Source organism: Lissotriton helveticus, chromosome 5_1 (genome assembly GCF_964261635.1).
Source record: "Lissotriton helveticus chromosome 5_1, aLisHel1.1, whole genome shotgun sequence".
NCBI classification, from domain to species: domain Eukaryota; kingdom Metazoa; phylum Chordata; class Amphibia; order Caudata; family Salamandridae; genus Lissotriton; species Lissotriton helveticus.
Genome location: NC_136065.1, coordinates 1,804,765,888 through 1,804,837,976, shown reverse-complemented (window position 1 = coordinate 1,804,837,976; position 72,089 = coordinate 1,804,765,888).

Genomic DNA, 72,089 nt, shown 5'->3' with positions numbered 1-72,089 from the left:
TACCTATTCTTGCTGTTTTTTTAGCGATGGTATCGATAATTTCAATTTTCTCTGAGTTAATATTAGGGTCCTTATGTTTGAGCATAGTATGAATCTGCAAATATTTAAAGTAGTCCCCATGTGAAAGATGAAATTTTTGTTGTAGATCTGTAAAGGTATAAGCCTCATTCGCACCCAAAAGGTAGCCAACTGAGGTAATTCCTACAGAACGCCATTTCTTTGCGATGACATCGCTCCCTAGTTCGGGAAAACGGTTAGAATGCCATAGTGGCGAATACCTATTAACCTTTGGGATGTGCATATACTTCGTTGTCCTTAACCAGATTGTCCAGGCACTCGTGATAACTTTAAATTTGTTTTTCTTGTAATAACTTCTCTCTACTTGTCTCAGAAAAAGACCTTTAGCTTTTTCCCCTAGGGATAACTCGTATATAAATGAAATAGGTGCATTCTCCATGGTCTCTAAGCTGGGTTTCTCATAAAGAAGAGGGGCCATCTGTTGGAGGAATGAAGCCCAGAGATATAGCAGAATGTTTGGAACTGCTAGTCCACCTTTGTTCTGTGGTAGTGACAGAAGCTTCAAGGATCTTCTAGTTTTGCCCTGTTGCCACATAAATTTGGACATAAGAGAGTCTAGTATTTTGATGACCTTTTCCTCAGGCCTCAATGGAATAGCCCGAAAAAGATAAAGCACCCTTGGCAAGATATTCATTTTTAAAAAGTTTCCTCTGCCAATTATCGATAACTGTAAACTATTAACCTGATCTAGGTCTTTCTTTACAGTGTTTAGTAATGGCTCATAATTGAGTTGAGAGATTTGTATGACATTCGGGCTTATGCTAACACCTAGGTATGTAGCATTATTAGCTTTCCTATGATCATTACAAATAATGTTATCCGTACATAGGATGATCGTTTTCTCTTTATTCAGAGAATATCCAGAGCAGCGTCCATAGGCTTGCGTTACTGCCTCTATTTCTGATATTGCCACGGAAGGATTAGGCGTTAGTACCGCAATGTCATCGGCATAGGCCAATACTTAAGTTTCAAATTTATTAACAACTATAGGTGTGATTAGTGGGTTCTCTAAAAGTTTCAAAATTAAAGGATTTATATACAGGGCAAATAATATTGGAGAACAGGGACAGCCTTGGCGTGTGCCTCTGGATATTCTAATTATACTTGATTCAGAGCCCATTATTTGTAATTTTGCTATTGGTGTAGAATACATAGCCATTATAGATTTGACAAATTTGGGGCCGAAATTATACTGCGTCAGGGCAGCCCATAAGAAATTCCAGGTCACCCGGTCAAAGGCCTTCTCGGCATTCAGAAGGATCATCGACATCTGGCCTCCTGTTGCAGACATTACATCAAACAGGGAAATTGCTCTCTGAGTATGGTCGGTCGTACCTTTGCCGGGAATAAACCCGTGCTGCCATGGGGAGACCAGATGTTCGACGACCCGTCTGAGCCGGGTGGCCATTATTTTAGCGTATAATTTGGAGTCAGAATTGATTAGGGAAATCGGGCGATATGATGATAATTGATCCTGAGGTTTGCCCTTTTTTGAAAAGATAATTATATTTGTTTCTCTCCATGAGGTGGGTGGGATACCACTCCATTGGATTCCTAAAAATAAATCGTATAATAGTGGGCCCAGGGTATGACTGAGAATTTTATATAGTTCCAGAGGTATTTTATCGGGACCTGCCGCTTTCCCAGAAGCCAGTGAAGACAATGCAAGTTGGACTTCTATAAGGGTAATTTCTTTCTTAAGCTCTTCTCTGGTATTATCATCTAAAGTCTTGTTTACCTCTGGTTGCTCAAGAAGATATTTTAAAAACAAATCTGCATCTACCCTGCTGGTTTTGTTATCATCCTGGTAGAGGGTCTGATAGTATTGTTGAAATGCATCAATTATTTCTGGTGTTTGTGTGAACGTCTGCCCTCGTGATTGTATCTTTGTGATGGCATTATGGGACATTTGTTGGCGTGTATGTAGTGCGAGATGTTTGCCAACTTTTTCCCCGTTCTCGTACACTTCTTTCCGATGTGCTTTATATGTCTCAGTAGCTTTCTGAGTCAAGCCAGAGTTAAGCTCGGTTTTTAACACTAGCAGGCGGTGCATAGCTAGTTTCCCATTCTCGCCTTGAGCTATTTGTGCAATGTGCTCTTCCTCGGCTCTAGTCAGATCAGCCAATTGTTGATGATATCCCAAATTGTTTTGCTTCAGTATTCTAGCTTGATAGCTCGTAGTTTCGCCTCTTAGAGCCGATTTAAAGCTATCCCATACAACAACCCTAGAGGCACTATATCTGTTTATATAAAAAAAACTCTTGGGCCCAGCTAGTAATGTGGGTAATGTAATCTTTGTTAGCTAACAACTTCCTATCAAATGTCCAAATTCTGCATTCCCTCTTAATGGATCTAAGTTTAATAGTGAGAGTTAGAGCATTATGGTCCGAGATAATTTTAGATTCCTTTATAATTGTAGCATTGTCAGCCAAATCACTAGTAGCAAATATATAGTCAATCCTGACATATTTGCTATGGGGGAAGGAATAATAAGTGTAGCCAGGGTCCGGATAGTTTTTTAGGTCCCATACATCGCCTAACCCAAAGCTATCGCAAAGTCTACTAAGAGCTAAAAGACTCGTGGCTTACGGCCAATGTAGTGAGGGTGTGTATGACTACTGAATCGAGGGCCCAACGATATGTTTAGATCACCACATAATATAAGTGGGCCCTGTATAGGTGCTAGCTCGAGCTCAAGTGTCTCAAATATAGTTGGATCATCCTGATTAGATCCGTAGATAGAGCAAATAGTGATACCAATGCCCAGTTTGATAATTACCCATCTGCCATGAGTATCTACTATTTTATGGGTGGCCTGTCCCAGAAAAGTTTTAGCAAGCACTGCTAACCCCCTAATATTGGAGGTTTGTGTGGTACATGCTAATAGATTATATCCCCTGATTTTGAGAAGGTGTCTTTTCAGCCAGGGCAGGTGCGTCTCTTGAAGGCAGATGATATCTGCTGGGTTTCGGTAAATTATCTCTCCCAGCCGTTGGCGTTTATCACTATCTAAGAGTCCTGAAACATTCCAAGTTCGTACAGTTAACTTCCCCATGGTCCTATGTTTAGCGAGCCATTATCTGCCAATGCCCTCAGCTCATATTGATAGGGTGCTTGATCTGACTTGATTTCGAATGCCCTAGTCCATGAGAGTAATATTGAATAAAAAGTAAAACTTGGATTGACTCTGGTTCTGTTTTTTAAATTTCTTTTTGATGCTCCCCCCCCTCCCCCACTTCCCTCCCCCAGCCTCCCCTCCCCCTAACCCCCCCTCTCCCTGCGAGACGTCCTGGGTCATAGGGCGCCCAGGTGTGGCCGTCGGCAGGGACAGAACACCCCAGCACTCACGCACCGTGGCCTGATCAAAAATGTATACATTTTGGGTACATAAAATACATATAAGTTACTTCACTTTGTTGTCTTCCCAACCCAAATTTTGACAAAATTGGGTTGCTCTCCTTCTTTATCTCAGTCCTTTCTTTTTTTCTTTTTTTCGCCCCAATGAGCTGCCGGTGTGTGATCCGCTGGCGTATATGTTCAATAAAGTGTAATACTTTAATGGTTAAGACCGTTACAGGATGCCTTTTGATTATTTCCCAGTGTTCTGCTTGTTTTTCTCAGTAATTTCTTTTAGATAGGCTTCTGCCTGGATCTCACTTGTGAAATTTTTAGTTGTTCCTTTGTAGATGATTTTAAGACGCGCCGGGTTTTGTAGGTACACTGTTGCTCCAGTTTGTTCAAATGGTGCGAACAGTTGCCTCATTCGCCATCTGCGTTCTACTGTCGCGTGAGCGAAATCGGGGCACGCAAAAAAAGTAAATCCCTTGAATTCTTTTTTATTTGAGGATTTGAGGGCCTGACAATATCATAGATTTTTTCCCTTAAGATGAAGTTTCCGAAGTAAACCAACATGGGTCTCGGGTACTGTGGGGTTTGATGGTTATGTTTGGGGAGTACCAAGGGGAAGCGATGTGCGCGTTGGATCTCGTTACTCAGGTTCCAAGTTTGGAGTTCGGGAAAAGATGTTTTCAGAAGATCAGCCATGAAGCCCCTTGGATCATTTCCCTCGGCACCCTCGGGGATGCCGAGAAAGTGCAGATTGTTTCTCCTACCTCGGTTCTCAAGGTCTTCAACCTTTTGCATCAGGTCTTTAATAACACCGTCATGTTCTTTTTCCTGGGTTTGGAGTTTTGTGACATCGAGCTCGAGATTTTCAGTGCGGGTTTCGACCGAGGCCATTCGATTAGATATTTCGGAGCAAGTTCGGTCTACTTTTTGTACAGCATCTTGAAGTTTTTGTATAGCCGCATGATTCCTGTTGCTGTCCATTTTGACATCCTTATGGAAAAGTTTGATGGAGTTGAGTACTTCGCTCAGAGATGGTTCATTTGTATTTTCATGTCTGTCGCTGTACTTTCCATTTTGTGCTGAGGCCATTTTCAATGGAACCCCATTAGAGCACATGTCTGATTCGGGTTCTCCGGGGTTTTTAAATGATGAGTCGTTCTGGGTGTGGTTAGGTCTTTCTTTAGCATGTTCCGTATTGCTCCCGGGGTCAGTGGTTTCATCATATAATAGTTTGCGGTGTCTTCTATGTCTAGTTCTTTTTTTCCAGCTTCTTTTTGGGAGTGGGATTTTGACACGCTGCCCCTGATTTCTCTTCGCCTCTGATATCAGAGTCATCCAGCGTTGTTTCTACCAATTTGAGGCTTGACCTTCTTTCAGTTGGATTATCTTCCTCACCTGCCTCGCTTGAATCACTTGGATCTATATTTCAATGATTCCTGCGGTTCGATATGAGAGAAACCTTCTCCCTCCCTTGACCTGGTTGAAGCAAGATGTTGCGAATTGGCAGAAACTTCCATTGTCAATGCTTGGGCGAGCGGCCCTCTTTAAAATGATGTCGCTCCCTCGGTTTCTTTATGCTCTTCAAAATACCCTTGATATCGTCCCAGCTAGCTATTTTCGTTCCGTGGAAGAGCTACAGTGTAAGCTATTGTGGGATGGGAGACCGCGTATTGCGCTGACTAAACTGACGCTCCCATGGTATGACGGAGGTATTGCCCTCCCTGATATTAAAAGATATTACTGGGCTTCACAACTAAGTGCTATCAATCATGGTATGTACGGCCCTGAGTTGAACCCTGGTTTGCCATGGATAGGTGGTTACTTCCAGGCGGCAATTATTATAGAGCTTTGTATTCTGGATCGTTATTGAAGGCTTTGTCGGGGCCAACGAAGACGGCTGTGCAGATCTGGCGTGACGCCACTAATTCGTTAGGATGAAAAGACCGTCTGACTTTGGCTACCCGCTTTTTGGATCTGACAAATTTGGCAAACTGTGGAACACTAAAGGGTTTGACAAATGGGATCTTATTGCCATTTCTAAAGTTGGAGACCTGTGGGTGAAGGGACGGGTGAAATCGTTTGCAGATCTCCAGGCTGAGTTTGAATTGGGAAACTCAGTGTATTTTCGATATGTTCAGATTAGGCATGCGTTGACGTCTGTCTTCCCGGAAGGGGAGGTGATACCGGAGTCTACCCCTTTAGAGGATCGTATTTTGGATGGCCATATGCCTGACAGTGCCATTTCCCTAGTGTATAAGAAACTGATTAATCAAAGGGCGGACCTTCTTTTGCGTCTGCGTGACCAATGGACAAGTGACGGCCTTGAGCTTGATGATGAGGACTGGCAATCGGCGGTTTCTTCACCAAAAGAGGTGGCGATTCCGGCGCGATTAAGATTAGTCCAGCTCAAAATCTTGCATAGAATATACGCCACGGGTCCCCGATTGGTCCGTATGGGCTTTTCGGAGGAGGGTCTGTGTCGTCGGGGCTGTGGTCAGCTGGGGACGTTCCTCCACATCATCTGGGAATGTCGGGAGTATTGGAGTATTGGAAAAGGGTCCATGAAACGATGCGGGAGGTCACAGGTGTGGCACTCTTGCCGGAACCCAGACGTTGCCTATTAAATGTTTGGGAGCCCACTGATCATAATGTGGCACAGACTCAGTGGGTGACCCTAGGTGCCATGGTAGCTAAAAGGAACATTGCACAGCTATGGGGATCCCAAGGCCTACTACACTTGATGTTTGGGTGGAAAACATGGATTGGTGCATGTTCAGAGAGAAAACAGTGCACTTGGCTCGGGTCGCCCCAGAAAATGGCATAAGATTTGGGGCCCTTGGAACCGATATAGAGGAGATATATGTGATCCGCCTGTGCCTTTGGTACCTGTTGTCTTGCTCTCCCCCTGACCCTTTACTGTTATTGTCTCTGATGCTTCCCTTTCCTCCCCCCCTTTCCCCATCACTGTGATGTTTATTGTAATGATGAATGATATAACTCTACCCTCTTTGGGTCTCCGCTACCTTGGATACTGTATATGCCTTGTTTTGTTTTTATTCAATAAAAAGAAATATTTAAAAAAAAATAATCACTGTTAGTACCATCATGGTCAGGGGAAAGGAAGAGGGAGTGTCTTTATTAGTGGCGAGATGATGAACTGTGCACATGAATTCTGTATGAGTGTGTAAATGAGAACTAAGGGTCTGATTTAGATCTTGGGGGACGGGATATCCGTGGCTGTTGTGACAAATGAACCTGTCCACCAAGATCTAAATCAGGCCCGTAAAAAAAAAATCAAAGCTATTCTATTTTGCAATATAACTGTATTTTGAGCCTTTAAATGGTCAAAAACGGTATCCTTTAAGATTTTAGCAAGGGTTTAAACTTTATGGATGACAGACAGGAAAAGCTGACATTAGACCATCTACCTATTCAAAACCACCTGACTGTATGTCCACCTCCCGTCCCATACCACGTCAATATGCCCAGCTCCTATCCATGTGTCCACCTCATTTATTATTATTTTTTGCAGTTTTATACACTACGAATGCGACCTGAAGGTATTGGAGCGCTTTACATGAGCACCTAAGGACACCTTCATTTTTGGTGGGCACGGGGAGATTAAGTGATTTCCCCAGAATCACAGGCTGTTGAGCCGACGCCAAGACTCGAACCTGGTTCCCCAGCTCCAGAGTAGGCAGCTATGGCCAATACGCCACATCTTCTCTATTCATGTTCACCTCCTGTCCATGTGTCTACCTCAGTACTGATGTACCAGCTCCCATCCATTCTTGTGTGTAAATACCCCACCGGTCCATATGTCCCCTCAATGCCCATGTTCCTATACCCTAGCTTTGTTCTGACCAAGGTTTCCATGATTCCTAATCAGCATGTAGCGAGCGCTATGTAGAGATTTTCTTAATAAATAGGGCCCAAATGACCTCTCGCTGCAAATTGGTAGCGAGATCCTGCCGTTCTCGCTCTCCATCTTGAGCAGGGCACAATTTATGCCGTGCCCCCTAATCAACTTGTGCTTTGCCTTGAGATAGCAGGAGAATCAATATCTTCCACTCCTGTTCCTGCTTCCCCAATCCTGCAGAACATACCTTGCTCCCTCAGAAGTTGCTTTATTTGGATCTTTAAAATTTTCTACAGTTCCAGGAAATACGAGGATTACTCACTGAAAAAAAAGAAAGAAAAGTCAAGGTTAGTGACTAAATAAAGCGAAAAATATCTATAGTAGTAAATATATTGCTCTTGGAAGACAGATTACCGGTTGGGCATTTAAGGAAGGATTAAGGCGTTAGAATACCAACCTGGATGCTTAATCCACTTATGAGAAATTTTTGCAGTTATTGTGTCCTCCTAACGAATATTAACCTTGGGCCCAATGTATGGATTTTCCATTCGCAAAAAGGAGTTGCAGATTGTGCACCACCTTTTTTGCGAATACAAACAGATTTTGCGAACTGACCTATGTACTAATAGGTCAGCTCACAAAATTCTGAATCATGATGGTTCGCAGTTTGACCTACATCATTGATATATAGGAGGCCAGTGCAAATTAAGATCCACTACGATTGGCTAGAGTGACAGGCATAGTGGCCTGTCCGGTCAGCAGACTAACATGTTCGTGAATGCTTTTAAATAAGTGTCATTAATTGACGGGAAGTTTTTGAGTTGCACTCCATAAAGAATTCTTCTCTGAATACATTTGAAATTTCCTTATGTTACACTGTTTTACTGTGCTGCAGTTGTGTGTTTTCTGCCTTTAGACACACCAGGAATAACTGAAAATAGTGCTTACACCAACTGGCATGAAAGCCTACTATGCAAAAGAAAAGGGAAGAGCACAAGCAATCTTTTTTTTAAAAAAAATACAACCTTTTTTCCTAAAAAGAAAATTAAGTTAAAACAAACTGTTTTTTAAGAGTAGGACCGTGTCCCTCTGCCTACTTCTGAAACAGGTTTTTGTCAACATCTTCAAAAGTGATAGAGTCCTCTGGAAACCCCTTCCTTTTTCCAAATGACTTTGAATTGGTGGTAAAATATGAATGTTTTGTGACCATATTTTGAAAAACATGAATACATACCTTAAAGAATCGGTATTTGGAAGGAACGCCTTTAAAACGCCCCTCCAAAATAGCGATTCCGTAATGTTTACGTAACCCATTTAACGATTCAGAAAATCTTTTCTGAATCATTTATTGGGTTAAATAATTCCACATTTGTAAAGTGCTAATTTATCACCCCTAAGGGTATCCAGGTGCTGTGGGGCTTTCGGGGAGATTAAGTGAGCTTTTGCCCAGAGTCACATGATGCTGAATTTTTTCAGTTTAGAAAGCTTAATTGAATCAAGTAAAACCAAGTAAAACATCATTGCAAAATCACAGGCAACGAATAACAGCAAAATGAGATACATAAATGTATGGTGAAAAAAGGGAAAAATAAATAGATATACTAAGAGAAAATTCATTTTTTTTAAGTTTGTGAAGAGAGAGAGAGGGGGACAGAAAAGAGGAGAAGGAGAGAGAGAGGGAGGGAAGGAGTAGAAAAGAAAAGTGCAAACATGTCAAAAAGTATGTATGAACAATATATGAACAAAAATTAAGTTATACGTCTGTAAAGAAATTCAGTTAAAGGTAACCATAACAAATCCCTTTTAATTAAAAGGGGAGTAGTAGTAGCATAGGCACGATCAAGTCTATGATGGTGACATAACAAATTCCACCAAGCATTGTAAGAAATCTGCAAAGTATCCTTCCAGTTCGTAGTGATCGCCTGCAAAGAAATATCTATAAACAAGTCTATAAATTTACAAACATTGCTTGAAACATTCCAAATAGGGGAAGAACCACCAAGGAAAATATGAACTATATCAAAAGTGTGCTGAAAACCTAAAATATCAGTCAAGTTGGACCAGATTTGTTGCCAAAGGGATTTGACTAATGGACAGTGGAAAAACATGTGAAAAATATCACTATCTGCATGAGGGCAGGACCAACATTGACTGGATTCCAGGGATTTGAATTTAAATAAATCTGAAGGGGTAAGGAAAAGACGATTATAAAAAGAATATAATGTCTGTGTAGTGCTAGCGGAGCGGGAGGCATTATGAATTTTAGATCATATAGAATCCCAGACTGAGAGAGAGAATTCCTGCGACAGATCTTTTTCCCATGCAAGCTCAGGTTTGGATTTGGGACGTTCTGAGACAGAACGGGAAAGTATCTTGTAAATGGCAGCTTTGAGAGGGGTAGAAAAGTCTGGTGGAGAGGAGTCTGACGGGTCGGAATCTGGTAGGGACTTTTGATGTGATATGAGGGTGGTAAGGGCAGATGTAAGAGCGGGGTAATGGGAGGAGTAAGTATTTGATAAGTTGAAAGACGTACGGAGAACAGAGAAGGCCAACAAAGAGTCATCAACAAAGAGCTTATCCGCATAGATAATGCCTTTGTCAATCCATTCCTTCCAAAAGAGTGCTTTGTTATTGATCTTAAGAGAGTTATTATACCATAACGGGACGAAAGATTGAAAACGTAATGGAGAAAAGGAGAAACGAAATAAAGAGAGTGCGAGTGCCCTTGAATGTTTCAAGATAGGTGAAAGCAATCGTTTGGGAGGCTGAGACAAGCGAGTAGCAACGAGAAAAGAAAAAGGCGAAAGCTGTGCCTTTTCAAAGCACTCCAGGCTGTGACAGGAAGAGAGGAGGAGTCTACCAAAAAGGGCCAAATTTGTTTTAAAGTAAAGGAGGAATGAAAACGGATATGATTTGGAAAGTTAACCCCACCCAAATTTGTGGTTGCTGAAGGCGAGAAAGAGAAATCCTAGACTTGCGATTATTCCATAGGAACCTGATAAGAATTCGATTAATGAGCGTGAAGAAGTAGGCAGGAAGGGAGATGGGAAGCATTGAGATATAGAAATTGACAATAGGGAGAAGCATCATTTTGATAGTTGCCAATCTTCCCCACAAGGATAAGAATAGTGGAGATCAGCGATCAATGAGGGCAGAAAGCTTAGAGAGAATATCCTTGTGATTAAGTTTGATGGTTTCTTTAATATTATTAGCGTAAAGAACACCCAAGCATTTAATGTGCTGAGAATTCCATTCAAAGCCAGAACCATGAAACATATGGGGGAGACAAAATTTATTGAGGGGCAATTCTTCAGATTTATCAATATTCCGCTTATATCCAGAGACCGAAGAATATTCTTGTAATAAGGAGAAAAGAGCAGGAAGAGAAGTATCAGGTTTAGAGATGTAAAGTAAAATATCATCAGCAAAAGCGGTGAATTTAATATCAATATTCTTGTGAACGAATCCAGAATATGATATGGAGCGACATATTTTTTCAAGAAAGGGTTCTAAAGCCAAAATAAAGAGGAGAGGGGACAAGGGACAGCCTTGTCTGGTGCCTCTATGAAGAGGAAAGTAAGAGGATTGAACACCATTAACCCAAATAGAGGTAGAAGAGGCTGAGTACAGTAAATGGATGAGTTTAATAATATGGGGACTAAAACCATGCCAGCAGAGAGCACCAAACATAAAATCCCAATTAACCCTATCAAATGCGTTTTTCAGCATCAAGGGTTATAGCGGTAAGTGGAGAAGTCAATTTAGAGGCGAGGTGGATAATATTAAGAAGGGTTCTAGAATTATCTGTGATGGATCTGCCCTTGACAAAACCGGATTTATAAATGTTAACAAGATCAGGAATAAGAACATTTAAACGGGAGGCTAAAATTTTGGCATCAATTTTGCAATCAGTATTGATCAGGGAGATTGGCCGATAATTTTTACAAAGTGATGGATCTTTATCTTTCTTGGGGAGTAAACATAACATAGCTTGTGAAAAGGAACCCTGAGATCCCCCCAAGGAAAGGAAATTAGTGATCAAGGAAGAGAGATGTGGTATTAAGACATTCTTGAAATGAAAATAAAAACGAACAGTGAAGCCATCAGGACCCGGAGATTTGTCTTTAGGTAAAAGAGTAATAGCCCGAAGAATCTTCTTTTCAGAGATGGGTGCATCAAGGGAAGAGAAATCAAGACCCGGGTTCAAGGATTTGGGGATAGACTGGAAAAATGAATCAATTTAAGCGGTAGAAGGGGTGGATTCAGGTGTATATAAGGAGGAGTAATACTGAACAAAACAGTCAAGAATCTTGTTATCCGAAGAGTGACGGTTCCCATGAACATCAGTAATGACGGCGATTTTGGATTTCTGTTTCTTAGTTTTGAGATAATTAGCAAGAGATTTGCCAGTTTATTAAATTGAATTTTAGCTTTAACAAGGGCGGAAAGAGCGTCTGCAGAGTTGGAGGAATAAAAACAATGCTCTAACTCCTTGAGTTGTTTGAGGATAAGGGAGGATTTTGAAAGAACTTGCTTCTTCTTACGAGACACAAAATCGATAATATATCCTCTAGCCGCTGGCTTGAAAGCATCCCAAATAAAATGAAATTGTGACTCTGAATTGAGATTATTGTGGAAAAATTCCTCCATGAAAAGATTAAATTGTTCAGTGAATTGGGGGTCCAAAAGAAGGGAGTTATTGAAACGCCAACGGCGGGACCTGGGATTGGGGGAGGGTAAGTCTATATCCAAAATAATAGGCGCGTGATCTGAAATAAGGATAGCGCCAATTTGTACATGAGTCATAAATTGTAAGGTGTGTTTAGTGAGAAAAATGTATCTATGCGAGAGTGTGATGCATGTACAGGAGAAAAAAAGGAAAACTTCAAAGTGTCAGGATGGGACAACGGCCATGAATCAATTAAGCCTCTAGAGGATATGGCTTTATAAAAGGACTTTTGCATCTTATTGGGAATAAACCTGGATTGGGACTTGCGTTCCAGGAAAGGGTCCATCAGTTGATTACAATCGCCACCTACAATGAAATCAGCAGTTGCATGTGATGAGAGGAGCGTTGAGAAATCATTCCAGAAAGTTAAATCTACACCTGTAGGACCATAAACATTACAGAAGGATAAATCCGTATTATTAACTTGTACATCCAAGAATAACCATCTACCATTAGTATCTGAGTACTAATTTTTTAACTGAATAGATAACGATTTGTGAAACAAAATGATAACACCATTTTTGTTATTAACTGAAGGGGAACAGAAAATTTCACCCACCCATTGTTTGCATAGAGGAGACAAATCTTTAAGGAAAAGGTGGGTCTCTTGCAACAAAGCAACTTGACACTTCAATCTGGTTAAGTGACAAAGGACACGCTGTTTCTTAACCGGGTTGCGGAGTCCTTTAACATTCCAGGAAATGACACGAAGACTGCTCATCTCCCAAAATCACAGAAAAATAGTCCATAAAATAGAAAGGAAGGAGTATAGCATATTAGGGATAAGCAAGAGAAAAAATATAGAAAAGAACAAGGAAAGAATGTTGGATGGAAAATAGCAAATGAGATAGTAGATTCCGTAACCGTCATAGTGAAAAAAAAGGAGAGAGAATAATTTGTTAAGATGATGGAAGGACAAAAGAGGAGCAGAGTATGAATAAATAAGAAAGAAAGGGTGGAGGAACAAGGTAAAATAGAGAGTGCCTCGAAATAAGGGTGGAACGAAGAGAGTGAAAATGAAAAGGGCGACCAGAAAGAGAAAAGGAAGAAAGAGAACAGGAAAAGAGAAGAGGTGAAATATGAGAGAGAGGAAAGAATGGGAGGATAAAATCCCCCAAAAAGAGAAGGCAAAAAAAAAAATGACAAAAAGCCAAATGACTTTAGTCATAAAGGACTCTTTACCAAAAAACATTAGAATGGGAGAGGGGGCGGCGAGAGACCAGACAACCACACGAGCAGGAGACACAAAAGAAAATAAGGTCACATGAACAGTAATTATGAATGAACGAAAAAATAAGAAATCCAACTGTAACCAAATAAGACAAATGACGGGAACTTACCAATTAAATAAGAAGGGAAGGCAGCTGGGTGGGTTGCACAATACAGACATCAGGATAACACAATAAGGGATACGTACAACAAAAACAGCAGGAAGAGAACCTGTGTACAAAAAAAAGATCAGCAAACTTGGTATGACAACCAACAGAATGAGAGGGAAAACATTTTATCAATGCAAAACATCAAACAGGAAAACAGAAACATTAAGGTTTGCTGAATTCCATGAGTTCTTCTTTATGAGTGTGAATGAACTTCCGAAGGTCAGCAGGATCATCAAAGCTGTAGGTCCGTTCTTTATAAGTTACTTTGAAGAAACAAGGATGTATCAGACCATAACGGGCATTCATCGATCGAAGTGCAGGCCTCAAGTCCAAAAATTCCTTCCGTCGAGCAGCGGTGGGTTTAGAAACATCTTGAGTAAGAAATATTTTATGACCAGACCAGAGCATCTGCTTATGTTGTTTGGCGGATTGAAGAATCAGCATGAGGTCCGAATAAAGGAGGAAATAGGCGATAATACCTCTTGGTTTAGAAGCAGAAGATGAGTTCTTTGGACCAAGGCGATGGGCCCTTTGAATGTAGACATCCACATTCTTGGAAAGACCAGAAATTGGAAGGACTTGGGTCTTCAAAAATTGAATAATATCTGACCCTTCAAAATGTTCCGGAATACCATAAATGCGCAGGTTATTGCGCCTATTGCGATTTTCCAAATTCTCCGAGGTTTTCTTGAGTTGATCCACCTCCTTGGAAAGGCTGGTAACCTTAGCAACAACATCCTGAGCATCACTAACTTTCTGGTCCATGTCTGTCAGTCTCATATCCATACTCGACCACTTGTCATCTAACCTCTGAAGAGTTATTGCAGTGTCAGCCATGAATGGACGAATGAGGCGTAATTCCTCCATAATATCTTCCAAAGTGACAGGAAGCGGAGACTTAGACGGTGACGGAGTGTCTTTTTTGAGATGTTTACCAGTTGCGGGATCCTTACGAATGTTGGAGGAGGAGCCATGAGCCGTGGTATTATGCAAATGATCCATTTTGAGTAGTACAACCAGAGAAGCAGGAAAAAAGGCAATATAAAGACCAATGATGATCAGCGCCGAGCAATTATGACATGGAATGGATGTATGTGGAGCAGCAGATAACCAGACCAAATTCTGATATGAAGTTGAAGCGAAAGATGTCAGATGCGAAAGCCAGGCAAATTAACCAAAAAGTATGAACTCAGTGTAATGAAAAACCAAGCAGAAGAGTTCATTTGCCAAAATGTCATATATTGAGCTTGAGCCTCTACAACAAAAGCATGCCTGAGGTGAATTGCGAGGGTCAAAGCAAAGGCGCAGCCGGCAGTTGAGAACTCAGCAGAGCATGACCAAAAAAAGAAATAGAACAGTTAATCCAGATACCAGCAAGGAAAACTGAGGCCATGAAGAGCAAAATTGGCAGCAAGAAGAGAGAGGGAACAAAGAAACTGCTGCGTAGAAAAACAAAAACAAAATGGCGGCCGTGATAGGAAGAGAGATATTGTAACTCATAACTCACCCAAAAAGCCATCATTTGGACCAGAAACAAGTCCAGGGGTGCTGGCAGGCATTCCGCCGATGAATTCTGCCGCTTGTCCCGTGAAAATCCGCCGCGAAAGCAGTCCTTCGTAAACGAGCTCAGCTCGTCGTAGCGGAGATCCTCAAGTCGCGGCCATCTTGGAACGCCGCGCGCCGCTCTCTACGATGCTGAATTTTACCTGACGCCGGCAGCGAGATGGAACTGTGAGCCGGGCCGCAGCGCCACACCTCTCCTCCTGCATATTTATTTTTTGGACCAGGGAGAAGTTCAAAAACTGCCACACCACTGACTCTTTCTCAGGTCTGGGTCGTTGAGCTGCTGCATAACTAAATGGAATAACAATAATGTCTTCATCTTCTGAGGCTGCACCTGTTATAGGAATGTGGATGGTGGGTTTGGTGACTCTTTGCGTCCAGTTCTGTTTGAGGCTATGATGGATTGAGATTTAATTTACACCAAACAGCCTCTCTTAAACACCAATCTCAAACTGGTGTTCAGGAAAATCATTGGAGGCTTTGTCTAAAGGCAGTGGGCTTCTTGTTTGAGGAGTGTTCTCTCAGTGGTCAATTAAATGACTGCTTTTATTTTTATTTAGTATCCTAGAACTCCTGCAGGACCCACAGCGCCAATGACAAATCACGTCACTCAAACAGATCTTTCTGTTTTGTCGACCCAAACAGGCGTGACTGCTGCAACAGCCTGCACGGGAAATCTTGCCGGGAGGTGTTCTAGCGCCTGAAAAACTCACTAGAAAACCCAAATTCTCGCTTGCCAACATCCCACGCAGGAAAAAACGCCGCCATGTAGCAGTTGGCTTAGTTTTGCTGGAACTCGTAGTAGGCAAAACTCGGCAGACTCTGCCGGCAGAGCTGAATTTTTGCCCACCACTTGGTCTAAATTATGAGCATTTTATTTTTTTAAGAAATTGGTTAGTCCACAAGCACTTCGGATCAAGCTTCAACACAGAAACAAAGAGGCAAAATGACTAGTAAACAAAAGCTAGATGCACTTGTTAAAGCTTTGCTTACTAATGGCTAAAACCTCAAGGACTAAGTATTTTCAGAAGTTGTTTTTCCACTTTGTTTTGCCCTGCGATTAGATTGGACGTACATGCCATGTGCTTTTCAGTTATGCTGCATCAGTCATCTCTGTAATATTTATTAATCCAGGTGGTTGTCTGTTTCATTGTAGTATTCCCTTTTTAGATCTCGCTTAGCCAGCGCGCATGCGCTGCTAGCGAGACATTTAGTAAGGGAGTTTTCAGAGTACTACCGCTGGCATAGAGCTACAGTGCATGAGGCATAGAGCTACAGTGCACAAGGCGTGCACGCACACAAAGCAGCCGTATGCCTCTCCGCCCCCCTGCCTTTTTTATCTCATTTCCTTAACGTGTTTGACTCTCATTGCATAAACCACCTCCCTGGGTTCATTCTCCAATGATGCTGCATTTGTCAGAGCCCCCTTGTAGGGCCAGGCTCCCTTCCCTCTGTCTTGTTTGAAAGCCAGGCTATTCAGTCTCCAGCTTACGCCTACTTTTCGAGCGTAGCTTCAGAGCCGGTGCCTTGCTTCACAGCCTGCCTCTACCACATGCTCCTTGTTTCACAACCTTTTTCCACATCCGTTTGATTACTCTGCAAACAGCTCTCTGTTTCCGAGCTTATCTCCAAATTCTCTTCTTTTTCTCTTGCTTGTCTCCACAATCTTTTCCTTTTTTTCAAAGCCTGTCATCACAATCTGTGCCTTATGTCCTAGCCAGTCTCCACAATGTGTTTGATTTCACAGCCTCTCTCTACACAGTCCATGCTTTTTAGAGCCCGCCTCACTCATCCAATTTTCACTGCCACTCTCGTCTCTTTAAATACAAGTTCTGGAGTCCACCTTTTTAGTTTGTGAGTCGTTTCAAATGCTGACTCAGTGACTCTACAATCCGTGTCTCGCCTCAGTGCCTCACTGATCAGCCTGTGTCCAGTATTAGAGGCCACTTTATTAGTCTGTATGTTGTTTGAAAGCCTGACTATGGAATCAGTGCCTTGTTTCAGAGCCCAGCTTTACTATCTCTGCTTGTTTCAGAACCGGGCTCAGCCGTCTATGCCTAGTTTCAGACCCACTCTATCAGTCTGCGTTGTTTCAAAGTGTGTTCTTGCCCAGCATGTGCCTTGTTCAGATCCTGCCTCTGGAGCCTGTGTTCTTCTCTGGACTCTGGCTCTGCCCGCCATGCTTTATTTCAGGGCCTGCAATGAGCATTCAGTCCCTTGCTTCTGCCTCCGGCTCCAAAATAGGCACCTTCTGTCAAGGCATGGCTCTGATATTGTACCTTGTTATAGAACCTGATGCAGCTGCTTGTTTTGTTATGTGCTTATCACATTTTTATTATCCTGAAATGGGCAGGGGTGAAATATCACCTTTTTGCTGATTACACACAACTTTGCTACAAAATAACATTCCACAAGGACATCGGCCATCTGAATACCACACTAAACAAGATACAAAATGGCTAAGCACTAATCACCTAAAACTGAACCCCAATAAAACAGAAATGTTACTCTTTTCCCCAAATGAAAAGCCTTTGCCAAATCTAAAACTGGCTCAAGGTCATGCTCTCTGAGACTCTCCAATTCTGTGAAATCCCTTGGAATCACCCTAGACAAAAAATGTCAATGAAAAAACATATCAACAATTCTGCCAAAGGTGCACTCAACACCCTACTCGACACCCCACTCAAGAAAAACTGTTTATCCCACTTAAGGACCAAAAAACTGTAGTACAATCACTTGTCCTCTCTAAAATTGAATATGGCAATGCCATTATCACTGGGGCCCCAGAAAGCCACCTAGCACCTCTTAGAACAGCTCCTAATGCAGCCTCTAGACTCCTCACAAATGCCAAAAGATTTGACCACATCTTGCCGGTTCTCAAGAGTCTCAATTGCTCCCACTAGAAAAAAGTGCATCTTCAAGACAGCCTGTATCACCTTCAAAGGCCTTCACACTGCAATTAAATATGGCAATGCCATTATCACTGGGGCCCCAGAAAGCCACCTAGCACCTCTTAGAACAGCTCCTAATGCAGCCTCTAGACTCCTCACGAATGCCAAAAGATTTGACCACATCTTGCCGGTTCTCAAGAGTCTCAATTGCTCCCACTAGAAAAAAGTGCATCTTCAAGACAGCCTGTATCACCTTCAAAGCCCTTCACACTGCAAACTCTAAATATTTAGAAGACAAACAATCGGTAGCAGGCAAAACTTGGGCCCTAAGAAGCTCCGACTCACTTCTTCTCATCCCTCCCAAACTGAAAATAAGAAAATCTTAGAAAAGCTCTTTCTACACCAAACCAAAGCTGACAAGGCGATCATGTGGACATGTCGGGGGTGGCTACGCTCACCATAGCAGCCACGTAGAAGAACAAGGAAACCTCAGCGACATCATTGTGGCACGCCCGGTTGTGGAGAATACTCTCCATGGAACGCCTGGCAGACATCTTCAGAGATAACTATAAAGGTTTCGCACACCACTGGGGTCCGTTGGTCACCTTTTTGTCCCAGGGTCTGCCCTCTGCTGTCTGCCCTCCGACTGTGCGGGCTATGCACCTCTTTCAAATATAAGTTGCCCCTGGGTCACTTTGAAACAGCGCGGCCCTTAAGATACGACCTGAGGGGGCCCTAAGCTCCCCACTTGGCGTTGAGACACTGCAGTAATGCCTCAAGACTTCTCTATACAATTTATTCACCACCGGAACGGTGGGGGTTGTTTTTGGGGGGTGGGTGAAAGGGTGTTTGGAGGACAGGTTCTAGGGTGAAGAACCTCCTCAGGGTTATGTTTTCTCTAAATCAGCATCACTCATTTTGTGCGGTGGGTGTGGTAGGACCAGGGCTGTATGAAGCTGAACCCAATAGAGCTGCCTGTTTTGCAACCCCGGAGCCTGAACGCCCTTGGGTAGATCTAATGTCAATGCTTTTTTTTTTCTTCTGCTTGATGCTTAATAAAAAGAATCTTTGACAAAGAAAAGCTCTTTCTCGGGTTACGCTTTATCAATTTGGAACTCTCTTCCTAAAGATCTTCGTTGCAATCCTCCCTATACCTGCTTTAAACGGAATCTCAAAACTCTACTGCTGAACATAAACTCAACCGACCTCCCTGAGTTTGCTACCCCAACAGGACCAGTTAATACGGTTGCCCAATTCAGCGTCTATGCGTCGGACTGACAATGTTGGATTATCTGTTACTCTTTGAGATGTATTTCTTGTTACAGTGTTTATATCCCCTCTTGTAATACTACGCGAACTGTGAATCCTTCTCTCGATGCTATATGTTGTAAGGTGCTCTGATACCCTCAGTTCTAGCCAGCGCTATATAAAACTCTTAAATAAATAAATATATTCTTGCTTTTTTATGTCCCATGGGCTTGTAAGTTGTGAACACAAAAGTTGTGTTTACTATTAAGGGGTATTTTATTTTAACTTTGACCAGAGGGGGCCAAACCAAGTTCTCTTGTCGTTTTTAGTAAAATGTGCAAGTTTTTAGGTTTTGCTGTACTGCGAAACATGAAAACAATAATACGGTACCTGTGACTCACAGTGAAACTAAATCTCATTAGCTGATGATGATGTATTTTGAAGGCGGTACCTCCAAAGTGCTATTAGGGAGTGGCACTTTACGGTATTGATATCCTCTGCATTCTCTGCTCAGTTTCTTTTCTGTATGTTATCCTGTTTGTGACGATTCAGCTACAGCTGATAAAATGACTTGTGGAGAAAACTGTGCAGAACCTGGAAGTACAACAAGAGCTGAGGATTTTCACAGTCCATTGTTTGGGGGGTCTTTTCGATTCCCCACTGGCGCGAAGAAAGTTTCAGCCCAAGGTGGTTACTTGCAACCTCGGGCAACAAAACTTTTCAAGGTAATCTGGAACAAAATATTCAGTCTGGACGTTGCACATGATCAAGCATGTAAATGCTTGGGACACAACACAGTACAATGTTGCCAAGACAAGATGTTAAAATGAGGAAGCCTCAACGTCTTCTGCTTCACTCAATACTCACCAGCCTGGCGATTCTCTTCCCTATGAAGTTGTTTGCACTCTCATCCAAAATACCAACCCTCTTATATGAGGGTATTGCTTAATATTGTAAAAATGTGTAAACATTGTATGGGCAGGAGAATTGCGTCTTCAGTGGGAGGAGGATCTGGGAGTACCGATTACAGAGGAAAAATTAGTGATTCATTGTGGAAGGTCCCCTTAAGGCATCCAGGAATATGCGCCTTAAGTTGATAAACTATTATGTATTACATGAGGCGTACCTCATACCTGTACGAATCAGACGATACTTCCAAACAGACGAAGCGGCTTGCCCTAGATGGGACAGAGAGGCACATATACTGCACATGTTCTGGGATTGCCTGGCCTCCGGACGTTTTGGGAGGAGGTGGTAAGCATGGTAGGAAATGTTAGATTAAGAGATACCACACACACAAGGCCACTGCTTGCTGAGCTGATTCCCACATACAGCTAAGACGAATGATACCGGAGGTTTCAAGACCTTGCATATATATTAGCTAAGAGAGAAATCGCTCAGAACTGGAAGTCAACAGTGGGACAGAGAATAGGGACTTGGAAAAGGGAACTAGAGAGGTGGGCAGGCGCAGAAAGCAACATTTCTACTGAGAGAGGCGGGACAGGGTATAGGAACAATGAAAACTGCAAGGGCTTGGGCGAAACTAGTAGAAGACATACGGGCACTCTACTTGGATGAAACAGCAGCAACCCACTCAGGCCCACCATCGCCGGACAGAGAAGAAGGCGCGACGAACCAAAGAGAATAGTAGAGGGAAAGTAGCACATGGCCTCCTTAGCTGTAGGTCAGACCCTAATGAGAGCAATGGTGGAACTAGTAGGTGAGTTCATGCACTGCTAGATACATCAAGCTGCAATTCCGTGATTCGTGTAGGGGGGAAGAGGGGAAAGGAAGTTGAACTAAACTGCAATAGAATAGACATGAGGGTACTGTAAGATGGAAATGTGCTTACGTATCCTGAATACATGATAATAGCAATGTACTTAAGTAGACTGACAATAAAATCTGTTAAAAAAAAAAACGTTGTATGTGCCGGAGAACAGAATACAGCAGCCAACTGTCAGTTGCTCACAAGCAAGCAGACTGGAGAAAATAATTTGTGCCGTGTACCCCAGGAGTGCAAGTATTGGATCTCTCTCCAGTTCGCTGACAGTCATTTTCTCAAGTGCTACAAACACCTGTTCCCAGAACTCCTGTATTCTCGGGCATTCCCAGGCCAGATCCAGGAATCCCGCCCCTGGCTGCTTGCACCGTTCACATCTGTCAGTATCGGTTAATTAGAATCTATATTTCTTTATCAGTGTATAGTATAGGCAGTGTAAGTATTTGTAATGTATCACTCGCAGCCTGCAGCTGGCCGAAATCTGTGCTGTTGGTAGCCAGCAATATTGCCACTGGTCATCGGTTATCTCTCGCCCTAAGTCCTCCCCCAAATGCATGTGAGCTGTGCTAGTAATTCCTTCTCTGTCCATTCGTATATTGTATTGTATGAGCCTGACACTAGATGTTTTCCATCAGTGGATCCCAACATTTGGTGCATTGGGATGAGGTATAATGGTTCTTGTGGGAAATCGGGGAAGAGCAATCGCATTCCTTACCTTAGTCGCACATACAGGAATACGTCCAGGGGTGTGTATTGTACTCCTTGTAGGAAATGATGCAAGGAGCGGAATGTTCCTGCATGAAAAATATCTCCCCATGTGTCAATATAAGCTCGTTTACATAGGTCCTTAAATCCCTTTTCCTGCAATAGTGACAGACTAGGGTGATAAGACAGTGGAAGCCGAGGGGAGTAGAGGAAGCGTGAGACCAGTAGCGAGGTTATCTGGTTCCATGCGTCAAACGTACTGGTGACGGTGGTGGGTGGCGTCGTGCGAGTAGGCCCATGTATCAGTCCATTCAGCTGTACTGGGTCAGTGAGCCAATCTTCAATAGCTATTTGTGGCATGTAGCAAGGGAGGTGTACCCAATAGTAGGCGTAATGTGCCTGTGCACTTAGAAAGTATATTGAAATCAGGGATGTCGAAGCCCCCTTGATCATACGGTCTTGTTAGTGTCAACCATTTGAGTCTTGGTTGTTTCCCTCCCCAGAGCAATCTGATTAATTCAGAGAATAAAGTTTTTAAAAAATGATGCCCAGAATGATAGGGGACATTGAGGAATAAATAGAGGAATTGTGGGAGTATGATCATCATTATAAGGGATGCTCGCCCCGCAAACGAGAGAGGTAGTGATATCCAACATGTAATGTTAGTGTTGAGTCGTGTTATAGCTGTACCATAGCTCGCCCTTATTGTATCTTCCTTATGTCTGGTTATCTGTATACCGAGGTGTGTCGCACCATTCTAGCGGGAAATGGAGTTGAAATTGATTCACTGCCGGTGTGAGAGGGAAGACTTGAGATTTCCCCCAATTAATGCTAACACCGGACAATCTGACAAATCTTACAAACTCTTGCAATATGGGTTTGATATTGTGTTGAGGATCTCTGGCGTATAGTGTTATGTCGTCCGCATATAGTGATATTATTATTTGGCGTAGGCAGCAGCGGAATGCTTTATCTTGGTGTAACTGGCGTAATCTGGAAGTCAATGGTTCTACTGCGATGGCAAACAAGAGTGTGGATAGCGAACACCCCTGTCGGGTGCCTCTGGAGATTGTTAGCGATTGGGATAGGTGGCCATTAATCAACATTTTAGCAGTGGGTTGGTGGTATAATAATTTAATCCAGGATAAGTATAAAAGTGGGAAGCCCATTCTCTGTAATACCCCTAATAAGTAATCCCACTCCACAGATTCAAATGCCTTGGTGGCATCTTGAACACTGCGGAGTCGGAATTCGGGTGCCACAGTCTGGATCATAGAGAACAGAGTTCTGAGATTGTGGGACGTGGCTCTGCCCGGCACAAACCGTGTTTGGTCTGGGAATAGGAGTTTGTCCATTAGGAGAGTTAGTCGGTTGGCCAGTACTTTTGCCAATATATCTGTATTGCAATTTATCAATGATAATGGTCGATATGAGTCGCAGGATTCAGGGGGTTTCCCGGGCTTCAACAGGGACATGACTATTGCTTCCCTCATCGAGGGGGGGAGTATTCCTACCTCCAGGGATTCCTCCTATACCTATTTTAACACTAGCGCCATGATGTCAACTTAACTTTTATATAATTCAGCCGGTAGGCCGTCAGAACCTGGTGCTTTTCCGTTCTTTAGCTGCATTAATGCTTCCCTGATTTCATCAATCTCAAATGGGAGACTTAGGAATTCTCTCTGTGTATCACTGAGCCAACCGAGCACCACTTCTCCCACGAAATCATCTAGATCAAGTGGGCTGTGTCTCTGGGATGTATATAAAGTTCTGTAATGTGTGATGAATGTGTCTAAAATGGTTAGTGAATCCCGTTGCGCAGAACTCTAGGTCCCTGTATCTCTAATATGTGAGTGTTAAAGCGGGGGCATCTTGTCACTTCAGCTAGTGCCCTACCCGGCCTTTCTGTCACTATTCCCTCCCTGTGTTCTCGTGTCCACCACCAGGGGGCTGAACTGTGGGACTCTCCAGTGTTCTAATATGCTTACTGACACTCCCCTGCATGCATATCTTGACTTCCAGCCATTTGGACACTATTTGGGAATTGACATCCATTCCCAATCCATGCCGGGTTTTGTGAAAGCCAGCCTGCTTAGACTTAAAGCCAGCCTACTCATGCCTGAAACTCCATTACCCACAATTCCCTGCTCACTGATTTGTCTCCACCCCTGCAGGCCCAGGATGGGTGGAGGAATTCAGCTCACCTGTGGCTGGCTGCTGCTAGCCTGCTCACACCAGCTGCATGTGATTACTGTGAGCTCTTTTAAGCCCCAGCTCCATTCAGGCAAAGGTTGGTCATTGTAACTGTTTACCGGTGATACCAATCCTTGTTTCCAGAGTTCCCTGAGCTTTTGCTATCCTTGTTTCCAGTGTTTCCTGAGCTTTAATTATGCCTTGTTCCTGACCTGCTGCTGTTTTCCCTGTTGCTGAATTAGCACTGCCTGCAGTGCTGCCCTGACCCCATAGCCTTAGTATTCCTTGTTCTTGAACTGCAGCAGATTCCCTTCTCCTGAATTAGCACTGCTTGCAGTGCTACCTTGTTTCCTGAGTTCCTGAGCTATAGTTATTCTTTGTTCCTGGGCTTAGCTATTTCTTGTTCCTGATTTGCACTGCTTGCAGAGCTCTCTTGACTCCTTGTTTCCTGAGCTGTAGCTATGTCCTGTTTCCTTGAACCAGTATTGCCTGCAGTGCTACCTTGACTCCTAAGCTCTAGTAATTTCCCTGTTCCTGAACTAGCACTGCCTGCAGTGCTACCTTGACTCCTGAAGCTTTGGTAGTTCCCTGTTCCTGCACCAGCACTGTCTGCAGTGCTGCCTTGACTCCTGAGCCTTACCTCACTTCTTGTTCCTGCCCCAGCACTGCCCTCTATGCTACTTAGTTTTCTTGATTCCTTAACCTGCACTATTCTAGTATACCCTTGTAGCCTCCCCTTCTGTACATCCGTTTCCAGTCCCTGCCTTGCTTCCCATTTCCTTGGTTCCAGTTCTAGTTTGCTGCCTTTCTATTCTGCTGTCTTACTTCTGTTACCTTGTATGTTTGTTACCTGCTTTCTGCCAAGTGTGCCCTGTCATTTCCTTCCTTTCCTGTTAAGCACTCCTCCTTGCTAGCTCCTTGTCTATTGTGCTTGTGTTTAGTTCTACCCCTTTGCTGTTATTGCCTTGCGCGTTCCTGTTTGATCGCCAGGATCCGTGGGCTCAGCTGACTACCTAGGTGGTGTTTCTTGTTCATTGTGAGTTTTGTCTTCGAGTTACATTTATAACATCACTATAGGTATAAGCTCCACAGACCCTGCCTTTGCATGCATATCCTACATGTGGGTATTTGCAGTCAGTATCTGTAACAGCAATTGCGGGTAAGAAACTTACTGAGCTTCAGTCTTACCATTTGGAGGCTCCCGAGTGCTTTACCCCACACACCCTTTATTGTTAATGTTGTATTATATATATGTCTTGCACGTCTGTCCCGGGTGTAGTTAGTCTGAATGCTAAATTGCCTTGTGAGTGCCCTTCCTTTCTGAGTCTTACCCATCGTGCTCACTTGTACAGGCTTCCCCTTTGGATCCCTTTTTCTCCTCTGACTCCTTGTATGATCCTGGGCAGCACTGTACTCCTCCTTTCTGTGTACGTCTTCTAGCCCAGTTCCCAGTCCTTGTCCAAGTCCCTGACTGTGTTCCCTACATAGTCCCGGACAGTCCCTGACAGAATAACCAACCCACATTTCCAGGGTCACTTCTGAGGTTTCTTTGCATTCAGTTAGCTACTTTTTTCTGTTTCATGTGTGTGTGCAAATATTAAGTGTGTCATGAGAGATTTAATAAAGAGACACACCAGTGCATCATTTAAGTTTGTTCAGGGCTGTTCCGTAGTGTTCACCAATGAGACATTTAATGTCTACTTTCCAGTTTGAAAATGTTCACACTAGTCCTGAAACAATTAATCCTCTTATGAAAAATGGACATTTACGGTCTGAATATTTTACTCATTGGCTCGCAAACACCTCTTTGCCAGATCCTGACTTGCTCTTCTGTTCTGATCCAGATTCAATGTCTGTGTCAGAATTGCAAAAGGAAAATAATACCTTACTCAGTTTGCTGAACAAGAATTCTGATTCTCGCATGTCTGCTGACAGTGGTTGTAAAATACAATGTTCAACCACACAACCAAAGAAAGAGCAGATCCATTTCATAACCTCTGTTTTCCATTCACATAATGTTACCCAGTCTTGTAGTCCAGTAAAAATCACAGTCCCGGATACTAAAGGGACCTTGTTAAATACCACATTCAAAGTAAACAATAATCAGTTCAACAAAAGAGAGAAAAGACCTACTAGAACACAGTAGGCTAATAGCCACTTTGAACAAAATCCAAGGTATAGCTCTGTTGCTTGTGAAGTTGCCAAGTCTGCCACTGTCCTTATAGAGAAAGATCTGCAGTCCTCGCAGGATATGTTTTCATCTAAGATTCTTGAATTACAACAAGAGAATAAAATGTTTCAGACTCTGTTAAAAAATTATAACCCAGAGTTCAAGTGGGAATTTAAAACCCCTGTAGAAAACAACTTTTCCACCTCTATGTTAGCATCCTTAGAAATGGAGAATGAAGCCTTGCGCTCTCTTTTGCGTTCCCCTCTGAGCTGGTCCAGCAATTGTGTTAATAATTCTGTGGCTGATCACTCAGATACCATTCAGAACAACCATAGTACCTTGTCTCACAGTCCAGCTAAGGAAAGTATTTGTTTGAATCCTGAAATGTCTAACTCCTCTGTTTTGTCTTCTAGTACTAAATTACATGCAGGCGCTACATCTGAGATGTGTCCCTCCACTTTTCAGGAACCCCAAATGCCAGGCAAGACAAAACACATCTCTTTGCTTTCTTTTCCTGGTAATGAGGTCAGTTCTATTTCAGAGATAAGCCAGGGACAGGTCATTGACATAAAGACAAAACCTGAACCAGTGATCCACATAATCCCTGCTATGACAATGTCCTGTGACTCAGACCATGCTCTAGATTTAACTACTACAACTGAAGACAACCTCACTGAGAAGGAACAAAATCATAACCCCTTGTTTGCTCTTCCACCTTCAAGCATGCCACATATTGAAAAGTCAGGAAATATTACTCTATGCTCTGATGCATCTGGACCACCTTATAATGCAGAAGGAATTGAACAAATCTCTCATGACCATGAAGTCTCCGACCTACTTCCTCTGACTAAGAGATGTGAAGTGCCAAAAAGTAAAGGAAGTCTGATCAACAGAGACTCTAAAATAAGCAGTATTCTTAGCCATCCCGAAGAAAGCACTTCAGTATGTTTTAATGGGCCAAGGAACTGTGAAGATTTCACTATTGACAATAGGGATGTTCAAAGGCAATCGCCATTTTCAGAATTTAAAGACTGTCACCCATGTGCCTCTCTGCCATCAGCTTGTCTGCTTTCAGAGTCTTTAGAGTCCTCAGCCGGCCTGCTGCCTCCTGAACTTCAGCCTGCAGCCTTCCTGCCATCTGAGCCCGAGCCTGCAGTCTTCCTGCCATCAGTACCAGGGCCTCCAGACTACCTTCCTTCAGAGCCTGAGTCCTCAGCCGGCCTACCTACAGAACTTCAGCCTGCAGTCTGCCTGCCTACTGAGCCTCCAACCAATTTGCTTATAGAGCCGGCGCCTCCTAAAAGCCTGTTTATGGAGCCAGAGCTTCCAAAGAGCATGACTACAGCACCAGTACCTTCAGGCCTCCTGCCTCCAGCACCAGTACCTGCAGGCCTCCTGCCTCCAGCACCAGTACCTGCAGGCCTCCTGCCTCCAGCACCAGTACCTGCAGGCCTCCTGCCTCCAGCACCAGTACCTGCAGGCCGCCTGCCTCCAGCACCAGAACCTGCAGGCTCCCTGCCTCCAGCACCAGAACCTACCGGCCAACTGCCTCCTGCACCAGAGCTTCCAGGCTCCCTGCTTCCTGCACCAGAGCTTCCAGGCTCCCTACCTCCTGCACCAGAGCTTTCAGGCTCCCTGCCTTCTGCACCAGAGCTTCCAGGCTCCTTGCCTTCTGCACCAGAGCTTCCAGGCTCCCTGCCTTCTGCACCAGAGCGTCCAGGCTCCCTGCCTTCTGCACCAGAGCTTCCAGGCTCCCTGCCTTCTGCACCAGAACTTCCAGGCTCCCTGCCTTCTGCACCAGAGCTTTCAGGCTCCCTGCCTTCTGCACCAGAGCTTCCAGGCTCCCTGCCTTCTGGACTTGAGCCTCTACTGTGCCAATGTTTTGACCCTGTGCTTCCAGTTTCCCAGCTTTCAGAGGTCTCAATACATATACATTCAGAGACTGAACCTCCAGTACCAGAGACAAAACTCTCAACATGTAAGCCTCCAGGGCATGGGTCTCCTGCATACCTACTTCCTAAGTCTCCTGCATGTGTATCTTTAGTATGTTTTCTTCCGGGGCCTGAACTTCAGGTCTGCTTCCTATCACCTCCTTCATTTTCAGCCAGTTTGTCTTTGACCTCTGTGCCTCCTGTCAATCTGTTATCTGCTTTTGACCCTACAGTCAATCAGCCTTTATTTTCAGAGTGCTACTCTAGCCTGTCATCATCAGGACATCAAACACATTTAATGCAGGCTTCTAAGCCCTTGTCACTGGATTTGGACTCTTCAAGTTCTACCTTCAATACTGCTGTTAAGTTGCAGAGTATTATCCAACTCTCCAGAACATCACAATTTACCTTCAGTCCTCTGATAGCGTGCACTGAATCTATGATGGGTATTGACTTAATTCTTAGGAGCAAAGGCTTTAGATCCAGTTCCAGACTCCGGGAGCCGGTCTTTGGAGGGGGAGTACTGTCACGATTCGCTCCCTGTGTTCTCGTGTCCACCACCAGGGGGCTGAACTGTGGGACTCTCCAGTGTTCTAATATGCTCCCTGACACTCCCTTGCATGCATATCTTGACTTCCAGCCATTTGGACACTATTTGGGAATGGACATCCATTCCCAATCCATGCCGGGTTTTGTGAAAGCCAGCCTGTTTAGACTTAAAGCCAGCCTACTCATGCCTGAAACTCCATTACCCAGAATTCCCTGCTCACTGCTTTGTCTCCACCCCTGCAGGCCCAGGATGGGTGGAGGAATTCAGCTCACCTGTGGCTGGCTCCTGCTAGCCTGCTCACACCAGCTGCATGTGATTACTGTTCTTTTAAGCCCCAGCTCCCTTCAGGCAAAGGTTGGTCATTGTAACTGTTTACCGGTGAGACCAATCCTTGTTTCCAGAGTTCCCTGAGCTTTTGCTATTCTTGTTTCCAGTGTTTCCTGAGCTTTAATTATGCCTTGTTCCTGACCTGCTGCTGTTTTCCCCGTTCCTGAATTAGCACTGCCTGCAGTGCTACCCTGACCCCATAGCCTTAGTATTCCTTGTTCCTGAACTGCAGCAGTTCCCTTCTCCTGAATTAGCACTACTTGCAGTGCTACCTTGTTTCCTGAGTTCCTGAGCTATAGCTATTCCCTGTACCTGAATTAGCACTGCTTGCAGTGCTACCTTGTTTCCTGAGTTCCTGAGCTATAGTTATTCTTTGTTCCTGGGCTTAGCTATTTCTTGTTCCTGATTTGCACTGCTTGCAGTGCTCTCTTGACTCCTTGTTTCCTGAGCTGTAGCTATGTCCTGTTTCCTTGATCCAGTATTGCCTGCAGTGCTACCTTGACTCCTAAGCTCTAGTAATTTCCCTGTTCCCGAACTAGCACTGCCTACCTTGACTCCTGAAGCTTTGATAGTTCCCTGTTCCTGAACCATCACTGTCTGCAGTGCTGCCTTGACTCCTGAGCCTTAGCTCACTTCTTGTTCCTGCCCCAGCACTGCCCTCTATGCTACTTAGTTTTCTTGATTCCTTAACCTGCACTATTCTAGTATACCCTTGTAGCCTCCCCTTCTGTACATCCGTTTCCAGTCCCTGCCTTGCTTCCCATTTCCTTGGTTCCAGTTCTAGTTTGCTGCCTTTCTATTCTGCTGTCTTACTTCTGTTACCTTGTATGTTTGTTACCTGCTTTCTGCCAAGTGTGCCCTGTCATTTCCTTCCTTTCCTGTTAAGCGCTCCTCCTTGCTAGCTCCTTGTCTATTGTGCTTGTGTTTAGTTCTACCCCTTTGCTGTTATTGCCTTGCGCGTTCCTGTTTGATCGCCAGGATCCGTGGGCTCAGCTGACTACCTAGGTGGTGTTTCTTGTTCATTGTGAGTTTTGTCTTCGAGTTACATTTATAACATCACTATAGGTATAAGCTCCACAGACCCTGCCTTTGCATGCATATCCTACATGTGGGTATTTGCAGTCAGTATCTGTTACAGCAATTGCGGGTAAGAAACTTACTGAGCTTCAGTCTTACCATTTGGAGCTCCTGAGTGCTTTACCCCACACACCCTTTATTGTTAATGTTGTATTATAAATATGTCTTGCACGTCTGTCCCGGGTGTAGTTTGTCTGAATGCTAAATTGCCTTGTGAGTGCCCTTCCTTTCTGAGTCTTACCCATCGTGCTCACTTGTACAGGCTTCCCCTTTGGATCCCTTTTTCTCCTCTGACTCCCTGTATGATCCTGGGCAGCACTGTACTCCTCCTTTCTGTGTAAGTCTTCTACCCAGTTCCCAGTCCTTGTCCAAGTCCCTGACTATGTTCCCCACATAGTCCCGGACAGTCCCTGATACTTTTGCCCTCTCCATATTTGCGGACTATCCAGTAGCGTTCTTTAAATTTCAACTCTCTCTGCGCAGTGTCTTCATATTCAGATAATTTCTCACGGAAATCTTTTTGCCCTTGTCCTGTCCCCCCTCGTCCCATTTGCCTCTCCATTCCTGGTAGTTCCCGCTCCAGTTTTTGTAATGTGTTCTGTATATCTTTTAGTACCCCAAAACTCTTTGAAATGCAGAATCCCCTCATTGTTACTTTAAAAGCCTCCCATATCAATTCAACACTATCTACAGATCCTTTGTTCCTAACAAAGAAATCGTTGATTTCCTCACCTAATTCTGCTTGGAATACTATATCTAACAGGGCCGTGGGTTGTAGCGTCCAGCTTGGTCTGGGCCTATCATAGCCTGGTAGGGTAAGTGACACCTTTACCGGACAGTGGTCTGAAAATGTCCTAACCAAGTGCATTACATTACATATAGCTGACCCTAATCCTATTCAAAGTAGACAGTAGGCTATCCCTGCCCATGTTCCTGTGTGGGAAGTAAAGTGTATAGCCTCCTGTATTTGTGGAAATGTGTGTCTCCAGCTATCAATCAGTCCACCCTCCTTAATTATACCCCGTAATGTCTCCTGCACGTTGGTGTAGTGATGTGTGGCCAGGTTGGACCTGTTCTGATGCGGATTTAGGGCGACATTCACATCCCCCCCCCCAAATTATGTGAGTGGAACCAATGGTCAGTATTGTGCCCCATAGGTTAGTGAAAAATTCGGGGCTATCGTGTTGGGGCCATAACAATTTGCGATTGTGACTGAGTCTCTCCCCAATCATCTCCGTGGGATCTACTTGCCACCAGAGCCCTCGGGATTGAGACTACGTCAGTCCCTGTGCCGGTCTTTTGCAGCCCTGTGAGGGGGTCCAGTGTCCTGCGCCCCGCATTGCCCTGCAGCGCGAGTCCTCCCGGCGCCGCTCTTTCCATCTCAGCGGCCGCCGAGTGAAGGACTCGCTTTTCCATCAACCCCTGCGGCGGCGCACCTTGAGGCCGTCATTGGAGCGCCCGGAGGCGCATTTAAACAACAGACACCCCCCGCGTCGCGGGAGCGCCCGGGGCTAAGCCCGGGCAAAGGGCGGGCCGTCTGTAGCCGTCCGTGGTCAGCAGTGGTCGGGCGGGCCACCCCCCTAACATTTTCACTCAAAGGTGAGCACTTCATTCTACTAGGATAACAAAATGGGCGATTGTACGGCTATCGGCAATATTATTGATGCTCCTACCCAGGGTGTTGATACCTCCGTGTCCCTTATCACATCCTTTGAGACACTGATAGAAACAGCTTTCAATGAGATTGTGGAGACTGAGAGGAGGTTTTCTTTGGGTTCATTTACCACCAACAATACATCGAGTGTAACAGGTAGCACAAGTTGTAAAAATGGAAATATACATATAACCCCTGCTGTCATCGTGGTTAAGCCATCACATCCTCCTGTTAATGTGCCCATTGTATTGGATGACGAAAATACCGTGACTTATATAGCACCAGACCCCGCCTCTTTAATACCAGCTGTTGTCACTCCAAAGCCGGTATTGATATCAATACCCCCTGTACCTTTGCTGACTGAAATCGTTCCTACTATTACAATAGCTCCCCAGGACGATGTTATTACACTGGACAGTATGGAATCTAGTAGTAATAAACAGGGAGGGGAAAAACGTAAAAGAGGCATTATTAAGCAAAGTGCTAACAAAAGGAAACAACCTTTAATCCACAAGAATCAGCCAACACCTCAAAATTTGTGGAATAAACAAAAATCTTCGGGGGCAAAAACTGTCTTTACGGAGGATAAAGATTTAGTGGACACGGACAGTACTTCTGCCGCATCCATCACTCACTTGAGTGGGAACTCTAATACCGTATGGACCCAAACAACCCTAATGGGAGATAATTATAATCTCTCAAGACAAAACGTGAACCTCATAGATACTATAGTGGATACTATTTTTAACCGGTTAGAAAAGCAAATGATCAACCAGTTTAATAATGTTTTTAAAAGACTTGATAGATTAGACAACCTGGTCAAAAATGGAGAAATAAAAAGGAAGGGGTCTGTTATTTTGGACCAAATTAGAGCCGACCGTCTTTTAAAAGAACTGGAATCTGTAAACAAAACATTCTCATCAAAGAAACAGGAAACTACTACCATTTTGGGTGGGGCTATGAATAACCCTGGAACACTACCCCCGCCTGCCGCACCATCTACAATTCAACCACGTTCCACTAATGGAGGGCCAAATTTGACAAAAACCAATTTACCCACTAAACCTACCCCCACACCTGCTCCTAGAAAAACTACCACCTCCCTTATTACTAACAACTTTGCTTCCAACCGCAATAATGGCCTTACCCAATCCACAACATCATTAAGACCAACTGTTGCTAACAATAATGAGGGCATTGGCCGACAAGGGACAAGAAAACCTTTTAAACATCAAGGGCCTGCTTTACATTTGCCTCCGGATGCTTGTCCTTTTGTTTTGGTCCTTGCAGGTGTACCGCAGTTGAGGGAGGATCAGGGGGAATCGTGGGTGCAATTGCGAAATAAATGCATAGACTGGCTGACCAAGCACAAAGGCGTTGGATATGATATCTCAAGAGAGATTCTATCGGTTCGCAGGGTGTCGTGGGTCGGGCCTTTAACCAAAGATAAGGAAGGTGACTGCATAGTTCTTAATTTTCAAAACCCAGGGACTGTGAGAAACCTCCTTAACAGAAATAGTAACTGTTCTGCAATTTCTACTGCTGCAACTATGTTACCTTTGAGTTATTTTTACAGACAAATGGCAATACAACCTCGGCCTCCTTTCATGCAATTTCAACCGTCACCAATGCATCTTCAACCACCACCTATGTATTTTCAGCCATCGCCTATGCAATTCCAACCTGCCCCATTCCCACTTAAGATGTTCAATAGATTTGCACCTTTGTCGAATCTGGATATGCAAGATTGACCATCTCTGACTGACTTTGTTACATCATCTATGTCACCAATTTCCGAACTCCAGGTTGCCTCACAACCTCTGGTCCGAACTGTTAAGAGTCAAAAAACCCCGATTTATAGTCAACTGTCCCAGGATTCCGAACTATCTCTTGTCAGCTGGAATATAGCAGGACTAAAATCCAAATTGAAAATTAAAGAATGGTTAAATTGGGTCGATAACAACTGTGACATATTGTTGCTACAAGAAACCTGGTGTACAACTACACCAACAATGGAGGGTTTTTGTTGTTATAACTTAAAGGCTTCCCCCTCTCTTATGGGTCGGCCCAGTGGGGGCCTAGCTATTTGGTCCAAAATAAAATCCGGGGTGCAAACTAAATTGATCCCTACACCAGGTAATTGTTTTATGGCTATGAAGTACATTAACAGAATGAAATTGTGTATTATTAATTTTTATAATAATGATTTTGTAACTCGTCCTAATGATAATTTTATTTCATTGTTTATTTTCATTGATGATATTATGGAAGGGAACAAGTACGGGGCATTTGATGGCATTTGCATTGGGGGGGATTTTAATGCCCATATGTATCGCACTAGCCCATTATGTAAAAACGGCGAGGAGCTGAAAAACCATCTAGCCTCCCGCGACCTAGTAAATGTAATGGAAAATGCGGGTTCTAGTGTAAATAATATAACAACACCTACTTTTATAGGTCATGGCTGTGCCTCCACGATAGATTACATATTTACATGCCCATCAATAAGCGATAGAATTCTAAAAGCAGAAGTCATCTGTTCCACTTATAGCGACCACTATCCGCTTAGAATATATTTACACAATCCTCAGACCATGAAGGCTGCAGCAAAGTCAGAGATTGGGCCACAAAATCTGGCATCTTCAACCACCACCTATGTATTTTCAGCCATCGCCTATGCAATTCCAACCTGCCCCATTCCCACTTAAGATGTTCAATAGATTTGCACCTTTGTCGAATCTGGATATGCAAGATTGACCATCTCTGACTGACTTTGTTACATCATCTATGTCACCAATTTCCGAACTCCAGGTTGCCTCACAACCTCTGGTCCGAACTGTTAAGAGTCAAAAAACCCCGATTTATAGTCAACTGTCCCAGGATTCCGAACTATCTCTTGTCAGCTGGAATATAGCAGGACTAAAATCCAAATTGAAAATTAAAGAATGGTTAAATTGGGTCGATAACAACTGTGACATATTGTTGCTACAAGAAACCTGGTGTACAACTACACCAACAATGGAGGGTTTTTGTTGTTATAACTTAAAGGCTTCCCCCTCTCTTATGGGTCGGCCCAGTGGGGGCCTAGCTATTTGGTCCAAAATAAAATCCGGGGTGCAAACTAAATTGATCCCTACACCAGGTAATTGTTTTATGGCTATGAAGTACATTAACAGAATGAAATTGTGTATTATTAATTTTTATAATAATGATTTTGTAACTCGTCCTAATGATAATTTTATTTCATTGTTTATTTTCATTGATGATATTATGGAAGGGAACAAGTACGGGGCATTTGATGGCATTTGCATTGGGGGGGATTTTAATGCCCATATGTATCGCACTAGCCCATTATGTAAAAACGGCGAGGAGCTGAAAAACCATCTAGCCTCCCGCGACCTAGTAAATGTAATGGAAAATGCGGGTTCTAGTGTAAATAATATAACAACACCTACTTTTATAGGTCATGGCTGTGCCTCCACGATAGATTACATATTTACATGCCCATCAATAAGCGATAGAATTCTAAAAGCAGAAGTCATCTGTTCCACTTATAGCGACCACTATCCGCTTAGAATATATTTACACAATCCTCAGACCATGAAGGCTGCAGCAAAGTCAGAGATTGGGTACAAAATCTGGCATTATCTACCGATAGATTAAGACTAGTATGGAAGGGGGTGGACAATAAAGACATTCTAGCCAGAGTAATTAAGAAACACCCTGAGACAGTAGAGACCTGTCTATCACTCGTGAGTCCTGGTAGTGATGTGGTTGATGCCTTTGGCAACCTTTGTGGGGCCATTAAAAGAGAATCCTCTAAACCAGCTAGGAAGAACATAGCTCATGGTCCCCGCTGGTTTGATTCTTTTTGCTCTAAGGCCAATAGGGACCTGAGGGATGCCTTAAAAACGACCCCAAGGGATACTTCACTCGTGAGAGAGTTAAGATCAAAATATAAAATTGCCCTACGCATTAGATCCGAGGCTATAGTGATTAATCACTGGGAATCTCTCACGCGTACTGCCACATTAAAGGATACAACAGGCTTCTGGAGAGAAGTTAAATCCCTAAGATCTTTTGGTTCTAGCATCAACTCAATCAACTGTAACATAACGGGTGAGGCGTGGGTAGAGCATTTTTCTCAAATTTATGCTATATCAGCCACTCCTCAAGATATTGTCCCCCTATCCAATAGCGTTGCACCTCTGACCTTTTCACTAATGGAGGTCGAGGATGCTATAATTGATAGCGCCAGTAATAAAGCCCCCGGCCGGACGGGCTTTCTATTGACCAGATTAAATCAGAAATTAATTTCTGGGCCCCCCTTTTATGCAACCTATTTAACAACCTGAGTGATAGCTCAACCCCAGAATCTTGGTCGAACAGTGTCATCGTACCGATATTTAAAAAAGGTGACAGGTCGGATCCCGCCTGCTACCGTCCGATCTCACTGATCGATAATACGCTAAAGGTTCTTGGAAGGGTAATCTTTAAACGGATAAGGAATTGGGCTGAGGATAACAACGTTCTTCATTGTAGTCAACTGGGATTTAGAAGCCAAGTAGGCACTGTTGAACAATGTCTAAATTTAAATTTGATTATGGCTAAATACATTATTGTTAAAAAATCCCCTCTTTATTTAGGTTTCATGGATCTGAGTTCCGCTTTTGATTTTGTTAATCGTTCTAGGTTGTGGTCACTTCTGCTTGATTATGGTTTGGATGACTCACTGGTATATTTTCCTTCTGATCTGCATAGGGACTTAAAAGCGAGAGTACAAATCAATAATGATGGTGATTTATCCAATGATGTTCTTATTAGCAGAGGAGTTAGACAGGGCTGCGTACTCGCCCCACTGCTTTTTATTTTATATATTAATGGGTTGAGTAGCACTTTGAGTAAGATTTCTAAGGACGTCCCAATTATAAATGGCTCCCCCATTACTACCTTACTCTATGCGGATGACGCAGTATTAATGGGGCGTACCCCGAATGCTTTACGCATCTTAATTTCTGGGTTTGTTGCCTTTATGTCCGACCTTGGTTTAAATACCAATTTTAAAAAATCTTTTATCATGAACTGCGGCCCAAAAAAGTACAATATCACATCAATTAAATCCGGCAACAATATTTTAAAATGCACTAGCACTTTCCCCTATTTAGGGTTGTTGTTCTCCAACTCAGGCTCATGGCAGCCACATGTTGCCTATGCGAGAAATAAAATTGGCAAGTCAATAAATTCAATTTTATCTCTCCGCCAACCCAAACTGGCTGATGTTGTTACACCCCTGCTCAACATTTATCGTACTCAATGCCAGCCTACTGGGACATATGGAGCAGAAGTGTGGGGTTATTGTAACAGCACGGCTCTCCAGTCAGAGGAAAATAGATTTTGTAGGAGGGTGTTGGGGGGAGTTCTCTGTGCCCCTACATTTATCTGTCATAATGAACTGAGGCTACCATATATTGTTGATTTTATTAGGTCTCGGCCTGCTCTTTTCTGGATCAAAATATGGTTAAACCCAGCAGCATCCTTAACGCGCAGTATAATATCTGACTGTTTGTTAAGTGATAGATTCTATCACATACCTTGGTTAAATGCAGTCAAGAATAGCCTGCAGAGCGTGGGTCAAGGTTCTTTATTTAGCTCCCCTAATTCTATTGTACCCGCTCATAAGAATAGTATTAAACGGGCATTGCTTGACTCATATAAAGAGGAACGAATGAGATCTGAGTCTACTAAACCTGTTGTTATTAGATATCTGCGCATTATTGACTCAGGTAGTGATAATTTGAATAATTTTTACAGATATTTGTTAATACCAATAGGAAAGTGGAACCGGAGCCTTTTATTTAGGTTTCGGGATGGAAGCATAGTTAATCTGCTCAGCTTCCCCCTTGGCTATAACAAAAAATTAGAAGAGTTGGATTGTCCCTGCCCTTATGGCGGAAAACAAAGTTTATTGCACTATCTCTTTTTCTGTGGCCATTACAAATTGTATACCTGTAAATATTTAAGGCCGATTCTTCATAAATATAACATTAGAGACTTCAATCTCGCATTAAATTTTTTCCAAATGATGCACTCAGATGATGTTATATATACTGTAAGCTGCTTTATAAAAGTTTGTGTGAGAGCGAGGGCAAGCATGGAACATGGATAACGGATAACAGTAGTAAGTTACTTTTATGCATTTTTTGTACCTTATCATTTTGTTGCAAATTGACTATAGATTTATTTGTATTTGTGCCTCGATACAAACGATCACTTCGGGAGTATATAAATTGAACACTGTGATTAAGTATTCATATAGATTAATGTTCCTCCCTTCATTATGTATTTTGCACTTTATATTATGTACATCGCACTTTATGATATATGTGCTGCCTAAACCCAATTGGATAATCAGTTTTTTAATCTTTTTAATCTTTTATATATGTTTTTAATCTGTTTTTAATGTATTTTCATTCTGTATGTACTTTTATGGATGTACTAAAAATCCGAATAAAGATCATTTGAATTTGAATTTTTAATTGAATCTCCTTGCAATGACATATCTATCAGGTGGATCCTCCATAACCCCCGCAAGCTCAAAACAGGTTTGTTTTTAGGTCTCGCCAGAGAGACCTATTGTCGTTGTGATGCCTCCCAAGGGAGACAGACCGGGGCACGCGCAGATTGTGGTCTGTGGACGCGCACGTCCAGCCACGCGCACATCGCCTGTCCCTAGAGGCTGGTGTGAGCATGGCGCGCTTTCACTTTCGCGGACTGCTCTCATTAAGATGATGTGTGATCTGTGCAAGACCGAGCACTCGAAAACCTTATGAACAGTAAATGTTGTCTGCTACTGTACTCTGTCTAGAGGAAGAAGGTAAAAAAACACACTTCCAAACAGAGAGGAAAAAATAGTCCTGGGAGGGAAGGAGTCAAACAAGCAGGCAAGCTTGGCTCTGAAAACTTCTGTGAAGCGACCCCCAGAGCATCCAGGATTAGAGCGAAGAAGGCCGTGCAGAATGAGATGCTTGTCATGCTCCTGACCTCAGGAGTCGGTTTGTATTCCGTGCACAGCCGCTCGGAGCCGGCTGTTGGAAGCACGCTGTGAGAAAGGGCAAAGCCCCACCGCGATGAAGGAATGTAAAGCAGCGCATGCTGCGGGCAGATGAATGTGTGCGCGTGAGCTCTGGGCCTCCGTCCGCACGCGTCCAGACCCGTGCGTCACAGTTTGATTTCCTTTCTCCGCCGCCTCACAGCCCCTCTGCCGCGTCGGCGCGCGCATCGCTCACCCGGGCCGCCGACGCGGCAGAGGGGCTGTGAGGCAAAATGCGGCGCCAGTGTTACCAGATAATATTTTTATCGACCTTGGATGAAAATAAAGGCTCTAGGATTCAAACGAGTGACCAGCAGGTTGCGCTCTGATTTCTGCAGCACATGCGATTAAGAAGTAACCTTATGTCACGCTACAGGTATTACCACACGCTTGTGGCATATACTACTTAAAATAACAGAAATACAGCCCACTTTTATCACTCAGGGGGAAAAGCAGTTGGCTTGAACTAGTCGGGGACCCACACCCTTGACTTGCAAAGTAAAGTGTATTTGATTTCCTAGCTGCACCTTATTGCTTCTCTTTCTTTTTAGGTCTCGCCAGAGAGACCTATTGTCGTTGTGATGCCTCCCAAGGGAGACAGACCGGGGCACGCGCAGATTGTGGCCTGTAGACGCGCACGTCCAGCCACGCGCACATCGCCTGTCCCTAGAGGCTGGTGCGAGAATGGTGCGCTTTCACTTTTGCGGTTTGCCTCATCCCCACCCCTCACTGTTGGGCTCAGCTCGCTCGCTCCCTCTCTATCCCTCCCTCCCTGTCTTCGCGCACGCAGGACAGGAGAACTGCATGCACGCATCGCGCGCTTTCACTCCCTCCCCTACCCTCTGTCTGCTCCAGCAGAAAGCTTGTTTTACTTTGCTGCAAGCACATGATATTCATGGACTTCGAACGTTTAATCTTGTATCGACGTATAATTGTTTTTTTTTTTTACTTGGAAGCAAGCGCGTGATATTGACAGACTTCTATCATTGGATCTCGTGCATTGAGTTTCTCCTAACTCAAGCAGGACGATGTACTTTTCTTCCATTTAGCAGCCACGCCCACTTTCACTTTCGAGGCAGCGGGACAATGGCGGCCGTTTCCTTTACAACGTCACCACCGCAGCTCGATTTTTATACCGGTGACGATTTGCTTTGTTATTTTCCCTAGCCTACACTTCACTCATAATATTAGCTGCACAGCACATCCACCACATACCCTAACAGCAATGTTTGGGCTGTGTTGTCTGTTCCTGCAGAAACTCTCTCCTTGTCTGAGCAATTGTTCAGTATTGTGATCATGACAGTTACAAGCTCCGTATATGAAACTCGCTGCATCTTTTATACACTGTACACAGCCCTACTGAGGTCTACCTGTTAGACTTGGTAATATTTTTAAAATAACACCTTAGAGCGCTGGCTGCCAGCTATAACCTATGGGGGACTGTGTGCACCTCAGCCTCAGTCTTGCCCAATGCCCGGAGCTTCTCTGCGAGTCAGCTAACTGTGTTGATTCATAAGTAGGCAGCTGAGAAGAGCTGTTAATGTTGTGGGCCTGGTCCCACTTGTGACAGAAAGGTCCTGGATGCCACCACTGATGCTCTGCATCCTGATCTGGTTGATTAACTGCTGGCAGCAGGGAGGATCCAGGGGGCCCAGTGTGGGCAAAGGCTGGCTAACACATCTGTGTTTTAGTAGTTCAGCTAACTGTAACTTCCTATGGCTGTTATTAATCATTAAAATGAAAGCTTCAATCATTCTGAGCTGCCTGCACCCCTGGCCTGTAGTGTACTGGTTATAAGAACTGTGCAACCACGCTGTCTGACTCTGCCCTGTTTTTAGCTGCCTGCTGTTAGCACACTTTAGTTCAATGATAACGAGTGGCTCGTTGCTCAAATGGGTATAATTTCTAATATTTATGTTTCCCTCATCTTCATCACTTGATTTTGCTCATGAGCAAGTGTCACTCATAGTTGGTGCCTTAACATACAACTGACTAGTCATGATTTTGGTCACAAGGGATCTAAACGGGGCACAATGATTGGTAGACATTGCATTTTGTGTGGCCCTAAAGAAAAGTGAATCTCTCAATTCCAAAATGTTCTCAACCAAATAGTGCTTTTAGTGAATGGCTGTTATACAGTTGTGTCTGGGTGGATGTCTGTAACATTACTTTATTAGTTAGATTATATTATATCATACTTTCAGCATTTGTATACTCACTTGTGCCAGTGATGTGCCCTTATATCAGTCTGAGAATTTGGGACAAAGTGTTCATTGATCTGACTGGAGTCATTCTTATAGTGTATCTTTGTTTCTGTTACTCCAAAACTTGCTGCGTTTATGGATTTGGTCCTATGGGCATGAGGATGAACTTCATGTGTTTAATGCGTCTTTATGAATCTACAAGTATTATTTCTGTGGGTAGTGGGGTTCTGCAGATGGGGGCATAGTGTCGCCACCTATGTGGCATTAGTTCTGTGTTTGGGTGCAACAGATATGAGTTTGAAAATTGTTCCCTATTTTAGGCACTGGCGGGTTTTATAGAATGTTGAAATGCATTTTATTATTGTGATTAATGAACTTGCCTCTATATTACTCTGTCTGGAGCAATTGAATATATAAGAATAAGTAGTTGCTGCTTCTAATGTTTTGTTGCACTGCTTGAACTGGGTATTGACCTGTTACTTTTGTGTAGGTTTTAATGCTGTGGTTTCACGATTTACCCACTTATGGAGTGTTGTTTGAGTGTCCCTCTTTGCCTTCTAAGCTGTGTCAGGTGCTGTGTTGATTGAGAGAATGAAGTTGTTGAAACAAGTGCCAAAGCTACTGCCAGACTTATAATCAGTGCCACATAGTCCATTGCAGTAATGTGGGATAATATAATGCATGGCTAAACACTTGTAAGGTCCCAAAGGCGAGACCGATTGCATTGCAAATGCTTGTTTAAAGAGGATTGCTGTTCCGCGTGCATATAAGGAATAGGAGGAAAAGAGTCAGCAGCTCGCCCATTTGCTGGCAAAGGTATTCAGGGCCCTTGGGTTAAGGTGGGTTTCCTGCAATAAGGCCACGTGTATCTGCTGTCTATCTAAATAGGCCAGGACTTGCCTTTGTTTCCTCTGATCTCCGAGGCCCCTGACATTCCAAGACATCACCCTTAGTGTGGTTCTATCCTCCTGAGACATTGTACCCTCTTGTTACCATTTGACCAATGAGCCATGTGTGTGTATATAACGACATCTGCATACATAAAGAGACATACATACTAAAAGTAGTCCGTGCATTTGTTTCACTGTTACTTTGGAACTCCCATCCCCTTACCTCCCCCTCCCACTGAAGCATCCTAAATATGCCAGTTGTAAGTACCCCTCCCCAACACCCAGCAACTTCTACATTATAACAAGTAGGTCCATCCCTTCCCGGGCTTGAGAAGAGAATAGGGAGAAGTATAAACAATACAAGAACAAAAGTGGGGTTCGCCCAGGTGGGGTAATGCAACTGGGTGGCCCATGAATACCTCTCGTCAGACCAGGTGCAATGCATCGTGCTGCTAGTCCCTGGACAGAATTCGAGGGTGGCCGGCTGCAGAGTGACCTCACACTCCCTCCGTTGCATTCTTCAGTATTAAGTCCTCTTTCCTCGTGTGCATAGTATCTTATCCCATGGTTATGTAAATTTCTACGAACGTGACTATGTCCATCGGGCATGATATGTTTCATGTCAGCACTTGATGACAGTCTTCAGCGGTGTTCATTCCACTTCTGGCGAGTGAGACCGCTCTGAGTCTTCTGGTGTCGGTGTCGATCTTCTCTGTTTTTTTAAGTTGCTTCAGGAATTCTTCCACCTGTTGCGGTTTTGTGAAAAATGTTTGGGTCTCTTGGTGGGTGAAACGAAGATGGACTGGATATAGTAGGGCGTAGTTGATCTGGGCCTGCCTTAACTTTTGTTTCACTGACAGAAATGTACGTTGTTCCTCTTGTACATGCAGCGTAAAGTCAGGGTACATGGTGAAAGGTATCCCATCGTAATTCAGTGTTTTTTTTCTCCCTGGTCATCCGTAAGGCGACGTCCCTGTCCCTATAATTTAGCAGCAGGCAGGCGATAATAGGTCTAGGGGTGCTTCCAGGGGGCGTCGCGGTCAGAGGAATCGGTGAGCCCTCTCAACTACAAAATGAGGAGATAGCAGTTCTGCGCCCACCACAGCCACTAGTAGTTTCTCAATATACTCTTCCATCTTGCCCGTGTTCGTACTTTCTGTTACACCCAAAACGCGTATGTTGTTTCTCCAGTTTTGCACTATGGCCAGGGACTGCCGGAGGACCCCCACCCTTCCGTTACCAACATTAATTAACAGGACATGAGAGGGATTTCTTTGAAAGGCGGGGGATCTTTCGACCCCCCCCCGGCCGTATTTATTAAAAGATACAAAATAAATCAAAATTGAAATAAATAATATTTACACAATTACGCAGAAAACGTTTTCAATTGATATATACAGATATCAGATGGCTAACCTTAACATACTTCTAGTACAAGGTATTTCCTATCCGAGACTAACATATCAATCACATACAATATTTATTTTCTGCGTACCTATTTGGGCCTACGGCAAAGTCAATAACTGGTGTCAGATCTTTACAAAATCACGCCCTCCTGAAGGAGTGCTTATGCGCAGAGGGCCCGTTTACCGGGGGTACTTCTCCCCCGGTTACCCCCATATGCCCGATTAACCACGCCCTTCTGTCGAAGTGCGCATGCGCAGAGGGCCCGCTTACCGTGAGGGTACTTCCGCCCCCCGGTTACCCCTGTACGCCCTATTAACTCCATTAAAAGGGGGCCCTTGCATCTCTGCGCCGTTTACTGGTGTCATTGTGCACGTGCAGGGTGGCCAACCAGCCTAGAGAAAGCGTGGCTCTCCCCTCCCCTGCACCCATGTACCCAACAGGCTGTACCTGCCCCTGGAGTTCTAGGAGAGACCACTTGTCTCTCCCTTTGGGCGACCCCATTCGAGAATGGCGCCGCCCCCTAAGGACCTTAAATTAACTGCTCACCAATCATGACCTTACCGCCACAGGCCAGCGTAGTTGACCGACTATCTGGCCCCCCTACCCTCCTACACTGAAAGGTCATGCCCTAACCTTAAATTCACAAACCTAGCCATTATATTTTTTAGTCCGACTATCGGGCCCTACCAACTCCCTGCAAGATCATACCTTGTCCATATACTCCCTTAACTAGGCAAGCACAAATTCTCTGCAATGGTTTCATCCCCAGCTGTGGACAAATGGACGCCGTCTTTTAAGAAGCACGATTCCCCCCAGATGCACCCCTGGGCTATGGTCTGTAATTAGCAAGCCTCACTATTGTTGTTACTAGGTATTTGCTTCCAGTGGCACAATGGCCTCACAGACTCGCTTCCCAATTTCGGGAGATCTGGAATGCCTGTGCCAGGGTGTACCCCAAGTATGGACATGTCGACCTCACATCTACCCAGGCATCCCGGTGTACCTGTTCTTTCACGCCCCCCCCCCCCAAAAAAAATGTGTGCTAAATATGCTAGGGCTGTCTGATCCAGGGAAATTAGACCTGCCGCCATAGGGCCACCAGATGAGCCTAATTGATGGCATTATGCTGTGCCCTATAAGACACAGCACTCCTGACGCTGACACCCACTGTTGGTGCCACTGAAAAAAGGCTACCCGGGGAACCACGGGGCCCGCCAAAATGTCCCACTGGCGTATCGTTAAGTCCGTGAATCACCCACACCTGACCACAATGCTCTGGAAAAGTTCAGTGTATGCCTACTTCCTTACTATGGAATATCCCCACCGTGCTGTGTCTGCTACGATGGCACTGGGATCCCGGGCGCCGTAAAGGCAGAGAACTGCTTCCCGACAAGGGGTGCTGAGGTGTTGCATACGTCTATTACTCCTGAGTTTGGCCAAGCTGGCAAGGCACACCCTTGTGTACTGCCACATTACTGAGACTGGCACGACCAATTGGTAACCTACCAATATATACTACCATGACCACGGTTGCACCTGCGAGCACAGGTGCCGTAGCGGTAGAAATACTATTTCCTGATAAGGAACATACACCATATTATGTGAAGCAACATCCTGCTTATATTACTGCGGCCAGCACAACCTATGTTAAACACACCAATAAACAATCAACCCAGTGTTGGCACCTCTTGAGCCCTTGATCGATCGCCCATCACACTTGATGCCGTTGCTTGACACTCCCATTCCTGTTGTACGGGTCCCCTTGGCTGTCCACTTCCTGCCGTTGTTGCGGTGTGGAGCACTTCCCAGGTATCCGCCATGGATCCGGCCATACATAAATGGAAAAAACAAACACAAACGATTAGTGTTTCTGGCTTCCTGACGAAAGATCCAGTACAAAAGCCTGTATCATTGCTGTCACATGCTAAGCCTTAGCTTCGATTAGCACCAGATTCATTCCCATCCAACTTGCAACTGCGAGTGTTTAGCATAGCATCAGTTTGTGTCACATGCAGAGCATTTAAATTAGTGTTACGGTGAGGGTGCCTGGTAGTATGACCTTCATGAAAGAGTAGACCTGGAGTCTACAATGAATGCAATATCCCCTCCATTATTACTTAAGGACAGTGGAGAAGCGTGGCTCAATGGTTAGAGCGGCAGACCCTGATGCAGAGGTCTGGCCCGGGACCAGGGTTCAATTCCTGCCTCGGCGGCTCTTGGACTCAATTTCCCCGGACCTGATAATTCTCGCCTCGGTGCCTAGTCTAATCATGTGTCCCACTCTGTGACTCTGGGCAATAGCTTGCTTAATCTCCACAACGGCCCCAGCAGCGCTTGGATGCCTGGCTTCACCTTGGGGGTGCCCAGGAGTGGACATTTCACAGGAAAGCCAGGATGGGTTCCACAGCGGTGTGAATACAGCGCTACGAGACCTCTGGGTAGAAGTGCGCTATATAAATACAAACACATTTACATTTATATTTACATTTCTTGACAGGCCGATGCTGTTGGCATTCCCAAAGTCTGTCCACACATACGTGTATGTCGGTATCTGTGTGACATGGCACCCCCCAAAGCTTACGTTTGCCTAGGGCAACCTGGAGTCCGCCCCAGAGGTAACCTACATGTAAAGAAAAGAAGATTTGGGCCATATTTGCAATTCACTACGTGAGCTTACCCTACAGTGATAGGTCTGGACACACACTTCACAGGTACCCCCTGCGGGTGGCCCTACCGGTGATGCAAGCCCACTACCAGCATTTGGCTTACAGGCCCTGGCACCCCCCTTATAGCTCCAGAAAAACCGTAAACCTAGTTACTGTTACAATTTCCACCGAGGGCACATGCCGTATCTACAATTACTCAATAGTGCCTTGATGGTTACTTAAGGAAGGTATAGCGTATTAATTGGAGATCTTTCAGTCCCTTATGAAAAGATTCACCCCCACTAAGTCCAGTACTATTTCCCTTACATGAGTAACTTCCCCATGAGAGCGCTTGCCATTAATGTAATAATGCATCGGCTCTTTTTCAGGACTGGTTGACCGGAAGCTAAGGGACTCGGAGCATTGTGAGTCCAGTGTAGTTGAATAAACATGATGTGGAAAGCCCCTAGCATCACTTCCAATGCCTGCTTTTCTATCCAAGTCTTTAGGCATGGGATATAAGATTGAAAGGGACACAGTCTTTTTGCCAGTTCAGCAGCAAAGTCTTTAAGCATCAAATTAGCACAGTGCTATCCATGCCGGGCTGTAAAATGGCCCAAGAGCCTTTTACCACTCCCTGCGCAACATTACAACCTTGGCTCTTGCTAAAATACCATCCAAGTCAACCTGACCTGATCAAAAGCAACCCCTGACCCGTGTTGCACCCTCCTTAGAGTCCTCAGAGAGGTAAAGCTCTGTCCTTACCCAAGGGCACACCCAGTTTAAGTCTAAACAAGACCCGTTTAGAAATACAGTGCTGCATAAATATGCAATAAAACAAAAGCAGAGAACTCTGGGTAGTTCTCAAGTTTAGGTGGAAAGCAGCTCCCGTATAGAGCACTCTCAGCATCACCAGCACACTAAATTTGCTCACCTCAGGTGCCTTGCTGAGCTTTGCGTTTTGGACTCCCCATAATAATAAATGAGACAGGAGTCTTTTACACACTACTGGTTTCCCAAATTCGATTCATTACTAGGCCCACCACGGTGTTATTTGCCTTCCAAATGAAATATTCAAGTCCCTTGTTTGGCTTTCTGCTTTGAGTTGCAAAGGAACGTGGTTAACGTCTGTGCTTAGAATAGTGTGCCCCGCAACCTGGGAAACTGGCTTTCACACCATCATCAAGCCCTACACTTGAATACATGTTACTCGCAAGGAGGACCCTAAGAAAGAGGGCATTAGCATAGAGAAGTTTCCAAGATTGTTTTAACTTTCAACTCAGTAGATACAAATGATAGTAATTCTAAAGTGTTATACTTAAACTTATAATTGTGAAATAAAACATTCAACCCAGGAACAACTCAATGAGAGATTCTTGTGGCCCAAATACAATCCTCACATTTCAAAGGCAATAAAAAGGGGGGGATGCCAAATGTTGTGAAGAAATTACTCAAGTGGGGAAATGAATCAGCCGGAACCCAAGCAACCCAGAAATTGCATTGTGAATAATATTGATACATATATCAATTACGTACACATCTTTTCCATGTTACAGTTTTATGTAGCATTAGTTTGGTCTGGGGGCATCAAAGCACTTTACCACTGGAACCAGATGTTACACAGTTTTTTAAGGAAAGTTGAGGGGAAGGACAATCATGATTCCCTTACTAAGTTGCACTGTGCTTAGCATAGTGTGCCGCACATTTCGTAGCTTCTGTCTGTCATTACACCAAGACATACATTAAAAGTATCATACCCATAATTCATGACTATTGGCTTTGTCAATGGCGGTTCCTTGCGTAAGATAAATAAGCAGCAACCATGGCCTGTATATAATATTGAAAAGGCTAACAAAATGACGCCCAGGGTACACCACGACAATATTGCTGCTCTTAAGTTTTCAAAAAGAAAGCTGTAACAATGGGACTGTAGTGTAGTTCCTATTATCCCAATAGGCTCTGCGCATTGGAATAATACCTTCAATAGTATAGGCCTAGACCAGACGTTAACTAGGTCTACTACTGTCGATATTAGACTTAAAGTTTTGGGTTTTGCCAGCTAGCTCAGAGTTCACTAGAAACTTTCTCGAATAGGCAAGGAGGAGTTGAACCTCCCTGGATAGACAAGAAGGGATTTAGTTTCTGACAACCATAGAACATGACAACTTTGCTCTCCCCTAATCAAGAGTGTATCTCTAGAGTCGTGTGAAAACAAAAGACGACTTATTTTACTCAGTCAGTACGTGCATTCTTAGTCTCACCAGATTGTAGAGAAAAGGAAGAGATGAGCGTGTTCAATAAAAGGTGTTATTTATTGATCAGTCTCTTTTCTCATACAAGAGAAATGGATCGATATTATTGCAATACTTATGGTTAAGTAAAGTGCATACATTAAAAGCAGAAGTATAAAATAATACTGTAAAAACATTGATATGGTTTCTAAGCCATATGATGGTTTAAAATGAATAAAATGAATACATACACATTTACATTTGACTAATCGTACTCAACTGGTGTTTCTAACTACGCCTACCCCGTGTACCTGACCTAAGCCTAATACGTGGGCGGGAATAGAAAGTTACAGTTTAAGTTAAGTTTGTTTTGCCAAGTGACTGACTAAAGAATTCTCTGCAAGGGGTTATTCAGTTCTGTACCTGGAATCTAGGATGAATGAGGGATGGTATCTCTCGTCTCTGGTCTCGATATCCCAGGCTGCCTGCGAGGGCTACCCGGAAGCGCCGGAGCTGGATTTCTCGGCAGGAGAAAGCAGCGTCTCGTTCTCAGCGCGTCAGGAAGGCGGGGCTGCGCCAGCGGGGTCTGCTCTGGGCTTCGGCAAGTCTGGCTGCTCCGATCTCGTCACCACCGCGTGTGTTTGCATAGGGCAATATCGGTAATATTTATACCTTTAAGGTGCCGAGATTGACGTAAGGATGGACATAGATACGTCAATAAGGATGTCATACGACCTGGTCGTTAGCACATTCTTTTGCTGAAGTTCTCGGTGAAATCAAAACAATGGCCGCAGGGTTTTTCCCAGGTCTGTCATAGGTTTGATTTGTTTTAAGAACTCCGTATGTCTTATCAGGGGCTGGAGGAATATCGCTTGTCTAATTAGATGGCAAGCGTTATGACCTAATCAGATAACACGTTCCTGTGCCGTAGTGTGGCTTTATCAGATAACGGTTCTTGCATCATGGGGGTTTTCTGCCTCATGGGATGGCTGCTAGTTAACTTGTTAACCAGAATAGGGTCAGGAATAGGGGGATCGATACAGAACCTATAGGAATACATCACACCCACTCCACGCTAACTATGGACATATTTACGAATCTATGCATAGTAAAACATACTGTAGAGTATCGTGTATACCTTACCACCCCAAAATACATAAATGCATTTTGAAATTATCAAATATACGGAAAAAACAGTCACATGTAATATATGCACTCAAGCTGTAGAATAATGCTAAAGTAATCACACATATCTATACGTTATCACTAATTTGTATATGAGAATTTACACATGAAATGGCTCTTAATACAGAAAAAAGTTTCGAGACCATTCCATCACAGAATAAAATAAGTATGAATATACCAGCGGGCAGCTAATGTCTATAAAGTATCTAAAAATAGAAATTTTAGTTCTCTAAGAATAGTTCTTACTTTAAGCAGAAAATAAGTGTCCCGAAAAATTCGTACAATTATTTTGGGGCTGCTGAAAAAAAATTGCTGTCCGTGAACTGGAGGGAAAAGTGTTCATGGTATTTTGCTATTCTAGTTGAAGGCCAAATTCAGGGAACGCCGTGTGCGAGCTTGCTCAAAAGTCTCTATTTCTGCTCTGGTGAGAACATCATATCATTTAGACTGTCGAAAAAGCTGTCAACAGCTTCCTGGGAGAGTTCCACTAACTCGGAAAAAGATGTAACCATGCATTCGTGCGCATGATTGTTTCCATTGATGTTTTGATTAGTATTGCTGACAGAAGGTCGTACCTGATCAATGCTGCTTTCATCTTGAACTTCACTACCCCTTAATTGTAGTGGTGAAGCTTCCACGAATGCCGTCATCAGGATTGGTAGCCGTTGAGGGCAGCACAAAGCATGAGCCTTTATTGGACTCAACAATGTTTCTGCATCCATTGGCGCTTCTGATTGTAGAGTCAGACAGGTGTCTAACACGCATTCTTCTCCGCATAGCAAGCACCTTAATACAGGTAAAACACATCGATGCCACATTGGTCGAAATGAAAGAAACCAAGTCATGTTCAGGTCTCTAAGCCGGGATAGTCCCAGGATTTTTGATATCCCGGTATCCAATGGCTAGGATTGTTTCTTCCCTTGTCGCAGGTGTGACATGGTTTGCCATAACAAAATATAAGGACTAAGAATAGGATTCCTGCAATTAGTCCTAAAATGAGGGGAAGTCCGCCAAAAATCGAATGGACGAAATCTGGAAAAATACCCAGTATGACTTTGAATGCTGTTAATGCCATCGAAAATACTGTCTTAAATACTTTTGAGACTCCACTGGTATCAGAAATATTTAAGATTTCATTCAGGATTTCTGCGAAATGTATGGGGGAATTAGTTGATAATAAGGAGTGAATCTCTGCAGTCGTCCTTGCGACTAGGAGATCATACGTTTCTTTTGATGACGTGAGTCTGGTCGGCGTCTGAAGAAGCACTGTTTTCATTCTGCTTAAAGTATCTATTCGAATAGAAGTAATTTTCAAGTTGGGCCATGCCCTTGCCTCCCTGTCTGGAAGGGAGCTGGGGAACAATAAGCGTCCACAGCACTTGACCTTCGCAGTCGTAGTTACGAGATAAGGAGTCCCGGGCATAAGACTACAGCATCTGCGATCTACAATTAGAATGTAACTCCCATTATAGAGTCTCTGAAAGAATGGTTCTATCTCTGTTGCAGGTGCGCCTAGCTGGTGACATGAAAGGTTATTTGAGTTCCCTTCACAGGCTCCATGCAAACTAATTCCATTACACAGAAGTGTACCGCTCAGTGACATTGCACAATTATTGCCACTAAGAAACACTTTCTGTCCTTTATTACTGACACATGCATGTGAATAGGGCAAGTTCCATGTTGTTTTAATGTACCCCTTTCCCAATTTTTCGTACATGCCAGCCTGTATATATTTTTGGCAGTATTGAAACCTGAAGGTTGATATTGGAATATTAATTATCCCATGTATTATCCATTCACTGACAGGTCGTTCTGACATTGTCACTGGTAATCTCTTGAGTTTCTCAATGCTCAGAATTGTATAATCAGCACCTTTTTGTGCCATACTGATTTGTTTATCAGTAAGGTTAAAGATATTGAATAGTGACGTTGTGTTGATTAAACGCCAAGGCACATAGCCTGAACGCAGATTTTGTAACGTCCAGCCAAGCTGTACAATAGAACGCAATTGAGACTGACCGTGTTGTAACAACAGTAAGTCTTGCGATATTATGTCGATAGCTGAAGACACAATGCTGTTCAGAGAAAAAATTCTGGAGGACAGAGTCATTAACCCATTGTCCACTACAGAAAGTGATTTTTCCAAATTAATACGGTCAATTTCCCGTATTCTTTCTGCTGTCTCAATTTGAGTCACCTTCCAGGCCTCGTTGTATGCTGCATATACAGAGGCTGCTATGAAACGTTTCTGACGCTGTTTGCGCGCTCCCATAATGAAATCACGCAAGTCAGCACCATCAGTAAGTAAAGTTAGGTGTTGCTTAATTTCTGCCAGTGTGGAAGTCTGTAGCCACTGAAGGCATAATTTGCCCACACTGTAGGTGGTTATTATTCCTGGGTGTTGTCTTTGGGAATATCTAGGGTCTGGCCTGGTCATTTTGAACCCCTGTGTTTTGTTCAGGAATCTGTTTTGACAGTTATTAGTATCTGTGGGCCAGATCAACCACTGTTTCCAATCAGGATGTGTTCTGTTTTGGTTTAATACATAATTTACGTCTATCTCTTCATCTGTGGAGCTATTGCTGTTCATTGTTGGTTTTGGAATAGACGGTTTATTTAAGTCTTTGATTTTGGCTAAGCCAAGACAGGTAGTTTGTTGAACAGTGTCATTTAAAAATATAATTTGTTCTGGGATCATGCAGGCTCTAAACAATGATTCTATACCCTGCACTTGCCATTCTTTTGTACCCCAAACACTCTTTACTTCAACATTTTTGTCCCAATAATCAAAACCAAAAGTATTCATTTGTTCAAAGAATGAGTCTGAATATATCAATTTCGTGTTTGTTATCATGGTCTTTGTCCCTGTCTTATTTGACAATTTGAAATAAAATGTTTCGGCATTACTTGTGTTAAAACCTGAAAAGTATGAATATTTGTCATAAACGGTTCTTGAGCTTCCTTTTGGAGGGGTTGCACAATGTTCCCATTGATTATAATTTAAAACATTTCTAGGTTGTGCAGATCTATGTAGAAAATGGTTACCATAGTGGTTATAACAGTACATACTATCATAATTTGTCGAACCCTGCAAATAATCATGTTTGGTAAATTTAGCAGACATCACTAAGTCAGACATCATATTATTTATACTTTCAAAGTCCCAATCATCAGCAAATGAGCTTGGTTTTACAAAGTCACTCAACGAGATCTTAATTTGGTGTGGATATTTCAGGATTTCAACCGGACCATAAATTTCGTAGTCAGTTTTGTCCCATGCTACCCCACCCGGTATAGGATTGGCTGTGAAGTTGACTGAAGAAAGTTCTCTTTTCTCGACGTGTGAAGATGTGTGTGGTTTGAGGATCAAGTTGATTTTCTGACTTGCTGTGTCCATTTTAGCATATTTTCCCTCAATGAAGCGTCCCAAAGTTAGTACCATGATGAGCCAAAGTATAAGGATAAATGCACCAAAACCCACCCAAAATTCAATCCATGGAGAAATTAGATATGTTTCTTTCAGTTGTTTCAAAAGTACTTTAACTTTATCTTTAAAGGTTTTTGTTGATGGCTGTGTTTTTGATTCAGTGAAGCCTTCAGAGGAATCATCGAAGTTTATGAAGTAGCCGGATGCAGTTCTGTCAATTGTTCCAATTGCTTCAGGATTACTGTTTCTTGCATAGTCGTTTGTTACTTCATTATAGATTGGTGTGTCTCTGCTAAATGTTTTTATTTGGGTTTTCAGAGGTCTAAGTTCCATTGCATTGTTGCATAGTCCTTGTTGTAGTTCTGTAGGCGTTTCGAATGTGATTAGCCTCTTAGATTGAACCTCTGTGTTAGTAGCAAATCTTGGTGTTCTACTACTTCTCGGGAGTCCACTTGGCCTACTATTTGTTATCGGCCACATGTTGTGGTTTTACCAGGTCGATGGATACAACTCGGTTCTCCTTTTTACCAGCAAGCGGCGGTAGTACAACTGATCTTGTCCCGTTGACAGACAAGACAGGAACTGCTTTTCTGTAAGAAGGCCCAAATTCCTTCTTTACCGCGATCTTTTCTCTGACTAGATCCCCGACTTTTGGAATCCAGACAGGTCTTGCTGGGACAGGTGGTGGTTCTTCAGTGGTTGTTGGCTGCTGTTTCAACTTTATGTTGCTCAGGTCTTTTCTTGTTTCGTTTAAGTCCTGCAAAACAGCCAAACGATCTTTGATATCAAAGCTTTTTTCCTTCACCACTGAAGTCTGACTGTCGAGGTCTAAGACTAACATCCTAGTTCCAAATAATAATTCGTACGGACTGAATCCCTTCAGAGAATTTCTTGGCAAGTTATTTAGACTACGTTGGACACTTATTAGATGTTTGACCCACCCAGCTCCCGAACCTAATACCTTTGCCGTTATAGATTGCTTTATGTCACGGTTTTTTCTTTCAACAATTCCGTTCCCCTCAGGGTGAAATGGACAAGAGTACCGCAATGTAACGCCCATGCTGACCATGGCCTCCTTATAAGCTCTAGAGCTAAAAGCAGGACCATGGTCCGAATGCAGCATGCCAATTGCGTATGTGCCGATAAAGACTCGCAAATCTTTTATAACAGTTCTGGCGTCAGCCGTTCGCTGGGGCCACATCCATATGAATCTCGTGCATGAGTCCACTGCAACCAAGATGTATTTATAGTTACCATCCCTTTGTAAGGGACCACAGTGGTCTAGGTAAACACAGGCTAATGGTTTATCCGAGATTAGAAGGGGCGTCTGCGCTGGACGTCTCACCGTTGATACTTTCATTCTTTGACATATTTCACATTCTAAAACATAGTTCCTTGTTTGTCTTCTCATTTGTGGCCACCAGTATCTCTGTTTTAATAATGATACTGTAGCTGAGACGCCAGCATGTATAGAAGCAAGCCCTTCGTGTGCCGCTATTATCAGTCCTAACCTATGTTCCATGTTTGGAATTGCCCTATCCCCCACTCCAGGGATTCGAGCAAAAGGAACATTGTTTGCATCAGTTATGTATGAGTATTTTACTGGAAAGCCTTTCGGGAGTGTTTCTATCGAATCCTTTTCTGTAGCGCTGACAGCCTGTAATATTTCGCTGTCTATTTTTGTTTTTGACCGTGTGATTGCAGCTACGGAAGCCATTTGCACAGCTGCCTTCGCGGCCTCATCAGCCAATGAATTCCCTGCAACGTGAACGCCATCACGTTGATGACTCAGCGTATGTATCACGTGAGTCTTTGGTAGTTCTTTTTGTAATAGAACTACTTGTTCCCAGAGCAGCTTATGCTTGATTGTGCCTCCTTTTGCATCCTTAAAGCCATTCTGAAGCCAGATCTGCAAGTATTCATTGTAAGACTGAACGCAGTAATACGAATCGCACACTATGAGTGTGGGGAATTCTCGATCGGTATTTTCAAGCGCCATCTTAAACGCCAGTAGTTCAGCTCGCTGAGCTGTACAATCTCCTAGAGATTGTGTCTTAGTGATAGCCGGTTTGAATTTTCCTTCGTGCCAGCGACCTTTAACAATCGCGCACGCAGCACTGTAAGCTCGTTTACCCCCTACTGCGGGTTGTGCTGATCCGTCTGTATATATTATACAGCCGTAATGTTCTAGAGGCAGAATTTCGGTCGGCGGAGGACATTCAAATTCATATTGGAGAAATTCTTGTGTTTTTAAGTTAGGATCAAATTCGTATGCCACGTCTGTTGCAGCAAGAGAATTAGCTCATTGTATCCATCTCGGATGGAGCGCTTTAGCATTTGGAATGCTTGCTTTTGTTACAGCCTCTAGGGCTGGTATTGGTGTCACGATTATTATTCGTTTACCTTGTGCCAGGGCTCGTTCTTTTGCTATAGCTGTCTGTGTTGCAGTAAGAATTTTTTCCGTTGGGCTAAATTTCATTTCAGCCTTAGTGTACAAGTGTGATTTGAATGCAATCGGTACCTTTTCTCCCTCATTAGAGGTCAGGTATGTGAATCCGCATCTTCCTGGGATGACTCTAATCACAAGATTGCGTGTGTTATCACGTGTTTCTAATTTTGTTTTAATTAACATGTCTGTTTGTAAGGATCTCAAAATTTCTGTGTGTATTTGAGTCCAATTGGTTCTTTTAAAATCTGGTTTTATTAGATCATAAAGGGGTTTGACCCTTTCTGCGTAATTTGCAATGTATGTTCTTCCGAAATTTAGGAAGCCTAGAATTGACTGTAGGTTTTTTAGTGTTCTAGGTGCTTGGAGTACGGCACATTTCTCTAGGAAATTGTCAGCCAGGCTTTTGCCTTCACTTGATAATTCGTATCCTAAGAACAGGACTGTTAGATGGGCAATTCTGGATTTTTTAAAGTTGAATTTGTAACCCTCTGCTGCGAACCCAAGTATTATGGTGTTCACTCTCTTCAAGTGAGTATCCAAGTCATCATCTGTTAAGTATATGTCATCGACATAAGATAATGCTTCGTCATCATATGTTTGTAGTAATTCTGTTACTCTCGCTGAGAATACCCCTGGGCTATTCTTGTACCCCTGGGCTAACCGACAGAATTGTTTTTGAGTGCCATTTATTGAGAATGCAGACAAATATCTGCTCTCTGGTGCTATGTTTTGACAAAAGAATCCATTAGAGATGTCTAATGTTGTTTTGTATTTTTTGCGCACTATGTTATTCATTAGTGCAGCACTATGCGAGTTTTGCACTGCAAAAGTTTTGCAACATGAGTTAAGGTGTCGGTAATCCAAAACTAGACGATATGAATTGTCTGGTTTGGAGACCGGAAACAAAGGGTTGTTCATTTGTGAGGTGCAAGTTTCAATCACCCCCTGGTATTCTAGTTGATCTAGGAATTCTTTTACCTGTTTTTTAGCTTCTTGCTTAATTGGGTACTGTCTTTGTGCAGTAGGTTGTGATTTTAACTGGATTTTGTGAGGAGGAGAGTCCTCATCCCATCCTACATGATTTTTATATAAAGCAGGAGCTTGAGCTACTGCCCACTTTCTGGCAAGTGTGTATTTTTTATGAATTGGGATATGATTTGAGAAGGCAGGCATAATTATTTCTTCGCCATGAGGGCACTCCCTGACAAACTCTGGTGGCCAGTCTTTTTCAGCTGGAAGGATGTCATAGCCCTTGGAGAGATTATCCCAAAATAGTCCCCTTATTTTTCTAGTCTTATCCCCTTCTATACGTAAAGTTATTTCATATATTTTGTGAGGTTTGCTAACTCTGGTGTCTGCAGTTTCCACTTGAAGATATTAATTCGTGTCCACTGTCTCCAGAAGATTCATAAGGACTTTGCGAGCTATGCTCACTTCTGCTGCGCTGTCTAGCATTGTCTGAGCCCATTCTCCGTTTTTCAGTTGTGTCCTCAGTATTCTCGGCATTGTTAACTACCTTGATACTGGCTACCTTCTTTTTTGGAAATTGTAATTTCTTTTTTAGATGAGCAGGTTCCTTGTCTTTGGACTTGGCGTGCTCTTCTCTTTGTTCTGATCGTCCTCTTCTTTCCGATTTCTGCAAGGAAGTCTGAAAAGATTGAGAGGGACGTGTATCAAAATCTTGATATCTATCAGGCTTCTTTATATTATCCCTATTTCTAAGGTTATATCTTTTCCCAGAGGGGTCACTTTGGGGTGACCTGTGTCTTTGGTTCGGAGATTTTTCTCTCCGCCTAGGAGACCTTCCTCTGGACTGGAATTTCTTTTCTTTAGGATTGGATTGTTTGTTTCCATCCCAGCTCTTTTTTTGTGATGTTGAATTATTATTAAAAAATATTTTTTCAGGACTTTCAATCAGTTGTGGTTTTACTGGTATTCCACCTAAACTATCTCTACCTAGTTCCTCATAGGATTTTTCTATGATTCTGGCAATTTCAGCTGGTTGGTCTGCTATATCTGTCTCTTTTAACCTCTGGCGGATCGCCACGTTTGCTGCTTCTCCCTTTATGTTGGCTAATAATATAGCCGAGACCTGCTTGAAGTCTTTTAGTAATTTCATACCAAGAGTTAAAGCGGGTTCTGGACCGTATTCATCTTGAATTTGTTTTAGCACATCTGGTATTACCGAAATGGATGGAACACCGTGCGTTTTTGTGTAGATGGAAGCAAAGACTGTACCCCAAGTGTCACAGTCCTCCACGTGTGGTGCGATTCCCATTGGAAGACAGATAGTCAGAATCCTGTGTTTTTCTAACGGGGTGGTGTCTGGAAACACCGCCTCTATTTGGGTGATTTTTTGTGCTAACCAGAATGGTATTTGTTCCCGTTTAGCTGGTACTTTACCTAGGCAGGACTGTATGTTCTGTGGTGTAATTTTATTTGTGTTCCCCTGGTGAGGGGTCAGCTGTGGAATTTTAATTGCTGGTTGAATTGTTGAAGTCCGCATCACATATTGGACTAATTGTCTATGTAATTTTATTAATTGTTTTAGCTGTGTTAAAAGCTCTGCTGCAGACATCCCATCGATGTCTGGATGTGGTGTGTAACCGGCTAGAACCGGCCACGTTGCTCCTGGTCTACCTAATGGACCGTGCCTGGTGATGTGATTATTATGTTTTAGGGCGCCATTAAATAAGAGCAGATGCTCTTGAAATTTAAGTGGTACTTCCACCTCCTCGAAAGGAGTGTACTCATTAGGAGGGTCCTCTGTTTTGTAATAGTGGAAGTACTTTGTTACAGCATTTGCTGCTGGAAAATGTATCCATGAATAATATACCTCTGTCTGCCGATATTCGTGTGCCTCAATCACGAATATGACTGTGCCACCTCTAGGTGTCAGTCCATTTTCTATAAGTTTTAAAGTTATAGATTTCCTCTTGATGACCGGGATGAGTATTATATCCGGGTCTGTGTCTTGCAGTGCATTATCAGCTGCTGCGAGTTCAGTTGCTATCCTAACTGTCTCTCTTTCTTCATCACTGTCTACCATTTTACCGACAGGAAGGTTATTTAGTTTGTTTGCAGATCAGGTTTCTTATGGAAACAAAGATTAGATGCACAATATTTTGGAACAGTGTATCCTTCAACGTTGACTAAACCAAGGACCATACATAGGAGTTTCCTCCTGCGAGGTCTGGCGGATATTACCTTTTACCCACTCCAGACGTCTTTGGAGTATTTATGGGAAAAAAAGGGGTCTGAGTGAAAAAGCACGACTGAGTTACTCTAAATGTCTTACGTTAGTTTTATCGCCCTTCCAAACGCGTTGGGCGCCATTTAGTGTAGTTCCTATTATCCCAATAGGCTCTGCGCATTGGAATAATACCTTCAATAGTATAGGCCTAGACCAGACGTTAACTAGGTCTACTACTGTCGATATTAGACTTAAAGTTTTGGGTTTTGCCAGCTAGCTCAGAGTTCACTAGAAACTTTCTCGAATAGGCAAGGAGGAGTTGAACCTCCCTGGATAGACAAGAAGGGATTTAGTTTCTGACAACCATAGAACATGACAACTTTGCTCTCCCCTAATCAAGAGTGTATCTCTAGAGTCGTGTGAAAACAAAAGACGACTTATTTTACTCAGTCAGTACGTGTATTCTTAGTCTCACCAGATTGTAGAGAAAAGGAAGAGACGGGCGTGTTCAATAAAAGGTGTTATTTATTGATCAGTCTCTTTTCTCATACAAGAGAAATGGATCGATATTATTGCAATACTTATGGTTAAGTAAAGTGCATACATTAAAAGCAGAAGTATAAAATAATACTGTAAAAACATTGATATGGTTTCTAAGCCATATGATGGTTTAAAATGAATAAAATGAATACATACACATTTACATTTGACTAATCGTACTCAACTGGTGTTTCTAACTACGCCTACCCCGTGTACCTGACCTAAGCCTAATACGTGGGCGGGAATAGAAAGTTACAGTTTAAGTTAAGTTTGTTTTGCCAAGTGACTGACTAAAGAATTCTCTGCAAGGGGTTATTCAGTTCTGTACCTGGAATCTAGGATGAATGAGGGATGGTATCTCTCGTCTCTGGTCTCGATATCCCAGGCTGCCTGCGAGGGCTACCCGGAAGCGCCGGAGCTGGATTTCTCGGCAGGAGAAAGCAGCGTCTCGTTCTCAGCGCGTCAGGAAGGCGGGGCTGCGCCAGCGGGGTCTGCTCTGCTCTGGGCTTCGGCAAGTCTGGCTGCTCCGGTCTCGTCACCACCGCGTGTGTTTGCATAGGGCAATATCGGTAATATTTATACCTTTAAGGTGCCGAGATTGACGTAAGGATGGACATAGATACGTCAATAAGGATGTCATACGACCTGGTCGTTAGCACATTCTTTTGCTGAAGTTCTCGGTGAAATCAAAACAATGGCCGCAGGGTTTTTCCCAGGTCTGTCATAGGTTTGATTTGTTTTGAGAACTCCGTATGTCTTATCAGGGGCTGGAGGAATATCGCTTGTCTAATTAGATGGCAAGCGTTATGACCTAATCAGATAACACGTTCCTGTGCCGTAGTGTGGCTTTATCAGATAACGGTTCTTGCATCATGGGGGTTTTCTGCCTCATGGGATGGCTGCTAGTTAACTTGTTAACCAGAATAGGGTCAGGAATAGGGGGATCGATACAGAACCTATAGGAATACATCACAGGACCAGTTACACAGTTTTAGTAAAATTGAGCAGAAGGATAATGATTCCTCTACTAAGTCGAACTGTGCTTAGCATAGTGTGCCACACCAACATTCCGTCACCATCTCTCACTCTGGCTGAGCAGCTAGGTAGACCTAGGCTGACTTACATGGCAATGTAAATCTCAGAATACAACATTATTACTCTATCCTCACACCAAGATTTATATTTCCAGTATCATACCTATGCGTCATGATTATTGGCTTTGTCAATGGCTGTTCTAACATAAGAAAAATTAGCAGCAACCATGGTTTGTATATATTATTGAAAAAGCTACCACTGTTATGCCCAGGGCACACCACGACAGTATAGCTGCTCCTAGGTTTCAAAAAAGAAGGTGGCAATCCGGGGAGCAAACCACTCTTTAAAGTATTTCCCTCCCCCCAGCAACGCTCAGTTGGCATGCCTTGATGCCATAACTTGCTAACTCGTGAAAGTGAGCAGTGTGAGGACCCGCACATGATGTGCCTGCAGTCAGGGGGCACGGCAACGTACCGTTTTGCGGCCTCCCCCTTTCACAACAAAACATTCATACAACATACATCGTAAGTGAAGAGACATTTCCTTTCTTTTACAGATGCAGTAAATCCCCGTGCAGGGGTAGGGGCTAACCAGCGTGTGCCAATAAATCTGTTGCTAATTGCGAGTGCCCCATAGGTTTTAATGGGCCCCTCGGCCAGTACGACATTGGTGCATGTGCCAGTACCCTTTGCGCCGCTAACACCCCCCGCATTTATCCATACATCTCCCCCTCTCTACAAATTGCTGCCCTGGCACACGGGACCACACATTCTCGCACCTTTTGATCATAATGTCCTCTCTTTTAAGCTACTGCGTGGAGACTCCGGGGGCATTCACCGGCGCTACACCTGTGCCCAAAAGCCTTTCGGGGCTTTTTTAAAAAACTGCTTTGTTTATGTCAGCAGACGATATGTTACACAGGGGAAAATTAAGCGATTTGCCCAGGTTCACCGTTGCCGCGATTCGAACACCGCTCCCCAGATTCCAGGCCGACTGCTCTAGCCATTAGGCTACATCATTTCCCCCGATCCAGCCAGTACCCCGCCCCCCAGGATCACAGAGAACATGAGAAAGTTCTAAGGGGCGTGCCGTGCCGGCCGTCGTCTCCTTAATAAATATATACACACATTGAGCACTTAACGATTTGCCCCCCCTTCGGATTACTGAGTCTGGGCCTAGCATTATTAAGAAGCATATTGTAAAAGCCAATAATTGTGGCTGCAGAAAGTCAGCGCAATCGTAACTTTCGTTTCTTCCTTCAGGAATATGCCCACAAATTGTAACGAAGAAAATACATGAAAAAATTGCCACCAGCAAGCAACAGGTGCCTGCTAACGATCATTCGCGTGCGCTACCAAAGCACCGCACGGCTTACTCTATTCCCCACTGAAATAAAAGTGAGCCATTTAAACAGGGCCGGACTGGGAACCAAAACCGGCCCTGGCAAAGTGCTCGGCCGGTCCCCCCTCCCCCCCGGGCGGGAGGGGGACGAGCGCTTTGCCAGGGCCGCTTTTCAGCCGATTTTGTTACAGGGCCGATTTTGCAGCTATGCTGCAAAAACGGCTCTGCAACAAAAACGGCCCCCAGGGCCCAAAAACGGCCCCCACCCTTGCGGCCGACTGGGGGATTGCCCGGTGCCCACAACGGCCAGTCCGGGCCTGCATTTAAACATCATATATAGTCATGCAACTGCGCTGTATAAAACTCGAACAACTGCCCCAGATGAGGCCCGAACCCGCAACCTTGGCAAGACTCAATACCAGTGCTACTGAATATGCACTGGGGTGCGGGCTATACTTACACTACTTGCGGTGACAGGGCTGCCCCTCGAAGGCTCCGGCTGAAATCCTGCTTTGTGCCGCAAGGACAGTTGAGAGAGGCAGTTCTTCCTCGCGCTAACAGCCAGTGTCCGGATCCGGCATCCCCACGCGTCGGACCTTTACTAGAAGCGCCATGCCGAAATCCCTGCTCGCTGCCCCACGCATGAAGGGCCCTCACAGCTTCCGGCTCCACCGCTCCTCTACCGACGGCATGATCCGCTGCGACGCTCCTTTCGCTTCGAAGCCGGGCTCTCCAGGATACGAGTCCGCAGCTCTTGACGCTGCACCAGCTGCCCATATGATGACCTGCAGGGTGAAAAACAAAGACAAAATTTATTACAGACTCCTAGAGGCTGGAAGGGCAGGCCATGGCACGCAGGAGTCAAAGAGGCCGACTCCCGCGCTGCACGGCCTTTTAACCCTTCGTCGGCCAGGCCAGATCTAACCGGCCTGGCCTTTGTTCCCATCGTGACCCGGCGTGACTCAATCCCTTCCGGGTCACCAGGGGACCTGGGGCCGGTGGGGGCCAGTGCGCCCCACCATAACTGCGGCAGGGCCGAAGTCGGCCCCGCCTTTCCTTTCTATGTCCTCATTTTTAGCTGCTATGATTTTGAGCAACTTATCTATCTGTGCCGTCGTTTTTTGTACTTGGGTAGTGGTATCAGAGATGCGCTGTTCCGCTTCTTTTATGCGTGTCTCATGTCCTTCGATCTTTCGGGCTATCGCATCCATTCTTGTTGACATCGTGTCCATTTTATCCGCTATGTTCGCAAAGCCTTGCCTCACTTCCATCAGAATCGATTTCAGATCTTCCCCTGATGTTGGCTGTTGATCCTGCTGCGAGGGGTCTGCTCAGTTGTCCGCTTCTGCTTGTTGCTGCCTTGTGGACTTTGTGGTGTCAAATGTCAACCGCAGTTGACGAGCATTTGGTTTACCCATCCTGCCGCTGTCTCTGTTGGCGGCTGTTAGTGTTTGTCTGGGCCCGGGCCTTACGTCTGTGCAGCACTCGTGCTATATTGTGCTTCATTGACTTCTGTCCTTTCTGTTAATGTGTGGGATTATTTGAAATTGCTCCGCTGCTGCTAGATAGGGGCTCCCTCAAGGGCACTGATCTCAGTTTGGGTGTGCCGGTCGTATAGTCTTGCAGGGGTGGGGGGCTATATTATCGTGGTATGGTCCCAGTACAGCCCCACATCGCTCCACTTGCGTGGGGGTATATTCATGTCCCAATGAGCCCTTCTGCGATCGAGTGCTGGTGGCAGGTGCAGCGCGCCCCTAATTGCCGTTTCCATTCTGTTGCGTGAGCCGCTGAGGCCAGTCCCTATGTGTCCTTTTTCGTTATGGCCACCCGCTATCTCTCCATATCACCGCGGAGCTTCTCAGCAAAGTTTTCGGCCCCCGCTGCCCGTATCTCGGGCCTCACAGTTCTCGTCTCGCTTACTTGGTATGTAATGTGCCAGTCGGTGTTATCTGATGTCTGGTGGCTCTCCGTCAGAAGTGTTCAATGTGCGTCTCTCTCCTCCGTTACCGCGCTCGGGCCTGTCCACCTTGTGGGGACCACGGTCCTCGCGTACTCCGCACTGCCGCACAGCGGTTCCAGGAGCGCCAGTCGCTGTCTTTGGTCTGCGTTCCCCCGTGCTATTTTTTGGCGCCAGTCACCGCAAGCGATTCAAAACTTAGCACTGCTGAGTTCCTGAGATTAGAGGTTCCACACCTCACGCAGTTTCAAGCATTTTGCTTCGCTGGGAGTAGGATTAATGACAAATTTTAGTGCCGGTCTGTGGGAGCCTCAAGCAGTGTCGGCCATTCCGCCCGTGCGCCACCTAGCGCCCCCCACAAATTAAAAATCTTTAAAAAAACAAAAATAGTTCTTCCTAGTACACCATTCTTGGATAAAAAATAGGAAGAAGTATATTGTTTGTCATGTCTATGTCTTAATGTTAACTCCTAAATTTAACATTTTTGGCACAATGTTGTGCAACATAGCCCAGACTTACTAACAATTTGCACAGGCTTTGTGTTACTTTCATAAAGCAAGCCTGGCACAAAATGTTGAGAACCTATTTACTTCCCAACATATATCAAACTTTGTGTTATAAAGTTCGCCGAAGTAATACAAAGTAGTAGTATGTACTATTTTGTACTACTTTGTGTCAAGGAAGTGTTCCACAGGTGGTGTATGTGTATTTCCATGTAATCATCCATGGGTTTTGATGGAAATACCTATCTACAAATATTGGGTGAAAGGGATCTGTCCCACAAACGCATGCATCTTTCAAGAAGCTACAAGCAAGCATGCCTTACACCCAACATCACCCCAAGTGAGCGACCACCTCCTGCTTTGCAAGACCATTAGCCGTGTGCAGGTGGAGGGGTTGACCACAAGGCCTGGCCTCTGGCCTCTAGCCTCTATTGTACCCAACCCTGCACTGGCCATTCATTCCCCACTGTGCTCAGCCTTTGGCCATGTGCAGCTGGAGGGGTTTGGCTGCAGGGCCTAGATAAAGCTAGGACCTGTTCCCAACCTTGCCACAGGCAGCCAGGCTCTGCACCCAAACCGGTCATCTCCGGGAAGCTCTCCACAGGCACCCAACCCACATTTTCTTTTTTCTTTTTTCAAGTACCATGGTACACCCACGGACCCGCTGATGTACGGCGGTTCCCATTTGCAGTTACTTACGAGAGGGCAGCACTGGGTCCCAAGGATGTCAATGGATCAGTCAATTAAATAGGATTTGTAGAGCACTGCTTATCACCTCTGAGGATATTCAGGCACTGACAGGGGATGCTGCTGTTGAGATGAGTTAGTCGAAGAGCCAGGTCTTCAAGTCCTTCTGAAATCCTGCAGGGTAGGGGATGTGCGGAGGCGGAGGGGGCCATTCCAGGATTTGGCCACCAGGTGTGAGAAGGCGCGGCCACCACTCCTACTTCTGTGAATACGGGGGGTGGGTCAGGAAGAGAGATGAGGAATGAAGTTTTCAGGTGAGTTGGTGGAAGTTCACTCTGAGGTTGAGGTAGGCTGGGCCCTTGTTGTGATGGGCTTTGTAGGCATGGGTGAGCAGTTAGAACTGGCACGTTTGCTGACGGGGAGCCAGTGTAGGGCTTTGAGGTGGGGGGAGATGTGGTTCTGCCTTAGGAGGTAAAGGATGAGCCTGGCTGCTGAATTTTAGATGTCATGGATTCTGCTTAGTAGTTGAGTGGCGATTCCCACATAAAGGGAGTAGCAGTAGTCAAAGTGGCTTGGGTAATAGTGTGTCTGGTGTCTGAGGGGAACCATTTGAAGATTTTTCTGAGCAGGCGCAGGGTGGGAAAGCAGAAGGATGAGTCAGAGTTTATCTGCTTTTGCATCAAGAGATAGTTGTCGAGTATTATTCTGAGGCGTCTTGCATGCTCTGTCCCACAGTAAGTTGCTTCTCTCGAAGATGACTATTTCTGTTTTGCCTGTGCTGTGTTGGAGGCATCTACTGTGCATCCAGCCTGTGATGCTGGTCATGCACCTGTAGAAATTAGATTTGCTGTTAGCCGGGTCTGAGGAGAGTGAGAGGATGAGATTAGTGTCAGCAGCATACGAGATTATGTTCATGCCGTGGGATCTGACCAGGGTAGCCAGGGTAGGACTTAAAGAAAATCCTTGTGGTATGACACAGATTAGGTTTATTGCTTTCTCTAGCATCTTGGTTAGGAAAGGCAGTAGGGAGATGGGCCAGTAATTGTTTAGGTCCTTTGGGTCTGCCTGGTTTTTTTTAGGAGCGGTTTCATTTCTGCATATTTCCTAGGTTGAGCATGTGATGGGTCATGGATCCTTGGGGGCTCCTGAGTGGATGGAGCCCATGATGGCGGCAGTTGTGTCTGCAGAGAGTGGTACTGCGGTACCCACGCCCAAATGTTTAAAATTCTTATTTTAACCTTTGAGTGTTTATCTGGCCTCCCCCCACTACCACCACAAGTCCCTAGGGTTCAAGGTGTCTCTATACCACCCCCTTCATCTTTTTTGAAACTTTTTCAGAAGAAGGAGGGTGAGGCTGCAAGTCCTGTAATGGCAGCTGAAACATTTTCTTCACAGTTGTACTCTCTTGGCACTTCAAGAGCACGATCAGTTCAATGGTGCTGAAATGGCAGAGAGGAGTAAAAGGTTCCTCCGCCAATCAGAAGGTCCTATTTTTAAATTTTCAGTACCAGGGAAAGCCTGCAAGAACAACCATTCAGAAATACCTAACTTTTTCACAACTTATTTTATTGAGTTTCCATGGCATATAATGGCTGACATTTTTTAAACCTTTCATGCCCATTTTGAAAGCAAATTTCTCAAATGCGACTGAATGAATTTACACCAAATCACAAATACCATGCTTTCTGAGTGAAGTTCTGACTTTCTGACACATTTACAGTAATTCTGTTCAGCTGTTTATTCTGCATTGGAGAGAAAATTTCCCATGGGAATTAACATAATAAATCAACTTTTTGGAAATCCCTGATTCCTTGTCTTAGCCCCCCCACTTGACGGATCAGTTCAAAGATTTCAATAAAAGGCAATGATTGAATGTTCCTTCATTTTGGTAACTTTCATGCAGATTCATCAAATGGCACCAAAGTTATTCGTAAAACAAAAAAACGCTCTTGCTATGGAAACGCTGTCCTAAATAAAACTGTACAGTGACGACCAAAAGGCATAGGAGCAAGGTGAGCACAACTCAGTGAGTGCCTGAAGACATATGACTGGCTGCTTAGCTCCCACCCCGATCCCTGCTGGAACTCATCTGTCTCCTCTTGCCTGCTTGCACGCCAATAAACGCCAACTGCATCCTCTTCAAATGTTTGACGACCAGCACCCCCTTCTATCTGGATGACCAGCTTTTCACCTCAAGTATCTCAGGAAACCTGCTGCCAGGACACCATCAGTGTTCAGATGGAGAAATGCAAGAAAGAAAAGGCTTGTCAATTGACATTATCCATCTCTGCACCCAGGAAAGAGAACTCAAGCTATTTTTACCTGTATCCAGCATAATTTTCTTTATATAGTATTATATCACAAAGTGATAAACAATCCACTTCCCCTTTTAGAATTCAACATCTCCCACCTAAAATCATACTGTTAGATTCTCTAACTTCGACCCTGTGCAGTGCTCAGCTGCCTTTTGTGTATTATGTAAAAAACAAATACCACATGTATAAATACAAACAAAGCTAAGTTTTTCGTGATAGACTTCAAGCCATTTGCCAGTACAGAGTCAACACAAATATAGACTCAAATTCCTTATGCTCACAGATGTTGTATAGAAAAACAGTTAATTGTGACTTAGAGGCCACATTTGTTATTGCTGTCATCATGTGTTGTTGTGTTGGACATATGGCTCTGTTATATGTTTGTTCAGACTAGACTGCACTGGCTAGAAACTGCAGATTTTGGTGCATTTCTTTGATAATTTAAAGATTAGTAGTTTTGCTAGCTTGCATTAATATTCTTATTGAGCCTTTTCTAAATATTGACCTTGTCAACAAGATACCTTTACAATCTAATTAATTCTGTGGGAAATGGTTCAGGCATACTCTTAAGTCCCTCCAAGTTCCGTATTAGTTCAGTATTCTAATCGTGGTGTCTTTTTGAAGCACAAAACACACATTTAGGTCTGTAAAACGTGCTTTCTGAGCGATCTCTCCCTCTCTCCAGTCTTTAGATTCAACAGCTTTCCAACCCTCTCTCCAGTCTCCGAATTCTGAAGCATTTTCACTTTCTCTCCATATTCTGCAGAATTCTCACCCTCTCTCCTGTCTCCATATTCTACAGCATGCTCAAACTCTCTCCAGTCTCCATATTCTGCCCCATTCTCACCCTCTCTCCAGTCTCCATATTCTACAGCATGCTTAAACTCTCTCCAGTCTCCATATTCTGCAGCATTCTCACCCTCTCTCCAGTCTTCACGTTCTGCAGGATTCTCAACCACTCTCCAGTCTTCTGCAGCATTCTCAACCTCTCTCCAGACTTTACGGTCTGCAGCATTCTCAACCTCTCTCCACCCTTCAAATTCTACAGCATTCTCACCCTCTCTCCACCCTTCAAATTCTGCAGCATTCTCACACTCTCTCCAGTCTTCACGTTCTGTAGCATTCTCATCCTCTTTCTAGTCTTCACGGTTTGCAACATTCTCAACCTCTCTCCAGTCTTCATGGTCTGCAGCATTCTCAACCTCTCTCCACCCTTCAAGTTCTACAGCATTCTCAACCTCTCTCCAGTCTCCATATTCTGCAGCATTCTCACCCTCTCTCCAGTCTTTACCGTCTGCAGCATTCTGCCCCTCTCTCCAGTCTTCACGGTCTGCTGCATTCTGACCCTCTCTCCAGCCTTCACGGTTTGCAGCTTTCTCAACCTCTCTCCAGTCTTCACAGTCTGCAGCATTCTCAACCTCTCCCCACTCTTCGAGTTCTACAGCATTCTCAACCTCTCTCCAGTGTTTACGGTCTGCAGCATTCTGACTCTTTCTCCAGTCTTCACAGTCTGCAGCATTCTGACCCTTTCTCCAGTCTACACGGTCTGCAGCATTCTCATCCTCTCTCCAGTCTTCAGCGTCTGCAGCATTCTCAACCCTTCTCCAGTCTCCATGTCCTGCAGCATTCTCACCCTCTCTCCAGTCTTCATGTTGTGCAGCATTCTCAACCTCTCTACAGTCTTTACGGTCTGCAGCATTCTTACCCTCTCTCCAGTCTTCACTTTCTGCAGCATTCTGACCTGCACTCCTGTATTCACTTTCTGCAGCATTCTCACCCTCTCTCCAGTCTTCGCATTCTGGAGCATTCTCCCCTAATCTCTCCAGTCTTCACGTTCTGCAGCATTCTCACCCTCTCTCCAATCTTTATGGTCTGCAGCATTCTCACCCTCTCTGCAGTCTTCACGGTCTTCAGCATTCTCAACCTCTCTCCAGTCTCCATTCTGCAGCATTCTCACCCTCTCTCCAGTCTTCACATTCAGCAGCATTCTCATCCTCTTTCCAGTCTTCCCATTCTAGAGCATTCTCACCCTCCCTCCCGTCTTCACAATCTGCAGCATTCTCATCCTCTTTCCAGTCTTCACGTTCTGCAGCATTCTTAACCTTTCTCCAGTCTTTGCATTCTGGAGCATTCTCACCCTCTCTCCAGTCGTCAAGTTCTGCAGCATTCTCACCCTATCTCCAGTTTTAAAGTTCTGCAGCATTCTCACCCTCTCTCCAGTCTTCACATTCTGGAGCATTCTCACCCACTCTCCAGTCTCCATAATTTACAGCATTCTCAACCTCTCTTCAGTCTCCATAATCTACAGCATTCTCAACCTCTCTCCAGTCTTCACGGTCTGCAGCATTCTCACCCTCTCTCCAGTCTTCATGGTCTGCAGCATTGTCAACCCTTTCTCCAGTCTTCACGGTCTACAGCATTCTCAACCTCTCTCCAGTCTCCATATTCTGGAGCATTCTCACCGTCTCTCCAGTCTTCGCGTTCTGGAGCATTCGTAACCTCTCTCCAGTCTCCATATTCTGGAGCATTCTCACTGTCTCTCCAGTCTTCATGCTCTGCAGCATTCTCACCCTTTCTCCAGTCTTCACGGTCTGCAGCATTCTCAACCTCGCTCAAGTCTTCAGGGTCTGCAGCATTCTCAACCTCTCTCAACCCTTCAAGTTCTACAGCATTCTCAACCTCTCTCCAGTCTCCATATTCTGCAGCATTCTCACCCTCTCTCCAGTCTTTACGGTCTGCAGCATTCTGACCCTCTCTCCAGTCTTCACGGTCTGCTGCATTCAGACCCTCTCTCCAGCCTTCACGGTTTGCAGCTTTCTCAACCTCTCTCCAGTCTTCACAGTCTGCAGCATTCTCAACCTCTCCCCACTCTTCGAGTTCTACAGCATTCTCAACCTCTCTCCAGTGTTTACGGTCTGCAGTATTCTGACTCTCTCTCCAGTCTTCACAGTCTGCAGCATTCTGACCCTTTCTCCAGTCTTCACGGTCTGCAGCATTCTCATCCTCTCTCCAGTCTTCACGGTCTGCAGCATTCTCAACCCTTCTCTAGTCTCCATGTTCTGCAGCATTCTCACCCTCTCTCCAGTCTTCATGTTGTGCAGCATTCTCAACCTCTCTACAGTCTTTACGGTCTGCAGCATTCTCACCCTCTCTCCAGTCTTCACTTTCTGCAGCATTCTGACCCGCACTCCTGTCACACTTTCTGCAGCATTCTAACCCTCTCTCCACCCTTCAAGTTCTGAAGCATTTTCACCCTCTCTCCAGTCTTCGCATTCTGGAGCATTGTCCCCTAATCTCTCCAGTCTTCACGTTCTGCAGCATTCTCACCCTCTCTCCAATCTTTATGGTCTGCAGCATTCTGACCCTCTCTGCAGTCTTCACGGTCTTCAGCATTCTCAACCTCTCTCCAGTCTCCATATTCTGCAGCATTCTCACCCTCTCTCCAGTCTTCACATTCAGCAGCATTTTCATCCTCTTTCCAGTCTTCCCATTCTGGAGCATTCTCAACCTCACTCCAGTCTCCATATTCTTTAGCATTCTCACCCTCTCTCCTGTCTTCACAATCTGCAGCATTCTCATCCTCTTTCCAGTCTTCACGTTCTGCAGCATTCTTAACCTTTCTCCAGTCTTCGCATTCTGGAGCATTCTCACCCTCTCTCCAGTCGTCAAGTTCTACAGCATGCTCACCCTATCTCCAGTTTTAAAGTTCTGCAGCATTCTCACCCTCTCTCCAGTCTTCGCATTCTGGAGCATTCTCACCCACTCTCCAGTCTCCATAATCTACAGCATTCTCAACCTCTCTTCAGTCTCCATAATCTACAGCATTCTCAACCTCTCTCCAGTCTTCACGGTCTGCAGCATTCTCACCCTCTCTCCAGTCTTCATGGTCTGCAGCATTCTCAACCCTTTCTCCAGTCTTCACGGTCTACAGCATTCTCAACCTCTCCAGTCTCCATATTCTGGAGCATTCTCACCGTCTCTCCAGTCTTCACGGTCTGCAGCATTATCACCCTCTCTCCAGTCTCCACGATCTGCAGCATTCTCATCCTTTTTCCAGTCTTCACATTCTGGAGCATTCTCAACCTCTCTCCAGTCTCTATATTCTACAGCATTCTCACCCTTTCTCTAGTCTTCACTGTCTGCAGCATTCTCACTCTCTCTCCAGTCTTCACGGTCTGCAGCATCCTCACCCTCTCTCCAGTCTTCAGGGTCTGCAACATTCTCAACCTCTCTACAGTCTTTACAGTTTGCAGAATTCACACCCTCTCTCCAGTCTTCAGGGTCTGCAACATTCTGACCCTCTCTCCAGTCTCCACAGTCTGCAGCATACTCAACCTCTCTCCAGTCTTCACCGTCTGCAGCATTCTCAACCTCTCTCCCGTCTTTATACTCTGCAGCATTCTCACCCTCTCTACAGTCTCCACAGTCTGCAGCATTCTCAACCTCTCTCCAGTCTTTACGTCCTGCAGTATTCTGACCCTCTCTCCCGTCTCCACAGTCTGCAGCATTCTCAACTTCACTCCAGTCTCCACATTCTGGAGCATTCTCACCGTCTCTCCAGTCTTCGCGTTCTGGAGCATTCTTAACCTCTCTCCAGTCTCCATATTCTGGAGCATTCTCACTGTCTCTCCAGTCTTCATGCTCTGCAGCATTCTCACCCTTTCTCCAGTCTTCACGGTCTGCAGCATTCTCAACCTCGCTCAAGTCTTCAGGGTCTGCAGCATTCTCAACCTCTCTCCAGTCTTCACGGTCTGCAGCATTCTCACCCTTTGTCCAGTCTTCAGGGTCTGCAGCATTCTCAACCTCTCTCCAGTCTTCACGGTCTACAGCATCAACCTCTCTCTAGTCTCCATATTCTGGAGCATTCTCACCGTCTCTCCAGTCTTCACGGTCTGCAGCATTCTCATCCTTTTTCCAGTCTCCACAGTCTAGAGCATTCTCAACCTCTCTCCAGTCTTCACCGTCTGCAGCATTCTTATCCTCTCTCCAGTCTTTATGGTCTGCAGCATTCTGACCCTCTCTGCAGTCTTCACGGTCTTCAGCATTCTCAACCTTTCTCCAGTATCCATATTCTGCAGCATTCTCACCCTCTCTCCGTCTTCACAATCTGCAGCATTCTCATCCTCTTTCCAGTCTTCACGTTCTGCAGCATTCTTAACCTTTCTCCAGTTTTAAAGTTCTGGAGCATTCTCACCCTCTCTCCAGTCTTCGCATTCTGGAGCATTCTCACCCACTCTCCAGTCTCCATAATCTACAGCATTCTCAACCTCTCTCTAGTCTCCATAATCTACAGCATTCTCAACCTCACTCCAGTCTTCATGGTCTGCAGCATTCTCACCCTCTCTCCAGTCTTCATGGTCTGCAGCATTCTCAACCCTTTCTCCAGTCTTCACGGTCTACAGCATTCTCAACCTCTCTCCAGTCTCCATAGTCTGGAACATTCTCACCGTCTCTCCAGTCTTCGCATTCTGGAGCATTCTTAACCTCTCTCCAGTCTCCATATTC